We start from the raw sequence: 60,147 nt of genomic DNA, 5'->3' as shown, positions 1-60,147 counted from the left end.
TGGCCTTATTGAACCACATTACAACACTAACGAGTCATGGTCACCTTGTGTTCATGAGTAATAACAGCTGGTATCACTGTCCCTAATGCATATCATTAAAGTTATGTGGCCTAACATTGATAGTTAAACCTACACAACTGCTATAAAACACCCTACAACATTAAAACAATGAGAATCACACATTTTGTACTCAAAGATTACATTTGATAACTGAGTTTTTACACTGTAATAAATATTTTTGAATGATACTTACATTTAAGAACTGATTTTTACACTGCAATATATATTTTGAATTATACTTTTGTGTGTCTTTTTTTGTGCTTGTACGAATGAAAACGATATATTTTGCAATCTCAAGGAAGTTTATTTAAAGTTATGAATTTTTCTCTGTACATTAAGTAAACCCAGTATAAACCACATATGCACATATTGTTTCCAATGATTCCTTTAATGTTTACTGGTTGCCTGCCGTAAACACTAACCATCTTTATGGCATTGCTGATAGATGATTCACACTTGTGCACAGAGACAAAACAAGGGTGAATAGTGATAAACAATGTTCCCTTATTTTTTGTTGCAGCACTAAGTACATTTCAGGTCTGCTGAGCTCATACTTGAACTTTTTGAAAATGATGTGCAAGTTCCAGGGTGAGTTTACTGTGAACACCGAGGCTGTACCTGCTTTAAGTTACAGTTTTAACAGTGGCCATGTAGGCTACTGTGGCTATTTGATCATAATGTAGGCCTACCAGTGTGGCCTACCATCAGAATCAATGTAGAAAATGCCTCCCATAACATTTCAACATGGAAATAGCTGTTCTATCATTCAGCCTACAGTAGCAGCCAATGTGGTGTTCAATGTAAGCCTACATTCCATGAGACTTTGGGGGTGAGGGGGGGGGGGGACATGCAGGGCTTGACATTAACCTGTTTATCCACTTGTCCTTCAGACAAGGAGGTGACTGGAAATGTTGTTGTGTTGTTTGATGCAAGAAACCACTTTACAAAATAAAATGTTTTTTATTCACATGCCACTATTACAGATAATCAGACAAATTATGCTACCCTCTGACTATTGCCTAGCTTATTCAAACCTGTCTCAAAATACAACACTGCCCCTTTAAGACAAAAAAAGCTCTTTACCTGACTGGCTTTTCATAGATGTCTAGAAATGTATACATGTTGTGCTCTTGTAGGAAGCAATCCCTCCCTTACTGCTGACTACAAATGATTTATAACTGGGCTAATAACTCACTAACTAGCAAAGGATATAAACAAAATGTGCACATAGGGCTACATGCAGCTCTCGCTTTGATCTCAAAACAACAGCATCTACTCATGACCACTCATGCTGTAAACACAGTCCAGATCAAAGTAAATGGCAAAGATCCATATATGGCAATGGTCTATTTAAGCAATAAGGCACAAGGGGGTGTGGTATATTGCCAATATACCACGGCTAAGGGTTGTACTTACACACGACCCAACATGGATTGCCTGGATACAGCCCTTAGCCGTGGTATAGCCATGTACCACAAACTTCCGGAGGTGCCTTATTACTATTATAAACTGGTTACCAATGTAATTAGAGCAGTAAAAATAAATGTTTTGTCATACCCGTGGTATCAAATCAAATCAAATTTATTTATATAGCCCTTCGTACATCAGCTGATATCTCAAAGTGCTGTACAGAAACCCAGCCTAAAACCCCAAACAGTAAGCAATGCAGGTGTAGAAGCACGGTGGCTAGGAAAAACTCCCTAGAAAGGCCAAAACCTAGGAAGAAACCTAGAGAGGAACCAGGCTATGTGGGGTGGCCAGTCCTCTTCTGGCTGTGCCGGGTGGAGATTATAACAGAATATGGCCAAGATGTTCAAATGTTCATAAATGACCAGCATGGTCGAATAATAATAAGGCAGAACAGTTGAAACTGGAGCAGCAGCACGGCCAGGTGGACTGGGGACAGCAAGGAGTCATCATGTCAGGTAGTCCTGAGGCATGGTCCTAGTGCTCAGGTCCTCCGAGAGAGAGAAAGAGAGAAAGAGAGAATTAGAGAGAGCACACTTAAATTCACACAGGACACCGAATAGGACAGGAGAAGTACTCCAGATATAACAAACTGACCCTAGCCCCCCCGACGCATAAACTACTGCAGCATAAATACTGGAGGCTGAGAGGAGGGGTCAGGAGACACTGTGGCCCCATCCGAGGACACCCCCGGACAGGGCCAAACAGGAATGATATAACCCCACCCACTTTGCCAAAGCACAGCCCCCACACCACTAGAGGGATATCTTCAACCACCAACTTACCATCCTGAGACAAGGCTAAGTATAGCCCACAAAGATCCCCGCCACGGCACAACCAGGGACGGTATGAGAGAGCCCCAGTAAGCCAGTGACTCAGCCCCTGTAATAGGGTTAGAGGCAGAGAATCCCAGTGGAAAGAGAGGAGCCGGCCAGGCAGAGACAGCAAGGGCGGTTCGTTGCTCCAGAGCCTTTCCGTTCACCTTCCCACTCCTGGGCCAGACTACACTCAATCATATGACCCACTGAAGAGATGAGTCTTCAGTAAGGACTTAAAGGTTGAGACCGAGTTTGCGTCTCTGACATGGGTAGGCAGACAGTTCCATAAAAATGGAGCTCTATAGGAGAAAGCCCTGCCTCCAGCTGTTTGCTTAGAAATTCTAGGGGCAATTAGGAGGCCTGCGTCTTGTGACTGTAGCGTACGTGTAGGTATGTACGGCAGGACCAAATCAGAGAGATAGGTAGGAGCAAGCCCATATAATGCTTTGTAGGTTAGCAGTAAAACCTTGAAATCAACCCTTGCTTTGACAGGAAGCCAGTGTAGGGAGGCTAGCACTGGAGTAATATGATACATTTCTTTGGTTCTAGTCAGGATTCTAGCAGCCGTATTTAGCACTATCTGAAGTTTATTTAGTGCTTTATCCGGGTAGCCGGAACGTAGAGCATTGCAGTAGTCTAACCTAGAAGTGACAAAAGCATGGATTAATTTTGCTGCATAATTTTTGGACAGAAAGTTTCTGATTTTAGCAATGTTACGTAGATGGAAAAAGCGGTCCTTGAAATGGTCTTGATAGGTTCTTCAAAAGAGAGATCAGGGTCCAGAGTAACGCCGAGGTCCTTCACAGTTTTATTTGAGACAACTGTACAACCATTAAGATTAATTGTCATATTCAACAGAAGATCTCTTTGTTTCTTGGGACCTAGAACAAGCATCTCTGTTTTGTCCTAGTTTAAAAGTAGAACGTTTGCAGCCATCCACTTCCTTATATCTGAAACACATGCCTCTAGCGAGGGCAATTTTGGGGCTTCACCATGTTTCATTGAAATGCACAGCTGTGTGTCATCCGCATAGCAGTGAAAGTTAACATTATGTTTTTGAATGACATCCCCAAGAGGTAAAATATATAGTGAAAACAATAGTGGTCCTAAAACGGAACCTTGAGGAACACCGAAATTTACAGTTGATTTGTCAGAGGACAAACCATTCACAGAGACAAACTGATATCTTTCCGACAGATAAGATCTAAACCAGGCCAGAACTTGTCCGTGTAGACCAATTTGGGTTTCCAATCTCTCCAAAAGAATGTGGTGATCGATGGTATCAAAAGCAGCACTAAGGTCTAGGAGCACGAGGACAGATGCAGAGCCTCGGTCTGATGCCATTAAAAGGTCATTTACCACCTTCACAAGTGCAGTCTCAGTGCTATGATGGGGTCTAAAACCAGACTGAAGCATTTCGTATACATTGTTTGTTTTTAGGAAGGCAGTGAGTTGCTGCGCAACAGCCTTTTCTAAAATATTTGAGAGGAATGGAAGATTCAATATAGGCCGATTTTTTTATATTTTTTATATTTTTTTATATTTTCTGGGTCAAGGTTTGGCTTTTTCAAGAGAGGCTTTATTACTGCCACTTTTAGTGAGTTTGGTACACATCCGGTGGATAGAGAGCCATTTACTATGTTCAACATAGGAGGGCCAAGCACAGGAAGCAGCTCTTTCAGTAGTTTAGTTGGAATAGGGTCCAGTATGCAGCTTGAAGGTTTAGAGGTCATGATTATTTTCATCATTGTGTCAAGAGATATAGTACTAAAACACTTGAGCGTCTCTCTTGGTCCTAGGTCCTGGCAGAGTTGTGCAGACTCAGGAAAACTGAGCTTTGAAGGAATACGCAGATTTAAAGAGGAGTCCGTAATTTGCTTTCTAATAATCATGATCTTTTCCTCAAAGAAGTTCATGAATTTATCACTGCTAAAGTGAAAGCCATCCTCTCTTGGGGAATGCTGCTTTTTAGTTAGCTTTGCGACAGTATCAAAAAGGAATTTCGGATTGTTCTTATTTTCCTCAATTAAGTTAGAAAAATAGGATGCTCGAGCAGCAGTAAGGGCTCTTCGGTACTGCATGGTACTGTCTTTCCAAGCTAGTCGGAAGACTTCCAGTTTGGTGTGGCGCCATTACCGTTCCAATTTTCTGGAAGCTTACTTCAGAGCTCGGGTATTTTCTGTGTACCAGGGAGCTAGTTTCTTATGAGAAATTTTTTTAGTTTTTAGGGGTGCAACTGCATCTAGGGTATTGCGCAAGGTTAAATTGAGTTCCTCAGTTAGGTGGTTAACTGATTTTTGTCCTCTGGCGTCCTTGGGTAGACAGAGGGAATCTGGAAGGAATCTTTGTGTTGTGAATTTATAGGACGACTTTTGATGTTCCTTTTTTGGGGTCTGAGCAGTTTATTTGTTGCAATTGCAAACGTAATAAAATGGTGGTCCGATAGTCCAGGATTATGAGGAAAAACATTAAGATCCACAACATTTATTCCATGGGACAAAACTAGGTCCAGAGTATGACTGTGACAGTGAGTGGGTCCAGAGACATGTTGGACAAAACCCACTGAGTCGATGATGGCTCCGAAAGCCATTTGGAGTGGGTCTGTGGAATTCCATGTGAATATTAAAGTCACCAAAGATTAGAATATTATCTGCTATGACTACAAGCTCTGATAGGAATTCAGGGAATTCAATGAGGAACGCTGTATATGGCCCAGGAGGCCTGTAAAAAGTAGCTATAAAAAGTGATTAAGTAGGCTGCATAGATTTCATGACTAGAAGCTCAAAAGACGAAAATGTATTTTTTTTGTAAATTGAAATTTGCTATCGTAAATGTTAGCAACACCTCCGCTTTTGCGGGATGCACGGGGGATATGGTCACTAGTGTAGCCAGGAAGTGAGGCCTCATTTAACACAGTAAATTCATCAGGCTTAAGCCATGTTTCAGTCAGGCCAATCACATCAAGATTATGATCAGTGATTAGCTCATTGACTATAATTGCCTTTGAAGTAAGGGATCTAACATTAATTAGCCCTATTTTGAGATGTGAGGTATCATGATCTCTTTCAATAATGACAGGAATGGAGGAGGTCTTTATCCTCGTGAGATTGCGAAGGCGAACACCGCCATGTTTAGTTTTGCCCAACCTAGGTCGAGGCACAGACACGGTCTCAATGGTGATAGCTGAGCTGACTACACTGACTGTGCTAGTGGCAGACTCCACTATACTGGCAGGCTGGCTAACAGCCTGCTGCCTGGCCTACACCCTATTTCATTGTGGAGCTAGAAGAGTTAGAGCCCTGTCTATGTTGGTAGATAAGTTGAGAGCACCCCTCCAGCTAGGATGGAGTCCGTCACTCCTCAGCAGGTCAGGCTTGGTGCTGTTTGTGGGTGAGTCCCAGAAAGAGGGCCAATTATCTACAAATTCTATCTTTTGGGAGGGGCAGAAAACAGTTTTCAACCAGCGATTGAGTTGTGAGACTCTGCTGTAGAGCTCATCACTCCCCCTAACTGGTATAGGGTCTGATATACCACAGCTGTCAGACAATCAGCATTCAGGGCTCAAACCACCCAGTTCATAATTGCATATACTGTAGGCCTACTGCAGCTCTGATTGTTTATGCTGCACCAGTCTGTGTAGAGTACAGTCTGAGTAGGCTGTGTGAATGCAATAGAATCCTACTCTGATGTGTTCTCGCCTACAACAAAATCTCTTGCATAGTTTGTTTTGTTTCAGTATATTGCATTGAAAGTGGCATATATTGCATTGGTTTGACCACAGTAGAGGCAAACGTTGATAGTGTTAACAGGGAAAACTCTAGAACAGTGGTCACCAAACGTTTTTGAATCAAGATCACTTTGAATCAAAATGCAGATTTATTTTTAACATGACTTAAAAAACATTTAAAAAAAACATAAGCCTATGCAACATTAACCAATTAAAAACAGTTCTGCAGCAATTAGGTTTGTGCAGTAGGCTATAGGCCCAATACATTATACTCCAGTTTCAACTGGCCTGGGCCCTAGGACCATGTCCCAGGACTACCTGACATGAGGACTCCTTGCTGTCCCCAGTCCACCTGGCCATGCTCCTGCTCCAGTTTCAACTGTTCTGCCTTACTATTATTCAACCATGCTGGTCATTTATGAACATTTGAACATCTTGGCCACGTTCTGTTATAATCTCCACCCGGCACAGCCAGAAGAGGACTGGCCACCCCACATATGCTCTCTCTAATTCTCTCTTTCTTTCTCTCTCTCGGAGGACCTGAGCCCTAGGACCGTGCCCCAGGACTACCTGACATGATGGCTCCTTGCTGTCCCCAGTCCACCTGACTGTGCTGCTGCTCCAGTTTCAACTGTTCTGCCTTATTATTATTTGACCATGCTGGTCATTTATGAACATTTGAACATCTTGGTCATGTTCTGTTATAATCTCTACCCGGCACAGCCAGAAGAGGACTGGCCACCCCACATAGCCCGGTTCCTCTCTAGGTTTCTTCCTAGGTTTTGGCCTTTCTAGGGAGTTTTTCCTAGCCACCGTGCTTTTACACCTGCATTGTTTGCTGTTTGGGGTTTTAGGCTGGGTTTCTGTACAGCACTTTGAGATATCAGCTGATGTACGAAGGGCTATATAAATAAATTTGATTTGATTTGATTTGATTTGAAATAAATTTGATTATACATTTACATTTAAGTCATTTAGCAGACGCTCTTATCCAGAGCGACTTACAAATTGGTGCATTCACCTTATGACATTATCACCGCATATCAGCTTTGCTTGAATTGCCCTGCCAATGCACTGTTGTTCGGGCCACTTAAAAAATATGTATTTCAAAATTTGAGGTAGGCTATATGATCATCCCGGTAATAGATCAGTTGTTGTATTACTTGTGAAGCACAGCTGAGTGAGCATACATTTAAATCATTAGCTTTTTATTTGTATTTTATTGGGCGGAAGGTGCCTGCATCTGATGGTCCGTCTCAGAGGAAGGAGAGAGCAGCAGACTGAGGGTCAGTCTCAGCAGAGGGAGAGAGCAGCAGACTGAGGGTCCGTCTCAGAGGAAGGAGAGAGCAGCAGACTGAGGGTCAGTCTCAGCAGAGGGAGAGAGCAGCAGACTGAGGGTCCGTCTCAGAGGAAGGAGAGAGCAGCAGACTGAGGGTCAGTCTCAGCAGAGGGAGAGAGCAGCAGACTGAGGGTCAGTCTCAGCAGAGGGAGAGAGCAGCAGACTGAGGGTCCGTCTCAGAGGAAGGAGAGAGCAGCAGACTGAGGGTCAGTCTCAGCAGAGGGAGAGAGCAGCAGACTGAGGGTCAGTCTCAGCAGAGGGAGAGAGCAGCAGACTGAGGGTCAATCTCAGCAGAGGGAGAGAGCAGCAGACTGAGGGTCAGTCTCAGCAGAGGGAGAGAGCAGCAGACTGAGGGTCCGTCTCAGAGGAAGGAGAGAGCAGCAGACTGAGGGTCCGTCTCTCAACATCCCTCTGCTCTCCTTTTCCTCCACTGACACCTTCCAGATGATGGAAAAACTTGAGAAATTAATGTTGTTACTCCTATGAACAGAGAACGTGAAATAATACTCGATATTAAAAAAGACCAAAGCCGCTATTAATAACAACAACGCAAGGCTATATATACATTTTCCTACTCAATAATTAATGCTGCAGTGCTTGTTGTAGCAATGAGTGGAAATAGACAGTGTTGAGTAAGAACTTAAACATGAACTCACTCATAAAAACAGTATATATTTTCTTTATTCGTTGACAGTCTCTATCTTGTCATTGTTTTAAACGTTCTGAAATCTCACAGTATCAACTTTGTTGTAGCTATCTTTTATGCCCTGCTACATTACTGCAGACATCGCCATCTGAGCCATCCGTTCTGCCAGCAGTAGACCCTTTGTGCAGTTGATTTGCTCTCTGGGCCCGCCCGGGTAGACAGATGTTTGTACCTTCAGACACATACAATTGTTCAAAATGGCAACAGTTCGCCTATCTGACGCACAGGGCAGCTGGATTGGGTCCACATACAGCCAACAGCCGGAGACGAATAACAAGAAATTAGGAACAGAAGGCTTTATCGTTGGGTTTTTTACATAAATATTTGGCGATCGACTAGGAATGCCTTGTAGATCGACCAGTGAGCGCGATCGACCGGTTGGTGACTACTGCTCTAGAAAGTTGATTGAAGTCCAATCTTGTGCTTCTCTCTGTGAGTTTATATTTCTGCTCGGCAGTCCTGGAGGAGCAGCGTGGCAGTCTCGGAGCTACTGCACGCGCCCAGTTTAGAGACAACATTGGTGAAAAGTGGTAATGTAATATGGTGTTCTAGATGTACAGAACACTGTTATGCAACTGATAGTACTCCTTGCCTTAGAGAAAAAAAATCAGTGCTTTTGGGCGATATAAAAGAACATCAGAGAGAACGTGACGTCAAAGAATAAGAGTTTAAAGGAACAGAACTAGCGATATGTAAATCAAACCTATGGATGTCAGTATCACTGGATAATTAGGCCTGGTACCCCATGACGGACCTGGTGGAGAAGATTTGGACGCGTTACACGATTTCCTTTCCTGTGCGTAACATTAATTTCTGAATGTAAGGTCCTAATTACAATCACAATAGAACATATGAAGCGCCATTGTTCCTCATGACATCCTATACGAGAATGTAGTCAGCAGCACGCCCACGATCCTTAAGACCTACCTTAATAAGCTGACGTCATGGCCGTTGGCACACCAGGCAGGAACAAGTCGCATCCATCGTTAATACAGTCAAAAATAATTAATTTAGGCTAGTCAATCATAGAACAACTGTCTATATGGTAAAAATGACTGTATAGTTGTTCTGTATAGTTGTTTACATTGTGAATGACTTGTTTAAACTGACACAGTTCAACTCAATTTCACACCTGCTTGATTCGCCAGATTAATAAAAAGCATATTGTGTTATGCTGATTATACTCATTTTCACTAACAAGTACAGAATGGAAAATGTATTTGTTAGTGTGGGTAAGCGGTGTATTGTTTTGGACTTTCTTTCCCTCATAAATGCAACCAGAGAAGATAGCTGAATTGTTATGGTTAAGTTGACATCTTGAATTCATAGTAATGTGAGGTATAATGAGCAGAGAAAAAAATACAAATTGGCACCTATAATTAGTGACTCATCTTCATTTTCCTCAATCTTACTGATGAGTGACTACACATACAATCTTACTGATGAGTGACTACACATACAATCTTACTGATGAGTGACTACACATACAATCTTACTGATGAGTGACTACACATACAATCTTACTGATGAGTGACTACACATACAATCTTACTGATGAGTGACTACACATACAATCTTACTGATGAGTGACTACACATACAATCTTACTGATGAGTGACTACACATACAATCTTACTGATGAGTGACTACACATACAATCTTACTGATGAGTGACTACACATACAATCTTACTGATGAGTGACTACACAATCTTACAATCTTACTGATGAGTGACTACACATACAATCTTACTGATGAGTGACTACACATACAATCTTACTGATGAGTGACTACACATACAATCTTACTGATGAGTGACTACACATACAATCTTACTGATGAGTGACTGATGAGTGACTACACATACAATCTTACTGATGAGTGACTACACATACAATCTTACTGATGAGTGACTACACATACAATCTTACTGATGAGTGACTACACATACAATCTTACTGATGAGTGACTACACATACAATCTTACTGATGAGTGACTACACATACAATCTTACTGATGAGGGACGACACATACAATCTTACCGATGAGTGACGACACATGCAATCTTTTTTCCGTTGTGCTGGCCACTTCATAATTGCCAGGCAATTAATAGAGATGTAGCATTAGCAGACAACTAGAGGGATGGAGTTGATTTAGTATCTAGTCTGGAACAATATTTTGAATGACAATTAAATGTTGAAAACAACAGGCTTTATCCAGGTGCAACTATGATAAATTGACATAATTAAAGTTGGAAACAAATGTGGTTATGGACAGTGTAAAGGAGAGGCCTTTACACCAGGTCAGTGGTGCTTGGAAGTAAGCATGATAGATCACAATAAGTTATTGGCTAGAATATGATGCCACCATTGAAAAGCAATGATGCACTTGGTATTACTGTATCGGACAGTAGGGGGTAGCATTTGCCTTGCTTGTTCACAGTAAATATGATGTGGCCTATAGGTCACGTGTTCTACATTTTGAGCTGCAAACCAATGTCGCTAAACCGTTTGTCCTTTGGTCAATATCCCACTTCAAGAGAGACTTTAATTCAATCAATTAAATCCTAGAGTCCAACCACTATTGTTATTGTATCCATGCTTCAAATATACTACAGAAATACCTCATCTAATTACACAAAGTGGCTGGATGAGATTCCTTAAATGAAAAAAAAAATGTAAACCCATTTATTATACGATGAAACTAAAACATTAGCTAGTAAAATAGTATAGATTTAAAGTCATTGTGATCAGAAACGCTTGTGACTCATTAGTAATACCACTTTAAACCACATGGTGGAGACATCAGTTCACATTTTGAATTCAGGGTCCCAAAAATGTAGTCAAACACTACGATATTAACTCAGTCTCTGTGTTTTAAAACAGACATCTGGAAAATATGTATACACAGGGTAATAGACAATCCATGCGATACGGAGACAGAGACTGAGTTAATATTGTAAATGTTTGATTACATTTTTGGGGACCCTGATTTCAAAATGTGAACGGATGTCTCCACCATGTGGTTAAAGGTGGGATTACTAATGAGTCACAAACGCTTCAGATCACAATTACTTTAATTTCATACTCTTTTACTACTTCATGTTTTTGTACATATTTTCCAGATATCTGTTTAAAAACACAAAATAATGTTTCGTAAATATGCATCAAAACGTTTTTGGAATCTAATCCACTGTTTATCATGTCAATGATGGGGAACCCTCATTTTTGTTCTAACCCACTACTAACACTAACTCAATAAACCAAGGGTCTGGTGATTAGTTGAGTAGTCTAATCAGGTGTGTCAGTGCTGGGTTACAATAAAGATGTGTACACCATGAGGGTCCCCGAGGAATTCATTCAGAAAAACTTATCTAATCTACCCATCCACATATGGCTTTTTAAATATATTTATTTTATTTTATTTAACTTTTTTTAAACTAGGCAAGTCAGTTAAGAACAAATTCTTATTTACAATGATTTACAAAAGGTCTCCAGCGGGGAAGGGGGCCTGGGATTAAAATAAATAAATACAATATAAATATAGGACAAAACACACATCACAACAAGAGAGACACAACCCTACATAAAGAGAGAACTAAGACAACAACATAGCAAGGCAGCAACACATGACAACACAGCATGGTAGCAACACAACATGACAACAACATGGTAGCAACACAACCTGGTAGCAGCACAAAACAGTCCAAACATTATTGTGCACAGACAACATAACAAAGGTCAAGAAGGTAGAGACAACAATACATCACACAAAGCAGCCACAACTGTCAGTATGAGTGTCCATGATTGAGTCTTTGAATGAAGAGATTGAGATAAAACTGTCCCGTTTAAGTGTTTGTTGCAGTTCGTTCCAGTCGCTAGCTGCAGCGAACTGAAAAGAGGAGCGACCCAGGGATGTGTGTGCTTTGGGGACCTTTAACAGAATGTGACTGGCAGAATGAGTGTTGTATATGGAGGATGAGGGCTGCAGTAGATATCTCAGATAGGGGGGAGTGAGGCCTAAGAAGGTTTTATAAATAAGCATCAACCAGTGGGTCTTGCGACGGGTATACAGAGATGAGTGCAGTGCTCTGCAGTGATGTGTCCCATAAGAATTACTAAGCATGTTTAATCTTGTTAAGCATTTGATGTCACCTTTATCATTTTTGGAACATTTATTTTACTCAACACTTTTTTACAAACAGGAAGTTTGGGGTAGCCTACACATCATTTTGTCATTGCAACATCAAGATTTGGAAATAAGTGAAATTCCAGACTACACTCATGTAATTGCATCATTGCAAGCAACATGTATGTGCATTGCATGATGTAGGCCTACAGTAAATGTACATTTCACAATCAACCAGTTAAATGTAACTAAATGTAAAAATATTTATATATTTTTTTATCATCTACATAATCACCAAAAGTAATTATTTATCATGAGAGGTCCATAAACAATAACTAGTAATGCTGTATACTCAAAGAAAGGTTAAAATCTCAACCTTCTGGTAAAAAAAATAGTTGTAAATTGCTGAGGTGTAGTCACTTTGGAGGACACAAGCTCAAGTACACAGTACAAATATGATACAAGATATAAAAATATGTAGTATTTGTATTTTTAGTGTTAGAGAACATTTTCATATTTTCTAACGGGTTTCTCTTGATCAAAAAGTTTGCCCCCATTATTGTGAAAATATAGTATCACAGAGCTCAAGGTTCCTGAACTCCATAGGAAATCACCTTCAGTCTCATAATCTTGTCCGTTTATGGCTAACAGAAAGTGTTTTTGTTTCACATCAATGAATGATTTCAGATGAATGGCTATAAATCGACCTCTGAATGTGCTACCATGATGAAACCACTCTCTCCTGCTGCTCTACAATATAACAATTGCAGACATGTGCTTGGTCTGTGGCTGTGATGTAGGGTTCAGCCAGGAGTTGATGGACAGTCGGAAGAGCCAATTAAATGGTGGGAGGGACATCCCAGCTTCAAGTGGTTTCAGATTTCACATCCTACGTCACACAGGCTCAGAAACATACTACTGTGTCGGTGGGAACCAGGGCTAATGCGCAATGCAAGCAATTTCCATCTACGGGATCCACAGATCGATTTATAAGCAAAAATGTCAGTCGGCATGTGGATGAGCTGCTGGGAATGATAAAAGGCAAATCTCCATCTCCTGAGAGGCCTAATAGTCTCCAGCACCAGCAGCACTTCATACACAACCACTGTTTGCAGATTAGAGGGAGTCATACCACACACACACACACACCATGAAAGTAATGTGAAGTGTGAAGCACGACAACAGCTTTGGCCTTTCACCTGCCACTTTCAATCAATGACAGATTCCCTAGACTTCCTTCTTTTGAAGGAGCAATGAGCTTGTACTTTTGTGAAAAAATATAATTCACACGCTTTGTGTATTTCAATTGTCTGAAATGCTTTGAAGGATGCTTATGTGTTCAACAGAGATCCCTCCAGAGTTAGTATATGGGTTTACTGCAATAATATACACTGAACTAAAATATAAACACAACATGTAAAGTGTAGGTCCCATGTTTAATGAGTTGAAGTAAAAGATCCCAGAACACAACACAATGCCACAGATGTCTTAAGTTGAGGAGGTGTGCAATTGGCATACTGACTGCAGGAATGTCCAGCAGAGCTATTGCCAGAGAACTTAATGTTAATTTCTCTACCATAAGCCGCCTCCAACGTAACATTTTAGAGAATTTGGCAGTACGTCCAACCAGCTCCACAACCGCAGACCACATGTAACCACACCAGCCCAGGACCTCCACGTCCGACTTCTTCACCTGCAGGATCTTTAGAAGGGGGGGGGGTATTTCTGTCTGTAATAAAGCCCTTTTGTGGGGAAAAACATATTCTGATTGGCTGGGCCTGGCTTCTCCATGGGTTGGCCTGGCTCCCAAGTGGCCCACCCATGGCTGCGCCCCTGCCCAGTCATGTGAAATCCACAGATTAGGGCCAAAGAAATGTATTTCAATTGACTCATTTCCATATATGAACTGTAACTCAGAAAAATCTTTGAAATTGTTGCATTTTGCGTTTATATTTTTGTTCAGTATAAGTGAAACACTACAGAAAGTAGAGCAGGAAAGTGTTATTATCCTGACTATTTAGAAAAGTGTGTCTGTGAGGCAATCAGGATTTGTTTGCTTATGACCAAATGCACAAGATGGATGTCATGTGCACAAGACTAAAGTCTGCAGGTGTTCACATGGTTTTGCACATGTGTCAGGTGATATAACTGTCAACTTCAGAACTGGGGCTCTAATTAGGGCTCTAATTAGTCGAGTAAACACATTTTCCTTTCGCCTCAAATTTCAACCTACCACACAGACAAGCCATAGAACAATTAGGCTAACATTTCAGTTCGGGCTGGCCTAGTGCAACTATTTTAGCAAACATTGTTTTGTGCTTGGTTTAAGTGGGTAGCCTAGCCTGCTTTACATATGAACTCATGAATGTTCACTACACCACAGGAGTTTGGTGGCACCTTAACTGGGGAGGACGGGCTCGTGGTAATGGCTCGAGTGGAATAAGTGGAACGTTATCAAATACATCAAGCACATGGTTTCCATGGTTTCCAGGTGTTTGATGCCATTCCATTTGCTCCGTTCCAGACATTATTATGAGCGGTCCTCCCCTCAGCAGCCTCCACTGCACTACACTTAGAGGCAAAGGTGTTCCTGGATTTCAACGTTTACCTTCTCTTCATTGTTAGGGTTAATCCCCATCAAAATGAGTTCAGTGCCAAAATGACAAGTACTATTGTTTATCTATAGTGAGGCTTCTAGTGGTTTTTAGAGGTTTTTGGCACCTATGTGGCATGTTGATTATTTTTTCTTCATATTGGAATTTGGTACAACATATTATGACCCCATTCCTGAGAGCTATGACTCTAACATGCTGACCAGACCGGACACTTCGCGTGCGCGAGCGTCGCAAAATACATTTTGAAATCCATGTTATTCAATTATTGCACCCACACTGCTCGCGCGCGCCAACGAGCGTCTGCGACGCCAAGGGCTAAAATAGAAGTCATTCATATTTCTGACGCAGATCCCGCTGCAAGTCCTGCCTCTCCCATATCCTCATTGGTTTATAGAAGCAGGTACCCACGTGCCATTTCCTCATTGGTTATACCCACGTGGGGTGATTGAAAGACGAACTGTTTAGTCCTGGTAATACAATGACAGTTTAGATGCGATCACCATATAAATTAAACAATGAAAAAGCCTGGAAGGAAGAGAGATGGCTAGAAACGATTCGGTTGGCCGTTTTAAGTGTGGATTAATTGTCAGAGTAGAGGTCCTTGTGCATTTCAGGTAAAATAACAACTCAATGTTTTTATCCCAGGACAAATTAACGTTAGCTAGCAAGTGCAAGCTAAATTGCCATACATGTTTAATGCTTTTCAACCTGTCCCCATATTAATGTAATGGGAGGGGGGGGGCAAAATAAATATATGCACGATAGCGCACGCGCGCAGCCGGTTTGGGTTCCGTGTAAGAAACACGTATATGCTTTCTGTTTTGTACTCACAAGGATTCCCAGTCCCTAAATCCCTGTAAGGACTGCCAATTCTGGACCAGACCAGACAGATCAAACCAGAAGTTTCCCATCCCATACCACACCATAAGTTTCCCATCCCATACCACACCATAAGTTTCCCATCCCATACCACACCATAAGTTTCCCATCCCATACCACACCATAAGTTTCCCATCCCATACCACACCATAAGTTTCCCATCCCATACCACACCATAAGTTTCCCATCCCATACCACACCATAAGTTTCCCATCCCATACCACACCATAAGTTTCCCATCCCATACCACACCATAAGTTTCCCACGCAACTCACTTTACTCAGTCTCCCCTAACTGTGTTCTGTTCTGCTGAAATAATCTTCATAGTGTCATGGTTCAAACAGGACAAATGGGCAGGCACCATCTGATATAGCTTCCCAAACAACATTCAGGTCAGGGCGACATCCAACCCATATCTCAGTTGTTCCTAGTTTTCAAGTAGGCACCGTATGCACGTGATATTTCACTATTGACTGATTGATAACTGAATACTTCTTGTGATGTATGTAGTGCAATGTCTGCTTTCTCGCTTGATTCTATTGAAGTCGATTTTGGTACGTCGGTCTTTTCTCTTTTTCACATGCCAATGAACTAAGAGTGAAGGGCCAATAGAGGGCAGCAGAGTACATGACATGTAAAATAATGTCCCATAATGAAAGGGGAAATGATGTCAGAAGATCAAATCGATTTCAATGATGATAGGGAAACAGGGAATATAAACAGGGAATATAAAATATGCTTGCAATTAATAATATTGTAATTGCCATCAATATTATTATGATGAATAATAATTAGTGATTTATGTCTGAATCTGCATGTTTGATTTGAGCATATCTGGCCTACAGCTGCAGAGTTCCACTGAGAGCCAGCTGGGGGAAGAGAAGGGCTGTGAATGAGAGGTTGTGGGTAGAGAACGGGATCAGGAAGTTGGAATGTGGGTCCCTGTGTGTTATGTGATTGTTAGCAGAAATGTGTCAGCCCAGCCCCACCACTCCTCGGAGCAGGGCTCCGTGCAGCCTGCACAACTCAGAGCCAGGCTAGAGGTGTGGGGGACTCTACCTCTGAACGCTGCAGTGCCGTGCAGCCCCAGATAACTTATCATCCCTGTCTCTAGTGGAACAAGCATAAACCCACAGGGAGGAGGAAGAAGGGGTCTTAGTGGAAGGCTGAGCATAGAGCCATGTGTGGCCATGGAGGGGTCTACCCATTCTGCGGAGGGTTTGGTGGGTCACCCCCTCTCTTGGAGAGGCCTGGAGCTGGAAGAACCGTGTTGGCAGGAGAAGGAGACTCTGTGATGGGATCTAATCAGGAAGGAGGACACAAGGCACACAGACAAATGAGGCATCAATCAGGACACAACACATCACTTTCTAGTCATTATGCAAGACTGAAAGAGATGGGAGCTACAGTATGTCCATGAAACTTAGGCTCTGACACATTCTTTGAAGGTGCATTTCTAACACTATTTACTCATTTTACTTTCTTGGAATGTTAGAGGAAAGATGGATGTTTACATTTCAAAAACTTGTTCACAGAAAACCCATTCTCTATAGAATGATGAATGCTGTTCTATAGTATGTGTTTTGGATTGGACCTAGATGAACAGAAAGTAGTTTTGCCTAATAAGAATAGAATCACATTTGTGCATATTCATTCAATCACAGAAGGGTCACACAGTCCTGAGGTGAACTAGGTTGATTGAACCCAGGTTGCTTTCTGACATGTCCTGTATCTCTGTCCCAGACTGACTCTTCTGGCCCTATCAATGACAAACTCCATGTCACAGTCACACATGGGAAAGTCTCAGCCTGAAAAATGCCATCTCAACAACTTTTGTTCTCCTTCTTTCTACTATTCTCCCCAGGTCTTGTGACCCAAACCATAGCTGGGTTTTCACCCACAAACCACAGCTGGTTAGGAGCAGCTCTCCTCACCTCCAAGTCAGGGGCAGACCTGCAGTTACCCAACAGCGCTTTCACCTGCCTGTCTGTGGGATTCCAGACAGATTCCAGACACTTCCCAGGCCATCCATCACCCATGGGAGCGCCACATGGAGCGGAGTATCAGACCACACAATCACCCAACATACTGGATGACCCTGAAGAATAGAACACGCAGAATGTCTCTATGTGTGTGTGTCCATTTTCTCCTCAGGGCGAATAATATGTAGCCAAACCCCTTGCATATTTCATTCTGTCTAGGCTTTCCATGTACCTATTGTGTGTGCCTCTCTCCACTGGGAAATCAGATGCAAGCCTCAACCTAACATAATATGAGATTTTGGGCAACCTGTGATCATTGCATGGGTGAATGGACTTTGTAGTTTTGTCTTTGGAGGGAACTTGCATGATCCTAATTCGTTATTATTAAAGGGGCTACAATTACCAATCCCACAACCAGCGCATTAAAAGTCTGTCGTTAATGCATTATAATTAGCCTTTTAAAGGGAATGAATATAACACACACTCAGTGCACAAAACATTCGCATCACCTTCCTAATATTGAGCTCACCCCCCTTTTGCCTCAGAACAGCCTCTACAAGGTGTCGAAATGCGTGCCTTAGGGATGCTGGCACATGTGGACTCACAGTTGTGTCAAGTTGGCTGGATGTCCTTTAGGTGGTGGACCATCCTTGATACACACGGGGAACTGTTGAGCGTTAAAAAAAACTCAGCAGCGTTGTGCCTGGCACCTACTACCAGGCTTCCGGTGGCGCTGCACAGCCATTTTTATTTTTGTGGTTTCAGTTATCTTTTTCTTGTTCTATATGATACCCTAATGTGGATTATTCCCCTTGTGGATTATACATATAATGGACGTGATACGAACTGTATCCACATGTGTTGTCTGCTGTAGTTATTGCTATGGATTTATTTATCTAGTTATGCATCTATTGGTGATGCTGTGCTGTTGTTTGTGGGGATGCAAGACACCAAAAGGGACACGCATAAAAGAATTACTATTACCCCGTTCAAAGGAACCTAAACATTTTGTCTTGTCTCCTCCCCTTCATCTACACTGATTGAAGTGGATTTAACAAGTGGCATCAATAAGGAGATCATAGCTTTCACCTGGATTCACCTGGTCAGTTTATGTCATGGAAAGAGCAGGTGTTCCTAATAAGGTTTGTACATTCCGCATATACTACAACATTCAGAATATATTTAGACACAATGCTTTTGATTTAAGTTGCTCTCTCGGCTCCCAATGGTCTCTTCTGTAGGTAATAACATGGTAAATATACCTGCATTATGTACGGCCCTAATTGGTGCAAGTGTTCGATGGTCTTAATTTAAACGTTATTGTAAATGTTATGTATATTCTCTCACCACGTGAAGATGAGTTCATTATTTCAACATGAATAAAATATAGCCAAATGTTTGACCTTTTTGAAGATACTCTTTTGGAAAACCTTTGCTGCAAATGTTCACAAGCGTGATGTTTTGCAGGAGTTGCAGTGTGCGTTTGTAAAATATGTGGTGTTAATAATATTACATGTTTTTCGATCAGTTTGATGAGTAATTAGGCCTAAACTTTCACTATGAATCACAACCACAATTGTTCAGCAAAAGTGAAAATGAGGGACAGTGCCTTAATTCACAAATAATGACAAATTAGTCTTTTTTTTTAATAATGCAAAAAAGCGTTTGATTTCTAGGTCTGAAATTAACTTCTTGCATACATTTTGCACTTTTCCATTGAGCATTGCCAAAAGGCCCATTTTATTCTAAGCACACCTCTGGCTGTTACCTACACCTTGATCTGGCGATTAATTCATTTGTCAGTTTTGTGCACGTGCAATTACATACCAATTCATAAGAACAGACTTCGATAAATTCATCGGAATTACAGTGTATTGAAACAAATTCAAATCATACACAAATGCGTCACGATTGTCATAGTTTAGGCTACGGTATTAAAACAGTTTTTTGTTATATATTTTTTGCATTCGAAATTAAGCCTGATACTGACAACCAAGCATAATAGCAAACACATTTGTTGTTGTTTTTATGTGGAATTGTGTGGCTCTCATATGTCTAATTCAATCCATATTCTTTTCTGATCAGACTTTACATTCAATTCCCCAAAATAAGATGCAGGGCCACGTCGCTTACCCTTTTGTTTTTACATCTCGATGCAATTACATGTAGGTCTAATTACACTGTATAACACGTTGTTCCCCAGTTTCATTACAATCAATCATTATTTACTGTAAGCTGACTCCAAAGGGCCTTGCTGAGTAATGACGTTCTAGTTGTACACGTAGTTAGGCTATAGAGTAACTAACTACATGGCATAAATGTAACCTAATAAAGGGTTGACACTTTATCCTTGGTTTTGAACTACCCGACCATTCTGCGTTTCTGTACCGTTTGATCGTGAGATATTTTCACACTGGTGTCGTTCACGCGTCATAGACAGGCTATCGAACCGAACAATCAAGAGGAATTGGCATGTTGTTGAACTTTCAATATCATTCATTGCAATAAAATATGCAGTCAACAGTTTTACATTTGAAAGTTAATGTCCAACAGCTATTTTGAAACGACTTAGATGCAAGTTGATTGGTGTGTTGTTGTTCTTCTTCGTTATTACTTCATTAAATGTCAGGAATCAGAATGTAGACAAGCCCATGTTGAAAATTAATCGCTGAATATATATATAGTATCATCTCTGATCATTTGATATATCCCGAACTGACAGTCATTAGCCAGTAGCGTTCAACGAAAACGTTTGGTCCGTAAAACTACTTCCAGACTAACTGTGTAGCTCAGTTGGTAGAGCATGGCGCTTGTAACGCCAGGGTAGTGGGTTCGATCCCCGGGACCACCCATATGTAGAATGTATGCACACATGACTGTAAGTCGCTTTGGATAAAAGCGTCTGCTAAATGGCATATATTATTATTATTATTATTATTATTTATTAATTCGTCAAACCAAGGCTTGAGTCCCATTACGCACATGTTTACCTGTTGTTGACGAATATGATTATGAGGATGAGGATAATGCCATGATGATGATATTGAGGATGATGATAAGAATAGTGATGGTGAGGATTATGCTGGTGAAGACTGTGATGATTCTAGCAGATTGTGGTTGCACTTTTGGGCATCAGTAGTTGTGTTCTCATGGGAAGTGAATGTTCTGGTCAATCATTTGGAGGAGGAAAAAAACATATCATGAACATGCTGGTGCATTTCGTCAAATTAGAACCAAATTGGATTTACGCAATCTGGCATGATTAGCCCCATATCACCTCCATGCTAAACAATGCAGTATGAGAGTTTACATTCCAGTGGTGCGTTGGGTGTAATGTTGACACAGAATGCAGTGAGCGGTGCATCACTCCTATAACGTTGTGTTGCCTAAACACAATTCAGAATTTACGTTTCCCTTAGGGAGTCGGTAATAATGATTATTTATTTTGTCTCACGCACATGCACTGTGTACGATCTTCAATGGAAATAGTGTATTTGACAACAACAAAAAAGTGCACCGTTTTGTGCACTTTTTTATAACGACTGTCTCCTGTAACGCTAATTTTATTAAATGCATTACTGCTGTTACCTCATGTAACGTCCATATTTATTTGACTGAAAGCATTAAGTAGCCTAGAAGTTATATGCCCTCGGGTAATGTAGTGTATTTATTATTGAATACTTATTCGTCACTTGGTTTTAATTTCACGAAGGTCTTACAGTATTAATTATTAGCGGAAGGCTACACTATTTGATTGACCTGCGGTCACAGAAGTAGTAGTAAATCGAATATTGATCTACAACGACTTACACCAATATAGTATTTTAAACATTGGTACACCGCTCCATAGTTGTCTCGCAAGGTCAGCCTCTCTCATTCAATTAGATTTGCTACTTTCTTTTTCTTCTCAGAATGATCAAAAGAGGAATGCCATGGAGCGTCCTAGTATGGGGTAGTCCTACAGTTCAGTGCATATCATAATGTCTCCGGCGGCCAAGAACTAGGCTACTTTAGCATGAGTTTCCTGGATCTGCATTGTATCTTTGCAAACAACCGGTTCGCACACACGCCTGTGTGAAGCAACGGGTTATCATTTGCTATATTAGGCCTATAGGCCTAAAGCTGATGAGTTAATTGAAAGGACATTCATTTAATTACAAACATTGTCTTTTTGGGGTAGGCCGACTTTCTACTTTGGTGATGTGTAATATGTTGACACGTGTGAATAGAAATGCTGTTTATGATGAGTCCTAGCCTAACTGTAGCGGTCACTCGTCACATGTGTGGTGTAAGTGGGGCCAGGGTGTGGGCTACAGGGTTATAGCAATTGCCATAAGAACCACTGACATCTTAGAAGTCCAAATATTGACATCGTGCCACTTAACTGACCCACAACAGCATATGGGGTCATACCACGCAGTGTGAGGTGGCTTTCGTCCCATATTGTTTTTGTCACACAGTTCTTCCCATTCGACGTGTGTCACAACGCGCTGAATTAAGTCAGGGAAATTGCCTGTAAACCAAATGTGGTTTTATCAGAGGCAGTGCGCCTGCATTCTGGAACGATAGCCTAGGGAAAATCAAACCTGATGTAGTGTGCACAGTGCTTCATCTTAACAAAAAATCAGGAAGCTAACCATAAAAAATCCATGTAAAATAGAGATTTCGGTGCTGTCCACATCAGAGTAATGTCCAGTTAAATACTAGTATTTCGTCATTTTGTGATCCCTGATGCTTCCTGCGAGATCAACGACAAAAACTCTCCATATTATATGACAATATCCCTGCAAACAATGGAGAATCTTCCGTGTAATTTTGTATTCAATATCGATTTGTACGATATCTGGCCTTCAATTAACATTATAGGCTTACTCATCCTCGTGGAAGTGAGGGCATAGCCTATACAACTGTGCTGTGCTATATTGTAAAGGTCATTCCCTCAATAGAATGTTCCTCTATGAATGTAAAGCTGGGCTGCCGTGGCCCACTCCATGTTCACCTAATGTTACACATTCACACATTGCATGGACTTTTTCTGTACAATCCACAGTTGTTGCCTATTACCCACATACACTCCCATGTGTTGCCTATTACCCACATGCACTCCCATTTGTTGCCTATTACCCACATGCACTCCCATGTGTTGCCTATTACCCACATGCACTCCCATTTGTTGCCTATTACCCACATGCACTCCCATGTGTTGCCTATTACCCACATGCACTCCCATTTGTTGCCTATTACCCACATGCACTCCCATTTGTTGCCTATTACCCACATGCACTCCCATGTGTTGCCTATTACCCACATGCACTCCCATGTGTTGCCTATTACCCACATGCACTCCCATTTGTTGCCTATTACCCACATGCACTCCCATGTGTTGCCTATTACCCACATGCACTCCCATTTGTTGCCTATTACCCACATGCACTACCATTTGTTGTCTATTACCCACATGCACTCCCATTTGTTGTCTATTACCCACATGCACTCCCATTTGTTGTCTATTACCCACATGCACTCCCATGTGTTGCATATTACCCACATGCACTCCCATTGCCTATGCTTTTGTTGGCCATTGTTTTTAGATCTTCCCAAAGTATCCCATCACAAAGTGTCATTTTCAGTTATCTGATGCAGGATGCCCAGGCAAAAGTATAAGCACATACCATTTTTTTTCAATATGATGGATGTGCTCTCACACATGTCTGTATCTGTGTTTCTCTCAATTGACGGCGATTAGTTATTTTTGTAAACAAAATCCCAATGGCGAACGTTACTGAGTCTGCTCAATAGCAAAATATATCCGGAAGACTTAGCAGTGAAGGATAGGTTTTGGAGAGAGGGCGGAAGGGGTTGAGGGACGCGGGAGGGGGAAGGGGGGACCTGAAGAAGACTATTCTTGGGGTAGACCATTGCTGTTCAGGCACTGCCATTGCTGTTCAGGCGCTGCTCGTCACAGACTCAGCGCTTCCGCGTCATAACGCGTACTACTGTGGGCCATTGGTGCGTAGAGAGAGAGAGAGTGAGAGGAGGGAGGGGAGAAGGTGGTGACGGATCTGCTCCTCTGTAAACTTGCTATACTGCTATGTGCTATCAGCAGGGAAGGCTTCCCGAACAACGGTTATCGACTCTAAAATGTACAATAAAGTAACACCGCGTGCTTATTTTAGCCATCTTTGCTAGACTCCTGAATATTCCTTCACCTGTGCGTTTTCGCTTGGTCACCGTACATTTGGGCTTGCACTGAAGATAGAGAAAATCAATGGGGATATTAGATAGCCTTTTCGGGCTACACATTGGGATTATACATTGAATTGGGTGGACATTTTTCGCAAACACTTTGCATTTTTGAAGAAACGACCTCTGCTGTGCCATATCTTCACGACATTGAAAGTGACGTATCTGGTTACAAGGTAAATCCGTTTTTACTGTGCGGAGTATTCCGCGTTCCAGTGGTCAGTGTTTCACTATTGTCGTTCTTATCGCAGGTCATTTTAGTGTAGGACCTCGTAGTGGAAGAAAATAGTCTGTTTTTGCATGGAGCCACGTCGTGCGCTCTGTTTTTATGCCTACAAATACATGTATATGTTTTGCAGTGATGGTTGTTACCAACACCATCTATGGTAGGCTATTGTTTTTTGTTTCCATTGGCATTTTAGGAATACACAACCTATAGGATCTGTCTCGAATGTATGTTTGTTTGCGACCAATTGTCTATATTCTCTACAAATACGAACAGTGTCAGCATCATCAAATTTAGAAACCTTCAATGAGTGGTGTCCTTGCTATGAATATATCACAATTGTTATGTTCATTATAGCCTAGCCTACTTTTTACAAGTAGCCTTCATCATTATTTGTTTTGTACTCATTTGTGATGTTATTGAAGTCTTTATATTATTCTTTATTGTGGCCTATCAGTTATAATGAAACGCACGTCATTTGTCCAAAGGGTGAAATATATTAGAAGAATAAAGACAGTGTAAAAACGTCCTTATCCTTATGAATAGTTATTTTTACTGGTAATTAAGTTATATTTTAAGGAAAAATATTGACTGATATTTTCACAAAATTAACCTAAATACGTTGTTTGTGATCTGTGTGTGTGTGGGTGGATCTGTGTGTGTGTGTGTGTGTTGGCCATGTTAATAGCAGGCCATGTTGTCTAATGATGGCTACATTTTATTTTGGCCTACAACTCATTAAAGACGGCCAATGTCACATCAAAAAGTTATGCGCATATTCAGGATAGAGAATGGGAGGTTGAAATGCGCTTTTGTTTCGATCTGACAGTTGGGGCCTTGGTCTCCGGAGCTACAGACATGGCAGACCAGAAGGAAACATTTGGACTGCAAAATTCGCCCAGCGGGTCAGAGTCAAAGGAATTACACACTGAGAGTAAAGCAGAGAAACAAAATGGAACTTCGAGCAAATCTCCATCCTCCCAGACGACATATATTCAACAGGTCAGTTTTACACGCTATTTTGTACTTCAGGTCTCAAGTCACTGCCTAGGTGTTGTTCTGGACCTGTATCTAGGCCTACGTATTAAATATGGATATCTGTAAACGACTCATAAGAGGAGTACGTGCACTGCAAACTTTTTAGACCTTAGTGTGCATAAAAACGTAGAATTACCATTGTAATTAGGCTACAAAGTTCCGTGAAATGATCTTGTCAATCAACTCGATTAATCGCTTGGTAGTTGGTTACCGTAGTCTAGTCCTGCAATTATTGCAGTTTCGTGTATTTTATTTGTGAGATTTTATTATCTGCCTATTTATAGTCAAATCACATAATTTATAGGCTAGTTATATAATAGGCTTACTGGAAAATGATGGTATACTATTTCAGAATAGTAGCCTATTGTTTCACGAGGTAGCCCAATGTGAATGGTAGGCTAATATGAAATTATATTATGTCTAGGTTTTTGTTAAACTATTATTGAATTTATACCACAGTGCAACATTTATCCTGTATGAATGTCATGACATATGCATAATACTAACTGGGCTAAATAAGCTTACCAATTGGTCTCCACTGCAAGAAATGTCATATTGATATTCCTTTTACCTGTTTAATTTTGAAGGGAATGGAGGGGATAAAAGTGTACCTGCATGAGAGGGAATTGTGGGCGAAGTTTCATGAGGTGGGGACGGAGATGATCATCACCAAAGCGGGAAGGTAAGAGAGCAACAACTGCTTATACTGGCATTAACGGATTATGCGAATACGTTTGAGAAACATACAATTGCATGTGAGGTTATGTTTGAATCATTATTAGTAAATAAGAATGGTCAGCATTTAGTGGTTTTAGTTTTGACAGTGCTGTCTGAAAAAGTTATTTCGTCCATACATTTGCTGTAGACCTATGTCCACGGAGAAAATAGATTTTTACTAATCTTTTTGTGTTGCAATAGTGATAGCTATACTGATGATGTACTCGTTTTCTAGAGGGAGGCCTACAGTATTTACACTTTATTCTCTACCAATGTACCACGGCATAGTTCCCTAAATACATCTTAAGGGATATAGTCGGTTTGAGACTAGTTTTGGGGCAGATAAATGTACACTAAACATGCTTTATAGCCTATATATCCTCAATTATTTTAATCCTGTCATTTTTTCCACCCTTTTTGTCGTCTTTTTCCAAATTGGATGTATGATATTACTTTTTATGTATTTATTATTTCCTTATATTCTCCACGTTTGCCATATTGAAAGCATTATCGAGTGACTTTTCAAGACAAAAAGGCCAACACGGCAATTGGGCTTATTGGGTAGACCTGTCCTGCTCAGAGTGTCTCACGGAATATGGTTGAGATATTCTTCTACCTCAACTTAGTGTGAACTTGAATATGCATGATGGTCGGTGGTCCCTGCTCATGTTAACAAATCGTCTTGTGGCTCTTAGGTAGCCTATTTATTATTCATTTCAGCTATGTCTCAATATCCTTCCAGTCTGCACTAGGTTCGTGTTTTTTTCTCAACTGCATAAAGCAGTCTTTATATTCTTGTCCATTCATTTTCCCGTTATTGGCTTGAGACGTTATTATCCCTCCCGCCCTCGTTATTAACCAGCCCTTACCCCTTTCCATCACCTCGCGGCTGCCTCTTTATTCAGGCAGGTCACCCGTTTGAGAAACAGCTTGTAGGCCTGGAGGCTTGGATCCCAATCGGCGTGCGACAGCAATTTCTGACGTTTTTCCAACCTGATAGACTCCATTTCATCAGGGTACTTGTGTAAACGTTCTGAACATATGCACGTATGTTACCATGCATCTGGTTTTAGTGACGCATTTGATGCAAAAGCAGCTAACGTTTATTTCACCGTGAAACTATAGGCTCTTCCTTAATACACGTTTTATTTTGTTGAAGTATGCATTCGCTTCAGTTGTTGCATGTGTGCAATTATGCAGTCGTTTCCAAACGAACTAAATATATATTAGGCTACCTAATTCCCTTACATTTTATTATGTTTGATTGATTGTTGTTCTACCTTTCATTTGGTTATGCATAGGCTATCTGACGTTGATAGCATATACATGCATTGTGAACCAGTGGGTTCACACCCTGACCCACCCCAAAAGACGTGCAGTGTATGCATAGTTGGTCATATGTTGATATTTTAAGATAGCTAAGTTTGGAACAAGTTGTGGGCTTCTATGCAACGCATGTGCGTCAAGGTCGTATAATTTCCTTAAATTTGACAGTGTGATTTCGGAAGTAATCAATTGATATTCAATTGAGTTGAATATCGACTATTGTCCATAAATGTGATTGCATAGACTGTAAATAATCAGAAATGTCCTTAAGGAAATATACGGTAACTTCAATCACCAATAGCCTATAGCAGGCATAATGTATTAATGTATCATTGTGTAACTATATTGTTTCATTTGCAGGCGAATGTTTCCCAGCTTCAAAGTGAAGGTCACTGGTTTGAACCCTAAAACAAAATACATACTCCTGATGGATGTCGTGCCTGCGGACGACCATCGCTACAAATTCGCCGATAATAAATGGTGTGTAAGACTTTAACAAATACAGTTCCTCTGGGATCGCATCAGAGCTAATGTCCACAGCCTTATGACAATAAGTAGCCTACCTGTATACAAGATATGAACATGTCATATGTAGCCTATTTTTGACCCAGGATGTTTCACCTTGTCATGAGGTGTTTTCTGTTTGCAGAGTGCAACACCCCTACTGAGTTTGAATAACTTTTCAATGCATTTCTGGAGCATATGGGTCTATAGCTATCAGGCTATTGCATATAGGTAGAAGGAAACTGTAGTCAATGTGAAATAAAGTAGCCTAGTATTAGGTCGTGTCCAGTTTATGTAAATAAAGCATTATACTTCACACATTGGAATGATATTTATAATCAGTCCTGGGACTAAAAACGATTTTTTATTGAAATTAGGTTGGCCTACGATTTATGGCTCAGATTATATTCGAGGGCATTTATTGGTTCTTTAGCAAACTATTCATTATAGCTCAAATGTCTCAAAACGTTGATGTGTTGAGATATGCCTAAGTACTAAACGTTTACATATTCTGAAGAAGAAATAGCTTCCGTGTGGTGTAGGGGGATCCTTGGCAAATGCTGGGGAGTTGTTCTGACTACCGACTAGAGGTGGTTTATGCGAATTAATGAACTCATATTTGTGTTGATGTTTCCTTTGGTGAGGGTGTAGATCTCTTTAGACAGCTCTGAAATACAATCTTCACCATCAGCGAAACACAGCCTATAAACCCTAGTTGTTAGTGTCATGTCCATCTGGTCAAGAATGCCTTGTTTGGGTCAGTGGTTTTCAATGGCGAATACCGCGGATAATGATCCGTTCAGCGCATGTTGTGGAACTAATCTGCTTTTGGTCAAGTAGCCTAGGTTACTGTAAGAAAATAACGTTCGCCCTTGCAAAATAGCATGCAGGTTATTGGTTATGCTAATTGGGCTGACCCAACCCAACTGTCCACGTAGCACGACACACCTAATGTAGACTATTAAATACAATTGAATAAAATAAAAAATAAAATAAAAATATTGTCGCGCAATAGCCATTTTTACAATACTTCGTCATTCTTATTCCAACGGGTTGAGAGTACAGGCTAAACCAAATTAGGCTATAGCCTACGCGGAAAATACTACAAACCAAAGGCTAGGCTACAACTAAAGGCATTTCTCAAACCTTAAATTTCATTAACTGGATAACCTTGATAAAATATCCAGTTTTGGAACAAACCCCAAGCCTACTTCCAAATAGCCTAACTGAATTTATTTCGAAGAAGCCTTGGCTACATATTAGGCTAAACCACTATTTCCGATGAAAGGGGAAAGGGAGCCTAAGCATTTTCATGAACAGCATATTTTAATTGTGAGAAAGTATTTTTCATGAGTAGAACAACTTTGTAGGTTAGAGGTCGCTTTTATCTGCTCACATCAGCATAGGCCTATCGTACCATTTATAGTTGGGTTAATTTAGCTGTGATTTGAGTGTAAAACGCAGACTTTGGTTCTGTGATTCAGGTCCGTGACCGGGAAGGCCGAACCTGCCATGCCCGGGAGGCTCTACGTTCACCCGGACTCTCCTGCGACAGGGGCGCATTGGATGAGGCAACTTGTCTCTTTCCAGAAGCTGAAACTGACGAATAACCACCTGGATCCTTTTGGACACGTATGTGTTACTTAACTCTTCATATGTTACGGCTTTGTCTTGCAAGATGCTTGATGAATTTCGTAAAGGATTATAACGATTAACACATCATCTGCACGCATTAGTACAGACAAGAGGTCAGATGGCATCTGCTTCTTTCTTTTTAACGACCTATTATTATGAACTCCCAAGACCCCAGATTTTGTGATCCATGTCGGGAACAAAACAGCACACAAAAACATCAATTACATCATCTATTTTCTTCGATGTTAAAAATTGTGATTTTGGCTAGATATTTTATGGGGTCGGGGGGTGTGGGTAACATTTTGGCCAAATTACACATCTCAACAGAGAATGCAGGATTGGACAGATTACAATAACATACAATACAACATTCATATCACGTATAGGACATAACAACAGCCCCATGCTATAGTTGACAACCCAATAAACAAAAGTGGTTGTTGAAATAAGGAAGTAGATTGTGCACTCTGGATAAGAGCGTCTGATAAATGACTTAAATGTAAATGTAATGTAATGTAATGTAAATGTGCACAAATAAACCAATTACAAATGATATAAAGCTAAGTGATGAACTTCCTCTATCCATCTCTTGAATTATGACAGGCAAGAAAGTGTCAATATTGGTCACTTCCTTGTTACTTCTAATTGTATGAGGCTGATAAGAATTGCAGTTGGTGGAACCTACTTTTTCTGCCCAGAGTGAAGCAAATATGTGATATTACTTCAGCATAACACACTGGGTGCAAACTAAAACACTATAAAAGGTCAGCACAGAATCAGTCACAGATTTAATAGCGACTTGTAGTCATTGACGATAACTGCAGTAGGGAGTATGTTGATTGGAAATAATTTTGTATTGTTTGCATGTGTTGAAGTCAGTAATAGGCCAGATTTGACTCTCTTTGACTATCACTTACAGCACTATCTTCTGCCTGATCACATGACTCCATTGGCGGTGTGTGAGAATTGATAGTGATTGTTGCCTTGCCAAAACCCAGCTAGTAGAATGAAATTGGAGCTCAGTTCAGTTGGAATGTGAACGGTGTTGTAAATTTCGCGGCCAGAATTAATTTTTGATTGGTTGCAGTGGTTCCTGGCTTGCCCTCTTTCGTGTCCAGGAAGTACCATGGGATTCATAAATGAAATACTGGTGCCGAGCCAAAAAAATATTCCATCAGCTTGTTGGTCCAGCTGGCTGAAATAACTTTGAGACGATTTATAATTACTAGCTTCGGACGTGGAGCTAAAACATGTCGGTGAGGTAGTTTGAGCCAGAAGGGACCTGAAACGTCTGGAAATTAGACAGAGCAGAGCAGGACCTCACCTCCTCAGCCAGAGAGCATGCAGCTATAGACCAGTGTCTCCTATAGCATTTTGAAACTATTTCCATTGGTTGAAATTCATGTTTTTTATTACTGTATGTTTGGAATTGATTATGAATGTGAGTTTATTGAAGGGATTTCTGATATTCCTATGATAGATTTCTACAGTTTAATTGTATATGGTCAATGTTAACATGCATCTTAATGACTATCTATATATTTTGTTTCTTATTCTCAATAATTTAGATGGTATAATCTCAGCTATTTGGGTTACATGTTGCTAATTGAGCCTTTCGTGTCTATCTGATACCAATAGTATGCATATAAACATACAGTATGATTACCCATTTTCAACTTAGCACCTACGGTTTATCCAACACAACACTTATCACAAGCCTAAACTATGGCTTTGATCTTCCTCTCGATTTGCGAAACATTTTTCCACGTTATTCATCTTCTCCAAAATGTGCTGGCGCTGGTGCGCTCGTCCAGTCCTCCCCACACATGTTTTTGCCAGCTGGGTGGGTTGTGGATATCTCACTGTTTATGTTCGAATGGCAGTGTGAGATGAGCAATAGATGATGGTGTACAAATTCTGCTAATCCAAAGTCTTCAGAAAGCTCTCTGATGTGGAGGAACTTGAAAGGCAGCCGCAGGGGACCCAGGGTGATCCCTCACTATCATTAAATACTATCATACAGAGTCGGGGGGAATGGAGATGCAGAGAGCCAGGCAGCAGAGAAGGCGTGTGCTGGAGGCCTAGTGGGTGGTCTGGTCTGCTCTACTCTGGTCGCCCCTTCAGACAGACAGACATTCAGGGAACCAACCCACAGTATGTCTGTCTGTGCTTCTTGTTTTTGTTTTGTAAGAAATTAACACAATACTTTTAGTGTATAGGTTACATGACAGACGTGGGAGTTAATTGTAACCTTGTATTCTATCTACATGTTGTAAATCAAATCATCCCAATGGTTTGTATCATTGTGAATCTGTTAGCCAGATAAAGGGAAAAGGGGACACCTTTCAGTTGTTCAACTGAATGCATTCCACTGAAATGTGTCTTCCGCACTTAACCCAACCCCTCTGATTCATAGAGGTGGGGGGGGGGGGTTGCCTTAATCGACATCCACGTCATCAGTGCCCGGGGAAAAGTGGGTTAACTGCCTTGCTCAGGGGCAGAACGACAGATTTGAACCTTGTCAGTAACTTGTACATTTGCAGTGCAGCTGCAACACAGTCTCACAATCAATTTGTGCATATATGTACAAAATGCATTTCAGCAAATTTTGTGCGTTATTGTGAGTTTTTCTGTTTTAATTCGTGAGAAAAGACACAAATTTATGTGCAACTCAAGGGATTTTGCCTGATCCTACATCGAGTTTAAGAACAAAAATTAAATATAAACTATCACATCTATATGGTTGTTGCAAAGGCTTGTGTGCCTACTGGTTAAATTTGTGTCTTTTCGCACAAATTAAGTAGCACATAAATTAGTGTATTTTCGAATGAATTGAACCACACAAAAATGCACAAAAACGCATGAAATCTGCTGAAATACATTTTGTACGATGATGATATACGATGATGTTCATAATTTATTTTTATGTCCCCAACCAACCTTCATTGAAGGCTTTGTGATGGGATTGGTGAATGTGAAGATACAGTGCCTTCGGAAAGTATTCAGACCCCTTGACTTTTCCACATTTTGCTACGTTATAGCCCTATTCTAACATTTATTCAATTGTTTTTCCCCTCTCATCAATCTGCACATAATACCCCATAATGACACAGCAAAAACAGTTTTGTTAATGTTTGCTAATTTATACAAAAATAGAAAACTGAAATATCACATTAACATAAGTATTCAGAACCTTTACTCAGTTCTTTGTTGAAGCACCTTTGGCAGCAATTACAGATTGAGTCTTCTTGGGTATGACGCTACAAGCATGGCACACCTGTATTTGTGGAATTTCTCTCATTCCTCTCTGCAGATGCTCTCAAGATCTGTCAGGTTAGATGGGGAGTGTTGCTGCACAGCTATTTTCAGGTCTCTCCAGAGATGTTTGATCGGGTTCAAGTCCGGGCTCTGGCTGGGCCACTTAAGGACATTCAGAGACTTGTCCCGAAGCTACTCCTGCGGTGTCTTGGCTGTGTTCTTAGGGAATGTTGTCCTGTTGGAAGGTAAAACCTTCGCCCCAGTCTGAGGTCCTGAGCACTCTGGAGCAGATTTTCATCAAGGATCTCTCTGTACTTTGCTCTGTTCATCTTTCCCTCGATCCTGACTAGTCTCCCAATCCCTGCCACTGAAAAACATCCCCACAGCATGAAACATGCCACCACCATGCTTCACCGTAGGGATGGTGCCAGGTTTCCAAGAGTGACGTGTGGCATTCAGGCCAAAGAGTTCAATCATGGTTTCATCAGACCAGATAATCTTGTTTTTCATGGTCTGAGAGTCTTTAGGTGCCTTTTGGCAAACTCCAAGCGGACTGTCATATGCCTTTTACTGAGGAGTGGCTTCCGTCTGGCCACTCTACCATTAAGACCTGATTGGTGGAGTGCTGCAGCGATGGTTGTCCGTCTGTAAGGTTCTCTGATCTCCACAGAGAAACTCTAGAGCTCTGTCAGAGTGACCATTGGGTTCCTGGTCACCTCCCTAAAGAAGGCCCTTCTCCCCAGATTGCTCAATTTGGCCGGGCGGCCAGCTCTAAGAAGAATCTTCTTCCATTTAGAATGGTGGAGGCCGCTGTTCTGTGGATCTTTAATGCTGCACACACTTTTTAGTACCTTTCCCCAGATCTGTGTCTAGACACAATCCTGTCTCGGAGCTCTACGAACAATTCCTTCAACCTCATGGCTTGAATTTTGCTCTGACATGCACTGTCAACTTTGGGACCTTATATAGACAGGTGTGTGCCTTTCCAAATCATGTCCAATCAATTTAATTGACCACAGGTGGACTCAATCAAGTTGTAGAAAAATCTCAAGGATGATCAATGGAAACAGGATGCATCTGAGCTTAATTTCAAGTCTCATAGCAAAGGGTCTGAATACTTACATAAATGAGATATGTTTTTTATTTTTAATACATTTGCAAAAATGTCTACAAACCTGTTTTCGCTTTGTCAATATGGGGTATTGGGATTTGTTACATTTGATTACTTTTTACAATAAGGCTGTAACATAACAAAAATTGAAAATGTCAATGGGACTGAATACTTTCCAAAAATATTCACACCCCTTGACATTTTGTTGTGTTACAGCCTGAATTTAAAATGGATTTAATGTAGATATTTTTTGTCACTGGCTTACACACAATACCTCATAATATCAAAATGTACTTGTGTTTTTCGAAATTTGTACAAATTCATTTCAAATGAAAATATGAAATGGCTTGAGTCAATAAGTATTCAACCCCTTTGTTATGGCAAGCCTAAATAAGTTCAGGAGTAAAGACGTGCTCAACAAGTCACATAATAAATTACATGGACTCACTCTGTATGCGATAATAGTGTTTAACACTCCATACATACAATTATCTCTCAGTCGAGCAGTGAATTTCAAAAACAGATTCAACCACAAAGACCAGGGAGGTTTTCCAATGCCTCGCAAAGGCACCTATTGGTAGATGGGTAAACAACAACAACAAAACAGACATTGAATATCTCTTTGAGCATGGTGAAGGTATTAATTACACTTTGGAAGGGGCATTAATTAATACACCCAGTCACTACAATGATAGAGGCGTTCTTCTTAACTCTGTTGCCGGAGAGGAAGGAAACTGCTCAGGGATTTCACTATGATGCTGCCATTAACAACATTATAGTTACTCCACAATACTAACCTAATTGACAGAATGAAAATAAGGAAGCCTGTACAGAATGCAAATATTCCATACAATGCATCCTGTTTGAAACAAGTCACTAAAGTAGTACTGAAAATACAAAGTGTTATGTTTGGGGCAAATCCAATACAACACATTAGGGAGTATCACTCTCCATATTTTCAAGCATAGTGGTGGCTGCATCATGTTATGGGAACACTTGTAAACGTTAATGACTGGCGAGTTTTTCAGGATAAAAAAAGAAATGGTATGGAGCTATGCACAGGCAAAATCCTAGAGGAAAACCAGGTTGAGTCTGCTTTCCACCGGACACTAGAAGATTAATTCACCTTTCAGTGTGACAATAACCTAAAACACAAGGTCAAATCTACATGGGAGTTGCTTACCAAGAAGAGAGTGAATGTTCTTATGTGGCCGAGTTACAGTTTTGACTTAAATCTACTTCTATGGCAAGATCTGAAAATGGTTGTCTAGCAATGATCAACAACCAATATGACAGAGCTTGAAGAATTTTGAAAATAATAAGTGGGCAAATGTTCCACAATCCAGGTGTGGAATGTTCTTAGAGACTCACAGCTGTAGTCGCTGCCAAAGGTGCTTCTACAAAGTATTAACTCAGGGGTGTGAATACTTATTTGAATTAGATATTTCTGTATTTTATTTTCAGTAAATTAGCAAACATTTCTAAAAACAGGTTTTCACTTTGTCATTATGGGGTATTGTGTATGAGTCAGAAAAAAATATATATTTAATCAATTTTGAATTCAGGCTGTAACAACGAAATTTGGAATAAGTCAAGGGGTATGACTGAAGGCACTGTAGTTCGTTTTCTCCCACAGTATTTATCTGATTCAGTGTTTTATAAATCTCAAAAATACTTCAGCTTTGACCCATTGTATTATCATGTAGAAAATCAACCTGAGTTATAATGCATTTCCAGTGCGCCAACACTGTTGAAAGACGTTCACCCATTTTTGTTAAGAAGACAATCAATGTCATTGTACACTGACCTACTATCAAGGTGCTTTTGGAAAATTCACAGTGGATCCCAATTTACTCTCTATTTTGAGGTTAAATTGTTCCATCAGTTGTGAGAATCCATTGAGGTCATGTCTTTGTAGTCAGCGCATCCTCTCCCTTTTCTCTGCAGCGTGCTTGAAAGGCACACAAAAAACCTACAGATAACAGATAGGAGGAATACCCAAGGGGCAAGGGTTCCTGAGGAGGTGAAGGAGAAAAACACTGTTTTGTTATCTCTAAATGTAATGAAATTAAAAACCATTAGATTGCTCACGGCTGATGCCCATGACTCCATAGTATGTCAGACCAATTAAGACTAAAGCCTGAGAAGAGTTCATGGCTCAAGTTCAACTGGGTGGACCGCCGTCTTACATTTACATTTAAGTCATTTAGCAGACGCTCTTATCCAGAGCGACTTACAAATTGTCGTCAGCCTGGCCAGTGGTAGTGGTCATCACTTGGCACAAACTAGGTCAGGGGTCAGGGGAAAAGCATGGAAAGAGAAGATGTTCACGTGTTACAATGGGAACTCATCTCTTTTGACATATGTGTATTATCATGTAATGTAAACAGCGTTGTATGTATGTATTTATTTATTACTGTCATACCCTTCAGTGATGGGCTTGTAGAGTTAGGAAACATATAAACTATGCACACATTTAGATTTTGACTGTACATTCTATCGTCAAATATATTTACATGCTTTTTCTTTCGAATTGCTATGATTAGGCCTATTGGTATATTCATGGTTTTATGATAAACGTTGAATGTTCTATATTAGTATGTTTTTGTTCAAAGCAATAGCAATAATATGTTGTCTTTATCTCCATTGTCTTGAATGGGTTTGGATTTATTTGAATGTGATTTTGATAATATCAGAATTTGGGTTTTTGGCGGGATTATGCATCAAGAGAAATTGTCAAAATACAAAAGGCGTTTAATGGAATACATTTCTCTCTTCAGATTATCCTCAACTCCATGCATAAATACCAACCCAGGATTCACATCGTGAAAGCGGATGAAAATAATGGCTTTGGCTCCAAAAACACGGCGTTCTGTACCCACGTATTCCCCGAGACTGCCTTCATTGCGGTAACATCTTACCAGAACCATAAGGTAGGCCTACGCCTTCGATTTTGGACATATTTACGCCGTGGTATTATGTATGTAAGAATAGCCTAAATTGGTGTGAATTTGCAAGTGCATTATAAATGTATAAGCCTAATTACAATCAGTTTAGAACAAATGAAAACTTTTTGGCATATAGAGAAATCGAATTGTTGCATTGCCCTTGCCTGCTCAATTAAAAGTAACAACGTCACAACACATATAGTCTACAAAATCACTTCATGGATAAATCGAAATCAGTTCCTGAACATCAGAATGTAGGCCCACATTGCTGCTAAAGACGTGCGGGAAGATTGGAAACTGATGAATGGGCTGATTATCAAAGATTGAATAATAAAGCGGATGGAGTGTATCCTTTCGCCACAAATGGAGTCTGACGTAGGCCTATGTCACCAATGGCAGTGGCAGAACATGAGGCTCATGTCTGATTATCACTAATATCATATTCAGATCATTGACAGATGTGAATATGGGTCGGGGAAACCGCATGTCCGAAATATTGGACAAGGCACGACCTCAAGACACTTTAGGAAATTTCAACTGGTGCAGTTTCATTACATTTTTGTGAATGATACGTATTTCAGATAAGGCTCAGGGCGTAAGTATAACGTCCATACATTTTGAACGTTTTATTATATGCTTATATGTACTTTATTATGTTCGAGCTTTATAAATAGTGTATTATTAACAGGCTACTACAGTTATTCTTTATGACTATGCATAGTATTTATAATATTAGAGAAAATGTATGTGTTAGCCTATAGCCTGTAAGAAATAAGCCTAAACCAACTTGTTTTTTTAGCCCGAAGTTGCAATAAATCTCGAAATAGTATATATTGTGATGAATATCGATTACAAAAAATCTATTTATGCATGCATGTATTTGATTTGTATACTGTAAATGTAGACTAATAATTCACAGGTTCGAACATGATTTCGCACATGAACGAAAATATTAACTGTTTAGCTCCTGCTTTCTTTAAAAAATATTTAAAGTACAAATTTGTCACTGAATTAAGAGCATTTCAGTATTTAATAATATTTATTCTTCTTTATGCAATTAATGGTTACGGTTAGACACAATCCGTCTCCCATGGTACGCTCAGGGTTATCAATTAATCAGAAAGCAAACTTCCTCACTTTAATTTATTATTTGCTCAAATGTGATGTAGGCCGATATAAATTATTTTTAAAATATTTTCAGACTGAAATGAAACCACTAAGAAAAATATAGGCATAGTCTATTTACAAACCTGCACTTAAATCCCTGGAAGATAAATGGTTAAAGTGTTGTAATTTACTTATTAAGTAAGTTTTAAATTCAAAAGTGGGTATATTTTTAATCATGTAGTGTGATATTGCCCTCTATGAACGTTCAAACATGCAACCACCTGTTGCATGCGCTTTATTTTGGCTGCGCATTGGAACGTTTATTTACAAAGAGAAGACAAAGAGAAATAATTTCAAACTATTACATTTTCCTCAAATCCGACCAGGCATACGCATAATCTTAGGAGTGTTTTGCCCAATCATTTCTGCGTCCGTTTAACATCCGTTTTTAACTATGTCTGAGTCAGATTTTACTGTGGGACAGAGGGAATGTGCAGAGGGTAAGGACCCTTAATGTGTCCTGAGCCAATCCGAATTCCCAAAGACTCTGAGAAACAGGAAATACAAATGACTGAAACTCTGAAGAAAACATTAATTAAAATCAGGGAGTTTGAGGGCTCCTGAGAATGCAACATGGGCTAATTATTATTATTAGGCCTGCCAGACTTCCAGACAAACAGTCTATTCTGATTTCCTCAACTTTTACCACGAATACCTAATCAAATAATGTTCCATCTGCCAATTAAGCTAAGAAGAAGTTATCATGCCATGCCTTTTGGGGGAACTCGCACCACCTGTTAACAGTTTATTCAGAACGGACAAACTTGCCCATAGCTATAATTGAATTGAAAACAAAACATTTCCTTCTGAATAAACTATTTCGAAAACAACTCGCCTTTTCATATCTTCTGTTCTCAAATTAGTTAGTTCTATACAGGCTACAGAAAACACTGGGCCTATGAATCTGAACGTATTGGCTACCTCTTAAAAATTATATTTGCATTATGGTAAATAGGCCTGATTAACAAATGCAGTAATCTATTATGGCTGAATGTTTGTCATGATTGCTATCCTTGGTAGTCAAGGCAAGTAGGCTATCTAACGACCCAGCATTGGTAACAACTTGCTTTCTATTTAACGGGGTGTTTAGGCCTATAAATGTCTCCAGAATTGTTAGGAAACTGTCACCCCAGGCTTGTAGTTTTTTTCACACGAACAGGGTTAGTTCATGCATGGCGCTTTCATGCAACGGCACACTATACAATATTTATACCTTTGGGCTCAGTTTGGAAAAAAATCCTACATTTGTATAGTCTGGTATGAATTCGTCCAAGTGTAAATATACTGTATGTAACCTGGTTTACCATTTTGTGCCATTAACATTTGCATTTACTATGCTATTCAAATTTGAAAATAGCATTCTTTTTCATGCCACCCTTTGTAATTTCATAGGCCTTTTCACCTGAAACACCTTCAATTATCCTGCATAGGCCTAATTGGTTTACAATTAGATAGGGATATTAAGCGATTAAATATCAGTTAGGCTTTTAGGTAGGCCTGTAGCCTATTTTGTTGAGCATGTGTAGGCTACAAGTTATTTTTGCAAACATTTTGTACCACCAACAGTTATTTTCAAAATGATTGCTTTTTTAATAAGCTAGTTACTTTTTGAGAAATAATTTTGAGAATCATGTTATTGAAATATGGTAAGATTAAATACCCTCATACTCCTGTATTATCCACACTAAATTCTACATTTGCTTCCCAAATAAAATCTAGACGTTTGCCAAACGCACAGTGCATTAACGGGAAGCTAAAAACGTGTATGTTTCAATGAGATATATTTTACAAGGTTTCGTAGAAAGTGAAAGCCAGCGCGTGGACAAAAATCCAGTCTTATTGTGAGGCATGAAACACAGCAGACCAGCCAACTAATTAGGTCTACCTGCCAGAAACCGCGTGCCCTGCATTCTGTTTAATCTCAAATCGTAATTTTTGCGGCTGTTAGAACTTCATTCCATTCTCCATTATCCAAAATCTATGGCTTTGGTCCAATCTGGAAAATAATATAATTGTTTCCTAGATGGGCTACTTGCTCTGTACACTGTAAAAAGTAACTGCTTAACCCATTAAAGAAATGGAGTAGTGGCTACTAAAATGTATCCAGTAGTCATTAAAACTCAAATCGTACTAACTCATATGTCATTAGGATTTCTTATCACTTAATATTTTTCGAGTACTGTTTATTATTGAGTAAATAACTTTGTGTTCTGCTAATATAGTTCGTTTTTACAAATTATGATTAATTTAGGTTTTAAAGTCAATCTGGCATTTATTAAATAAATGGTCCTTTCTTGATTTCAATGTTTTACATCTTTACTTAATATAATAAAGTAGTAGTCAGACATTGATCTTTGAGTAAAAACACTGGATTTATCTGTGTTTTTCTGATGTATAATTATTATATTTTTGCAAGTTATGAATTCCTAATAGTGCCATGTGGCTCTGTTTTTAGAGGATTGTGGGTAATTCAAAATGTTTACACTTTATGATACTTCTACACAATGTTGTATACATGTTTGAAGAAAGTAAATTATATTTCTAAAATAGTATTAAGCAGTATGTTATGCTCAGTTGTAATTGATCATGATGAACACATATCAAAACCATCAGACAAATTGATGTTCAAAATTGAGATAAGTCATTCCCACCGTCAACAAGGTGTGCAGCACTCTTAATGAGAGGTATATGTAGCATCCTGTAATGCTCACAGCTCTACCTCCACTTACTGATAGAGGAATGAGTACTGTGCTCAACAATGCCTGCTAAGGTGGGTTAAAATATTAAATCTTCAAATAGATACACATTTTAAACACGAAGACACGATCACTCAAAATTACCAATCAGAACTACTTACACTTGAAAAAGAAATGTCACAAAGGTAAATCATTTAAGTAGAAGGGACCCTAAATGTATATGTTCACTACAACAAAAATTAATGTTCAGGTAATGTCAAAAGTTATAGTTCAGAAAAAAATGCAATTTAGTGTCAAAAAGTTCACACAAAAAAAACAGTTAAGAATTTTACAACTTAAAAAATAAAGTTTTAAAGTGAACTCACCATATATGTTTAAGTATTGAACACTGAAATACTTTGAGTTGGGTTACTCGAATGGTTCTAGGCAAGGGTTTCCACACGAAAAAAATTGTTAACAGGACTAATGACCTTTTACAGTATATAGCTCCATGGGAAATTACTTTTCTGGCATCAACCTTAGATCTGTAGCCTGATCCACTTTAATATGTATAGAGTTGTATAGTACAGCAAGCTAATGTTAGATGATAGAAAGTTTTCATATTTACATTAAATTAATGAAATATGTTTTTCAGAATTAAATTGTGTGCTTAATGGTCTGAGCACATGGTAATTTAATCTACATGTTAATAACTAAACCAGGGGCACAGCAACCCACTAGTACAGTAGGCCTATTATGCCAATGCTTTTTTGAGGTTTCTTTCCTTTTGAGTGCTTATTTGAAAAGTTAAGATTGTCATACAACTACTGACCAGGGTGTGTGGCCAGTGTTTCATCCTAAAACTATCTTGATGCTTCATGATGTTCCACATGGGAGGGTGAAGAAGCTGGTTTTGAGTGAAGATGTCTTTGAAGAGGCTTTGAAGGACACAACAAGTCCTTCTCACAGAATATAGGAAAAAGGAAATGTGTATGACATTGGGATGCAACGTTTTCTTTTTACATAAAATTGTAGGCTAATTGACGGTTGAATCACTTATGACAAATGTGCGGTCTGTTTTGCAGATAACCCAACTTAAGATAGAGAACAATCCGTTTGCCAAAGGCTTTCGTGGGAGTGATGACATGGAGCTCCACCGGATGTCCAGAATGCAAAGGTAGGACCTATTACAGTCACAAAGAGACCCATGATCGCCAATGGCTAAGCTTTGATTCAGTGGTTGACTTTTCTAACTCTAATAATCCAATATTACCATCATTAGAGGTTGTTTGGCACACTATAGGGTAAACTGGAAGCATGCATTAGACAATGTAACCACAATTAGATAAGGATTACTGACATTCTAATCACAGTGTCACTTCACAAGCACCATTGTAATCCCTGAATCAATGAAATGCAAACCAGATGAGTGTTATTTTCAGTGAGACCCACCACCCCCTGCCCCCCTCTCCCCAGCTGAGTAAGTGTAGTTCTTGAGCAGGGGCCAGTCTTCATGTCCCAGGGCTTTTTATGGCTGATCTGGCAGGGCCTTCTGAACTAGCGACATCTCCCTCTTTTACCGGGAGGGATATTCCTACCAGTCGTCTGTGCATTGATGATATGGCTGGTCCAGCATTAGCATCGACCACATGGCTCTTTTCCCTATTCACTCCAGATGAGTACTTTCACATGCATCCACACAGTGTGGAAAACACATTTTCAAAGAAGAAAATCTGGTTTGAAACTTGCCCAGATCGGCCAACAAAGGCGTTGCAAGGGCTTTCAAACAGAGGATTTCTAAATCTGAGAAAAATGTTAAAGGAGTTTGGTTTACCATGCGCAAGGACACTTTGCCTCCCATACATTTTATTTGGAATGGGAGAACAGAACATTCTCTCTAATTAGCCACTGCAGGTGAATCTAATTTTGGTAGTTTTGGTTGACTATGATTTTCCACATTGGGTGATGTGGTACACATTTAGCTCATTTTATAATGGAATTAGTGAGAGAAGACAGAACAGTTTGGATGTTTGTCCTTTTTCTCCAAAACTATTTTACCTGCACACATAATCCATTTTTATTCATCACTGGGGTGTTCACAAATCTATATTGTATATTTAATATTGGGTTATCTCAGTCAGATGTTGATTAAGTTCGTTTAAGTCACAATATAATACTTCTGTAAGTGGGATAGTTATTTTGTATAGACATTTGTAAATTGATTTCAATTGGCCAAAGGCCAAACCACACCATAACTCCGACATGCCACTGTCCTGTCTTGCCAAGTACAGTAAGCTCAGCACATCTGGTCTTGGTTAATATTTCCAAGGGAGAGCTTATTGCGAGATGAGGTCACTGGTTCAAAAGAAACAGTCAAAGAAACAGAAGTAGCAAAAATGGTCCATTCATAGATCCTCTAGATTAATGCAACTGGAATAAATGCCTTTCTTTCCACTGGAAACCAATCCTCCCGAACACTTTCTCAGTGGATCCTAAGTGGGTGTGACTCATTGATAGTCCGTGTGGTTTGTTAGTACTGAGAAGGGTATAGTGTCAGATCATTGGATGAAAGAGACAGTGTATACAAGTCAGCCATGGTTAATGACTTAGGTCAGGGGCAGTTCTCAAGTAACATATCTATCTTCTTTTGCATGTGAAAAACCATGATGAATGCAAATAAATGAACAAATACTAAAGATAATTAGGATGATTGATTTAGGATAATTAGGTGATGATTAAAGGTCCAATGCAGTCATTTTTATTTCAATATCAAATCATGTCTGTGTAACAATTAAGTACCTTACAGTGATTGTTTTAAATTAAAATGGTTTAAAAAGTTTTTTAAATCGCCTCTAGGCAAAGAGCAATTTCTCAAGCAAGAATTGTTCTTGTACTGTCTTGGAATGGTCTGAATGGGGAAGGAAACCAAGAAAACAAGAAATAGAGTTCCAAACAGCTAGTTGTCTATGAACTCATTTACTGGCTGAAATTCAGGCCGTCTTTTCAAACAGCTCTTACACAAACATTTTACAATTTCACAGGATTATTCCAACCTCAGTGTGGAAATATATATCAGACACAAGAAAATCACATTTGACTGCACTGGGTCTTTAATAATCACTACTATTAGTAATAGTAATGGTAATTATAGTAGTTGTAGTAGTAGTACTAGTGGTGGTGATATATACTGTGTAGAAAACATTCTTTCCATGACATGGACTGACCAGGTGAATCCAGATGAAATGATCCCTTATTGATGTAACTTGTTAAATCTACTTCAAATCAGTGTAGATGAAGGGGAGGAGACAGGTTCAATGATTTTTTCAAGCCTTGAGACAATTGAGACATGGTTTGTGTGTGTGCCATTCAGAGGGTGAATGGGCAAGACAAGATATTGAAGTGCCTTTGAACGGGGTATTATAGTAGGTGCTAGGTGCACCGGTTTGACTGTGAAGAACTGCAACGCTGCTGGATTTTTCATGCTAAACAGTTTCCCATGTGGTCCACCACCCAAAGGACATCCAGACAACTTGACACAAATGTGGGGTAGCATTGGAGTCAACATGGGCCAGAATCCCTATGGAACGTTTTTGACACCGTGTAATGTCCATGTCCCGGTGAATTAAGGCTGTTCTGAGGGAAAAGGGAGAGCGACTCAATATTAGGAAGGTGTTCCAAATGTTTTGTACACTCAGTGTAAATTGAAAAAGCATACAGTACGATAAGTGTTATGATCATTTCGTAACCCTGTGTGTGTTTTCAGCACTAAGGAATACCCAGTGGTCCCTCGCAGTACGGTGCGCCAGAGGGTGGGCACAAGCCAGAGCCCATTCAGTGGGGAGGTGCAGGTTATGGTCACTCCCAGTGGCCTGGCCTCCCAGTACACCCAGTGTGAGAATGGGGTCACCAGCACCTCACAGGACCTCCTGCCCCAGTCTGGCTGTTACCCCCTCCCCCACGAGCACAGCCAGGACTACCATTGCATCAAGAGGAAAGGTGGGCCAGGCTATCATGATATATGCATGCCAATGGGATGGGTTGTTGGAAGCATATAAAAGGGAAAACATTGATCACTAATGTATAAATATATAAATTGTTTTGCTCTGCTGATTAGTCTACAATATGTGTAAATACTGCAGCTGTAACTGTTTCCTGTCTGTCTGTAGTGGATGATGACTGTCACTCAGGGGAGCACACCTACAAGAAGGCTTACCTGGAGAGCTCCTCCAGCGAGGACGACCATTACTACCGTCCCGTCAGCTACCCACAGAGCCTTGGCCTGCCCGGGGGGCCCTACAGGACCGAGTCTGGCCAGAGGCAGGCCTGTATGTACGCCAGCGCCTCCCAAGGGGCTGAGCCCGTCCCCAGCCTGGAGGACATCAGCTGCAACACCTGGGCCAGTGTTTCGCCCTATGGCAGCTGCTCCGTCACCTCCATGCAGCCAATGGAGCGGCTACCCTACCAGCACTTCTCCGCCCACTTTACCTCGGGGCCCCTGGTGTCCAGACTGAGCGGGGTGGCAAGCCACGCCTCCCCGCAGCTGGGCGAAGCCCACCACGCCATGTACCAGGGCCCCATGGCCCACCAGACACTGGGCCGCCAGTGTAGCCCTGGGGCAGGCATCCAGTCGCCCACCGCAGGTCTCCAAGGCAACGAGTACCTGTACTCGCACGGGATCCCGCGCACGCTATCGCCTCATCAGTACCACACAGTGCACAGCGTCAGCATCATGCCAGAGTGGAATGAGAGCAGCTAAAATAACTTTCTTCATAGGAAAGGATGGAGAAGTTGGATAAAAAAAAGTCCCTTGATAAGGTTGGGCTTTAGATAAATCTATATTTATATTTTTGAAGCAGTATAGTACGGCAGTGCAGTCTCATGAGATTAATGAGGTATGACCGCCTAGAGCATTGGACTTTGGTGCTCAGAGGAACTGCAGTTGACTTCTTACTGTGCCGAAAGGCAAACATCATGAGGCAAAACAAGGTGGAGAAAAGCATTGGCCATGAAGTTAAGGAGACTTATAAGGAAACTAAACACGTTTAAAACCCAATGCTTTTGCATGAGTAACAGAAGCACAGAAGTGGCTTCATCGGGAGACCCCTATTTTAAAACTGTTCTGTTTTGATAGTGTATTTTACATCTTGGTGTTGCATTATCAATGGGTTTTTTCTGCTGCCAATAGAAAGCTCTTTTTCCTTTATCCTGTAGATTTGTAGATTTAACATTTGGTGAAACTAAAATACCTCCCGTTTTTTTTTTTTTTTTTTTTTAATTGTTGTGAACTGCTTACCTTCTATATTGAACAAAAATAAACACAACATGCAACAATTTCAACGAATATACTGAGATAAAAGTTCATAAAAGGAAATCAGTCAACTGAAATACATTTATTAGGCGCACATCTATGGATTTCACATGACTGGGCAGGGGAGCAGCCATGGGTGGGCCTGGGAGGGCATAGACCCACCCACTGAGGAGCCAGGCCCAGCCAATCAGAATATGTTTTTTTTTCCGCACAAAAGGGATTTATTGCAGACAGAAATACTCATCAGTTTCATCAGCTGTCCAGATGACTGGTCTCAGACAATCTCACAGGTGAAGAAGCCAGATGTGGAGGTCCTAGGCAGGCGTGGCTACACATGGTCTGAGGTTGTGAGGCCGGTTGGATGTACTGCCAAATTTTCTAAAACGACTTGATGCGGCTTAAATAAGCCGATTTATTTAATTCACTGGCAACAGCTCTGGTGGAATTTCCTGTAGTCAGCATGCCAATTGCACGCTCCCTCAAAACTTGAGACATCTGTGTTATTTTGTGTTATGACAAAACTGCACATTTTAGAGTGGCCTTTTATTGTCTCCTCCACAAGTTGCACCTGTGTAATGATCACGCTGTTTAATCTGCTTCTTGATATGTTACACCTGTCAGGTGGATGGATTATCTTGGCAAAGGAGAGAAATGCTCACTAACAGGGATGTAAACAAATTTGTGCACACATTTTGAGAGAAACACACTTTTTGTGCGTATGAAACATTTCTGGGATCTTTTATTTCAGCTCATGGAACACTTTACATGTTGCATTTATATTTTGTTCAGTATAAAACCGTTCTACAGAAATTCAGAGGCTGGGATTATTTTTTGTGGCTCTTTTCAAAAAAGTACTTGTTGAATTAATGGGCGATTTGTCAATCAACATTTCTAAGAGTAGAAAACATACTAGATACTTACGAAAAACATTGCATTGGTCTGCATTAGTTTGAATACTATAGCAGAAAAAAAATTGTCCTTAGAGTGACAGTATGTGACAGTATGTACTGTAGAGGAAGTGTGTATTGATATCCTCTCTAACCCTGGCATGTAGCAACACACACTTTGACATGGAAACAATTTGTTATTTGCAGTAAGTCAAGGAACAGTGTGTGAAAATGGACCCAGTATTCGCCTGCAACGACCCACATGAAAAAATACTATAGTATATTATGGCATGAATACTAAAATTATTCACAAGTGTTTTTGCCAACTTCACTGTAGTATACTGTAGTATTTGCAGTTAACTACAGTATAAATACTGTAGTAAAATAACGAGTGTATATACTATAGTAATTAATGTAGTGTTTTTGCAGATTGTAGTATACTATAGTATTTACTGTAGTATTTACTATAGTGTTTTTCTTTTATTATCTTTGACATAGAAATGGAGGATTTCTCCTAGGGTGAACCTACTAGAGAAATATTAAAAGGCCAAATTTTCCACAACCTGTAGGTACGACTGGGGTCTGAACAGATAGTTCAGAGCTCCTGCTCTTCTCTATAACCTGAAGGGGACACATTATGTGGTCTATACTTGGAATGTAGGTTTCTCACTTATGGGTGGCACAAATTGGGATATGGGGAGGGGAATGGTAAGGGTATATGCAATTAAATACTTTCGTATTTACTATAGTTAAACTCTAGTGTTTTTGAGGACTGTAGTGTTTAAGGGTATTGGTGAAAACCACAGTATTTCTTTTGCGGATAATACTGTAGTATTTACTAAAGTATTATACACTATGCTACCAAATTCTACAGTAAATACTACACATGATCGAGGGATACTACAGTGTGTAGTATAGTATTCTACAGTATACTACAACATTCTATAGTAAGTACTACTCATGATCGTGGGATACTACAGTGTAGTATAGTATTCTACAGTATACTACAGTTTACTGCAGAATAATATAGTAAGTGGTGTAGTATTCTATAGTAAACTGTAGTATTTTGCAATGTGGAGAAAGCTAAGAAACAAGAAACCTTCTCAAATAGCAGGTATAGTTCTCATTCAGACACGGCCCTTATAAGAGATTGAAGCCAGCATTGCTGAAAAGGTGATTGCATATTATGAAAACTTTTTTTAATCCAATTTTTATTAGTTGACTTATTTTCCATGTTGTACCGAGCAAATGTGTTGTATATCAATATTTTCATTTATGTTTTGACAACTGGCACTTCTCCCATGACTACAGTCATAAACTCAAACTGAGCAAACAACAAAGATAGGTATGGTATATATGATTTAACAATGTGGAATGTAAAGGACGAGAGGCACAGATTATTAATGACAAACCATGATCATGTAAAAGCATGGTCACTGCAGAGATTAAACACGATCTAAAGATGCACATCAATACATACATTCTGCCAATATATGGAAGTCGTGGTATATGTTAAAGGTGAGTTTGACGAATGTACAAAGACTTATTTTTGAATGACTTGTAGTCGATAGAATGCTACTTGTCAATAGTATTTATTTGTTTCCCATATTCTAAATCAACTTGCTCCTGTTGTATCAAAAGTTCAACCTGTTATTCGGTCCTGTTCTTTTTGTTTCTTTGTTATTTAGGCTCCATTTATTTTATTTTTTAATCATACTGCTTTAGAAATCAGGACATTCATTTAGATGGCAAAAGTCTAAGAGTGAGAGAGATGGATGGATTATGTTGCTGTAAATAAACACGTGTAAATAGAATAAAGAATACTTGCAATACATTTAAGAGCATTCTGTCTTTTCTCATTCGACCTCTTTTTTTTAAATGATGCTTTTTGTCCTTTGTTTACATACACATCATTTGTATAAAAGCAACAAGTTGAAAATCTTGTCATCACAGTGTAGGTGGCAGCAGTAACTAATTGTGCCTAATTGTCCCCAGCATCTCTTGATTCAACTGATAATCCTGAGGATTAAAGGTCTGCTGTCTGGCCAACCACTCTGAGCCCCTCATAAATTGTGTGTGTGTGTGGTGCTGGTTCACACCCTCTAGTCAACCCCTCATGTGCAGTTGACCGGTTACCTTAGACATCGAGGACATATTGACCAGAGTGCACCACTCCTTGACCACTGTTTCAAACCACAGCCTGATGCACACGTTGTATTCTTTTACAGAACAGTTTGTTGTTGGACAGTCTAAATCAGGCTTGGAAGGTTCTCACACACGTTGTATTCCTTTACAGAACAGTTTGTTGTTGGGCAGTCTAAATCAGGCTTGGAAGGTTCTCACACACGTTGTATTCTTTTACAGAACAGTTTGTTGTTGGACAGTCTAAATCAGGCTTGGAAGGTTCTCACACACGTTGTATTCTTTTACAGAAGAGTTTGTTGTTGGACAGTCTAAATCAGGCTTGGAAGGTTCTCACACACGTTGTATTCTTTTACAGAAGAGTTTGTTGTTGGACAGTCTAAATCAGGCTTGGAAGGTTCTCACACACGTTGTATTCCTTTACAGAACAGTTTGTTGTTGGACAGTCTAAATCAGGCTTGGAAGGTTCTCACACACGTTGTATTCCTTTACAGAACAGTTTGTTGTTGGGCAGTCTAAATCAGGCTTGGAAGGTTCTCACACACGTTGTATTCTTTTACAGAACAGTTTGTTGTTGGACAGTCTAAATCAGGCTTGGAAGGTTCTCACACACGTTGTATTCTTTTACAGAACAGTTTGTTGTTGGACAGTCTAAATCAGGCTTGGAAGGTTCTCACTCAAATTAATTCACTTCATGATCAGGACCATTTATGATGAAGTGTCCTCTCCTACATAGCACACCGTTTTTTGAATGATCTAATTGAAAGCTATATCAATTCATTATGCTACAAACAATGCTACAAACAATTTTCTGTCGGGCACTGATGTTGGGCGATTAGGCCTGGCTCGCAGTCTGCATTTCAATTCATCCCAAAGGAGTTCGATGGGGTTGAGGTCAGGGCTCTGTGCAGGTCAGTCAAGTTCTTCCACATCAATCTTGATGAACCATTTCTGTATGGACCTCGCTTTGTGCACAGGGGCATTGTCATGCTGAAAAATGAAAGAGCCTTCCCCAAAATGTTGCTACAAAGTTGGAAGCACACAATTGTCTAGAATGTCATTGCATGCTGTAGCGTTAAGATCTTCCTTCACTGGAACTAAAGGGCCTAGACCAAATCATGAAAAACAGCCCCAGACCATTATTCTCCCTCCACCAAACTTTACAGTTTGCACTATGCTGTCGGGCAGGTAGCATTTTACTGGTATCCGCCAAACCCAGATTCATCCGTCCGACTGCCAGACGGTGAAGCGTGATTCATCACTCCAGAGAATGTGTTTCCACTGCTCCAGAGTACAATGGTGGTGAGCTTTACACCACTTGTAAGGGGTGTCCATTGAAATGTGTCCAGGTCTTCTGGGTGTGCTCTCTCAGGTACTGAACAGATGACACGAAAGACAAAAGTACAATGAACTTGTAAATAAAAAAACATGACAATCATTGGGAGCCTGGGACCTGAACTGGACATCCACATCCGTCAACAGTCAAAGGACAGACGGATACAGTATCCAGAACCTTCTTGTGGATCTGGTAGGACAAAAAAAATTGCAATTTGCAACACTGTTTTTTGTTTCCCCTGCGTAAAATGCTACAGGCAAACTAGCTGTCTACCGGTAGCTAGCTTGCTAGCTCGTACGACTATTTCAAGTGTAACTAAAGTTACTGGCAAGCTCATCATGCTTATAACATTATGTTAGCTAGCTATCCCCCGTTTAGATCATTTGTTTTCATGTCGCATCTGCGCTCGTTGCGTTTTCCTTGTGCTTGTCCGATGCACTGTGAGCTGGCTGATGCTTGGGGTCTTGTTCTAAAAATAGAGCACATTAGCAGCAGCTGTGATTTTGAACAGGCAAATGTGAAATAGGCGTATATATGCTACGGTTCAAACGCACAGATCACTTTATTTAGAAACCAGGGAATTTGAAAACATTATATAATAATTCTGTCATGTGCTTTATTGACTGGCCTCCACTCCACTGTTTACCACGTTATGTATCTTGATGCTCACCGCCACCCCACAGCCGGTGCATCATCTTCTCATTTACCCAGACATGCCGAGTGGGCAAGCCCGGCCAGGGATGATGATGCAAAAGGCTCTTTAAACATTTAAAGAAAGTCAGCTTTCAAAGGGGGGAGCCAGAACTGTTGGACACAGGTTCAGTCAACATGGCCAGTGGTTGAAAGCAGAGAGATACGTTGAAGGGAGAAGGAATAAATGTCTAATGAACCAAAAGACTGAATTATTAATGAACACTGATACTGACACTTATTGACATGATGACCGTATAGATATGGAGAAAAGGGAGGAAAAGTATTAAGTAAAATAAAATAAAAACAATGCATACTTATCTTCACTGATTTGTGCCATGAGTTGTGGCTTTGCTTCTCTTCAATTAACTCAGGTAATTTTTTCCTTCCTGTTTGGCCCTGTCCCTGAGTATCATCGGATGGGGCCACAGTGTCTCCTGACCCCTCCTGTCTCAGCCTCCAGTATTTATGCTGCAGTAGTTTATGTGTCGGGGTGCTAGGGTCAATTTGTTATATCTGGAGTACTTGTCCTGTCTTATCCGGTGTCCTGTGTGAATTTAAGTATGCTCTCTCTAATTCTCTCTTTCTTTCTCTCTCTCGGAGGACCTGAGCCCTTGGACCATGCCTCAGGACTACCTGGTATGATGACTCCTTGCTGTCCCCAGTCCACCTGGCCGTGCTGCTGCTCCAGTTTCAACTGTTCTGCCTGTGATTATTATTATTTGACCATGCTGGTCATTTATGAACATTTGAACATCTTGGCCATGTTCTGTTATAATCTCCACCCGGCACAGCCAGAAGAGGACTGGCCACCCCTCATAGCCTGGTTCCTCTCTAGGTTTCTTCCTAGGTTTTGGCCTTTCTAGGGAGATTTTCCTAGCCACCGTGCTTCTATACCTGCATTGCTTGCTGTTTGGGGTTTTAGGCTGGGTTTCTGTACAGCACTTTGAGATACTAGCTGATGTACGAAGCGCTATATAAATACATTTGATTTGATTTGATTTGATGATTTGATTTAGTTAATCTTCTAATAGTTCTGTAGAATTACAGTTAAACATAAATGCAATACAGTAGAGAACCCCACAACACTGTAGATCCAGTAAAGAGAATATTTTAAAAGCAGAGTCAACGTAGAGTGAGTCATGGCCTGAGCCAACCTTAAATGTGAAACCAAAACAAATCACAGCCAGGGTGCCCCACATGACAAAGGAGAGGAGCGCAAGAACAAGAGCATTCCTACCGGGAGAAAAACGAGCAAGGGATTACTTTATTAAGCTTTACTGAAAAGCTGTTCGCCAAAGATAGATGGAGCAGTTCAAAAAGCAGGGTTTTGGGGAGAAACAAATCCATCTCGTTTTGGAGACACACATCTGCTTTGAAAAGACAGCCTGAGCCAAACTGTAGCAGCTTCAGAGGCATCATTTGAAACTGGGAGCTATTCCTATTCTGACAGCCCCTGGACAGCAGTCTGAGACCACAGTGTCAAAGGGCTCTCCATGCCTGTAAAGAGAGAGAGAATCTCCATCTCACCAAGGGGCTGAGCTTCTTGTCACACCCCAATCTGGAGGCTTGATTCTGGGCTTCGGCACAGGGAGGCCTGTGCTGCCGTCCACACACGGAGGCCTGGGCTGCCATGCACATGCGGAGTAGAGGGCTCGCTCTACTCTGTGCTGGCAGGTAAGAGAGGAGAGTTGCAATCTCTTGGCAGGATCCCAGGGCACATGCTGGAGGCCAGGCCTGAAGGTGGGAGTGGGGTCTGGAATTAGGAGAGCCCTCCATCAGATAACACATTTTCTGGTTCATGTAAAGACGTTGGGCGTATCAACAGAGACATGCATCACCCTGATGGGGCTCCAGCATGTGTACGAAGCCTTCGCCTCTGGCTCTGCGGCCAGCCAGTGCTGAGATGGGAGCAGAGGCCCTCCAGCTCCCACCATTCAGTCTTTCAGCACCAGCCTTTGTCAGAGCTTGAGGAGGGGGGCTCCTCTCTGGGGGAGGCAGGGAAGGAAGGTGGGGTGTTGATAGGGTGAGAACCAGAGAGTGTCGCAGCGCTAAGAAAGAGGGATAAAGCTGTTAAGCCTGGACGTACAGTAGCATTGAGCTTTCAACTCAACTCTTGCCAGGGTGTTTCTTCTAGTACATGGTAGAATCTGAACACTAACACATTTCCATACAGTACTGACAGATCAAATCAAAGTTTATTTGTCAAGTGCGCCGAACAGTGAAATGCTTACTTATAGGCCCTAACAGTGCAATTTCTAAGTAAAAAAATAGGTATTAGGTGAACAATAGATAAGTAAAGAAATAAAAACAACAGTAAATAGACAGTGAAAAATAACAGTAGCGAGGCTATATACAGTAGTGAGGCTATAACAGTAGCGAGGCTATATACTGTAGCGAGGCTATATACAGGCACCGGTTTGTCGGGCTAATTGAGGTAGTATGTACATCTAGGTATGGTTAAAGTGACTATGCATTAAATGATAAGCAGAGAGCAGCAGTAGCAAAAAGAGGGGTTGGCGGGTGGTCTTTGACCATTTTTAGGGCCGTCCTCTGACACCACCTGGTGTAGAGCTCCTGGATGGCAGGCAGTTTAGCCCCAGTGATGTACTGGGATGTAATCACTGCCCTCTGAAATACCTTGCGGTCGGAGGCCGAGCAGTTGCCGTACCAGGCAGTGATGCAACCAGTCAGGATGCTCTCAATGTTGCAGCTGTAGAACCTTCGGAAGATCTGAAGACCCATGACAAATCTTTTTAGTTTCCTGAGGGGAATAGGCTTTGTCGTGCCCTCTTCACGACTGTCTTGGTGTGTTTGGACCATTCTAGTTTGTTGGTGATGTGGACACCTAGGAACTTGAAGCTCTCAACCTGCTCCACTACAGCCTCAATGAGAATGGGGGCGTGCTCGGTCCTCCTTTTCTTGTAGTCCACAATCATCTCCTTCGTCTTGATAATGTTGAGGGATAGGTTGTTATTCTGGCACCACCCGGTCTCCTCCCCATAGGCTGTCTCGTCGTTGTCGGTGATCAGGCTGTTGTGTCATCTGCAAACTTAATGTTAGTGTTGGAGTTGTGCCTGGCCACGCAGTTGTGGGTGAACAGGGAGTACAGGAGGGCACTGAGCACGCACCCCTGAGTGGCTCCAGTGTTGAGGATCAGCGTGGTGAATGTTTTGCTACCTCCCCTCACTACCTGGGGCAGCCCGTCAGGAAGTCCAGGATCCAGTTGCATAGGGAGGTCTTTAGTCCCAGGATCCTTAGCTTAGTGATGATCTTTGAGGGCACTATGGTGTTGAACGCTGAGCTGTAGTCAATTAATAGTATTCTCACATAGGTGTTCCTTTTGTCCAGGTGGGAAAGGGCAGTGTGGAGTGCAATAGGGATTACATCATCTGTGGATCTGTTTGGATGGTATGCAAATTGGAGTGGGTCTAGGGTTTCTGGGATAATGGTGTTAATTTGAGCCATTACCAGCCTTTCAAAGCACTTCATGGCTACGGATGTGAGTGCTACAGGTCTGTAGTCATTTAGGCAGGTTGCCTTAGTGTTCTTGTGCACAGGGACTATGGCAGTCTGCTTGAAACATGTTGGTATTACAGACTCAATAAGGGACATGTTGAAAATGTCAGTGAGGACACCTGCCAGTTGGTCAGCACATGCCCGGAGCACACGTCCTGGTAATCCGTCTGGCCCCACGGCCTTGTGAATGTTGACCTGTTTAAAGGTCTTACTCACGTCGGCTACGGAGAGCATGATCACACAGTCATCCGGAACAGCTGATGCTCTCATGCATTCCTCTGTGTTGCTTTACCTCGAAGCAAGCATATAAGTGATTTAGCTGGTCTGGGAGGCTCGTGTCACTGTGCAGCTCGCGGCTTTGCTTCCCTTTATAGTCTGTAAAAGTTTGCAAGCCCTGCCACAAGTTTGCAAGCCCTGAGCGTCGGAGCCAGTGTAGTACGATTCAATCTTAGCCCTGTATTGGCACTTTGCCTGTTTGATGGTTCATTGGCGGGTATAGCAGGATTTCTTATAAGCTTCCGGGTTAGAGTCCCGCACCTTGAAAGCGGCAGCTCTACCCTTTAGCTCAGTGCAAATGTTGCCTGTAATCCATGGCTTCTGGTTGGGGTATGTAAGTACAGTCACTGTGGGGACGACATCCTTGATGCACTTATTGATAAAGCCAGTGACTGATATGGTTTACTCAATGCCATCGGAAGAATCCCGGAACATGTTCCAATCTGTGCTAGTAAAAGGATTGAATTGTGGTCAGATTTACCAAATGGAGGGCGAGGGAGAGCTTTGTATGCGTCTCTGTGTGTGGAGTACAGGCGATCTGGCATTTTTTCCCCTCTGCGCATTTAACATGTTAATAGAAACGAGGTAAAACTGATTTAAGTTTCCCTGCATTAAAATCCCCGGCCACTAGGAGCGCCGCCTCTGGTGAGCGGTTTCCTGTTTGCTTATTTCCTTATACAGCTGACTGTGCAGTCTTAGTGCCAGCATTCGTCTGTGGTGGTAAATAAACAGCCATGAAAAGTATGGATGAAAACTCTCTTGGTAAACACAGAATGCGGTAGAGTACAGTAGGGAAATGGGTAGCAAGGGGAATGGATGGAGTGGAAATCTAAATCCTATTCTATTTTCATATCTATCTGAATGTGGGAAAATGTATTGGTATCACTAAAAATAATATTGATAGCGAGATCATACTGTGGGTATCTGGACGCAGAATGTATTTGATGGACAAATCCTCCATTATTATATATTTTTTTACATTGTTATTCACGCAACTTAGCTATTTATTATCCTAATCAGCTCCATCGGTGGAATGCCAAACTTTATTATAAGATTATATCTAATTTGAATGGTAAAAAGTTTGGATTAATAAAGAGAAAGGGATACACATCTATTGATAATTTACTTAGTTCATCTATTTATCATTTAATCAGTGGAATCTTAGTAATGATTTATTTTCAACACAGTAAATAATTCATAACATTTTAACATGAGGCTTTCACCATACAAAAAGGGTTTACAAAGACTTGCCATGACACGGGCAGCGCTCGACTCCAACGGTGAATGCTCTGTCTACGACAAAGAGATAACCAAGAATGAGTGAAATCATGGCATTTGTGCAGAAAGACATTCATATCAGATTTGAATGCATGGCTAATGTCGGAGCGGTCCCATCCGTCCTTGTCATGGGGAGTGTGTGTAGGACAGGCCATGGGGGTTTCAAAACCTAATCTGGACCAGGCTGGAAAATGGCTTCCAGCTGTCTCATCATTAGAGTTGATAAGACACCCTGGCTCCCTCCACTCTCTGTCAGAGGTGGGAATTAAAATTAGAATCCTGAGGTAAAGGGAAACACACAGCAGAGAACAGTCCCCTGTAAGTCTGTTGGGAATTAAAATTAGAATCCTGAGGTAAGGAGGAACACACAGCAGAGAACAGTCCCCTGTAAGTCTGTTGGGAATTAAAATTAGAATCCTGAGGTAAAGGGAAACACACAGCAGAGAACAGTCCCCTGTAAGTCTGTTGGGAATTAAAATTAGAATCCCGAGGTAAAGGGAAACACACAGCAGAGAACAGTCCCCTGTAAGTCTGTTGGGAATTAAAATTAGAATCCTGAGGTAAAGGGAAACACACAGCAGAGAACAGTCCCCTGTAAGTTTGTTGGGAATTAAAATTAGAATCCTGAGGTAAAGGGAAACACACAGCAGAGAACAGTCCCCTGTAAGTCTGTTGGGAATTAAAATTAGAGAGGTAAGGAGGAACACACAGCAGAGTACAGTCCCCTGTAAGTCTGTTGGGAATTAAAATTAGAATCCTGAGGTAAAGGGAAACACACAGCAGAGAACAGTCCCCTGTAAGTCTGTTGGGAATTAAAATTAGAATCCTGAGGTAAGGAGGAACACACAGCAGAGAACAGTCCCCTGTAAGTCTGTTGGGAATTAAAATTAGAATCCTGAGGTAAAGGGAAACACACAGCAGAGAACAGTCCCCTGTAAGTCTGTTGGGAATTAAAATTAGAATCCTGAGGTAAAGGGAAACACACAGCAGAGAACAGTCCCCTGTAAGTCTGTTGGGAATTAAAATTAGAATCCTGAGGTAAAGGGAAACACACAGCAGAGAACAGTCCCCTGTAAGTCTGTTGGGAATTAAAATTAGAATCCTGAGGTAAAGGGAAACACACAGCAGAGAACAGTCCCCTGTAAGTCTGTTGGGAATTAAAATTAGAATCCTGAGGTAAAGGGAAACACACAGCAGAGAACAGTCCCCTGTAAGTTTGTTGGGAATTAAAATTAGAATCCTGAGGTAAAGGGAAACACACAGCAGAGAACAGTCCCCTGTAAGTCTGTTGGGAATTAAAATTAGAGAGGTAAGGAGGAACACACAGCAGAGTACAGTCCCCTGTAAGTCTGTTGGGAATTAAAATTAGAATCCTGAGGTAAAGGGAAACACACAGCAGAGAACAGTCTCCTGTAAGTCTGTTGGGAATTAAAATTAGAATCCTGAGGTAAAGGGAAACACACAGCAGAGAACAGTCCCCTGTAAGTCTGTTGGGAATTAAAATTAGAATCCTGAGGTAAAGGGAAACACACAGCAGAGAACAGTCTCCTGTAAGTCTGTTGGGAATTAAAATTAGAATCCTGAGGTAAGGAGGAACACACAGCAGAGAACAGTCCCCTGTAAGTCTGTTGGGAATTAAAATTAGAATCCTGAGGTAAAGGGAAACACACAGCAGAGAACAGTCCCCTGTAAGTCTGTTGGGAATTAAAATTAGAATCCTGAGGTAAAGGGAAACACACAGCAGAGAACAGTCCCCTGTAAGTCTGTTGGGAATTAAAATTAGAGAGGTAAAGGGAAACACACAGCAGAGAACAGTCTCCTGTAAGTCTGTTGGGAATTAAAATTAGAATCCTGAGGTAAAGGGAAACACACAGCAGAGAACAGTCCCCTGTAAGTCTGTTGGGAATTAAAATTAGAATCCTGAGGTAAAGGGAAACACACAGCAGAGAACAGTCTCCTGTAAGTCTGTTGGGAATTAAAATTAGAATCCTGAGGTAAGGAGGAACACACAGCAGAGAACAGTCCCCTGTAAGTCTGTTGGGAATTAAAATTAGAATCCTGAGGTAAAGGGAAACACACAGCAGAGAACAGTCCCCTGTAAGTCTGTTGGGAATTAAAATTAGAATCCTGAGGTAAAGGGAAACACACAGCAGAGAACAGTCCCCTGTAAGTCTGTTGGGAATTAAAAGTAGGCCTAGAGTCCTGACGTTGCTGTTTACTTTTTACATTTGAGCCTTTGTGTAATAATAGTAATACATTATATTTCTATAGGGCTTTTCATCGAATCTCAAAGCGCTTCAAGAGGGAAAAAAACAATCAAGCAATATTTCATGACAGGTCAACAGATAGAGGCGAAGTGTTTGAAAGTTGCATTCTCCGAAAATGGAGAGGTTCAGTTCATAGCTTGAGTGGAGACAGCTGGTCAGAGGATGGTAGATGATGGCGATGGAGTCTGCTGATGATCTTGTAGAGGGTAGGTCTGGGAGGACTTCTCCCCTTCCACTCTGTGTACCACCCTCTTGGGTGATGCTTCAGCAGCTCTGGGCACCAGAAACTCACCACACAAAGTTCAGAATAGTAGCCAGTCGTCCTTACTAGTAGCCCCCTGTCCCAGCACTGCTGTATTGGATGTCTATTAAGGCAGCCCCCCGCACCTCTCTGATTTAGAGGGGTTGGGTTAAATGCGGAAGACACATTTCAGTTGAATGAATTCAGTTGGACAACTGACTAGGTATCCCCCTTCCCTTATTCCTCAATTTCCTCTCACGCTTCTGGCAACTCTTTAAATGATGTTCTCAGAAGATCATGAATTTTCACTACTTAAAGTGGTGTTGTCACTACAAAAAGAGCTAAATTGTAATTCTTTCCATCAAGCCCTTTGATACTGGGTCTGTTTTGTCTGGAAGTGACTGTTAAGTCTCACTCCAAGTAAACAAACAGAGGTCAACCGGGGTCAAATAATTGTCTGCTGTGGGAATGAGCCTTATGATGCCTATAATTTCCATTCAAATGTACTCATACTTTTTTTCTCGTTGACCTGGATTCAGTTTGCATTTTTGACAATAGCAGTCCATGAATCACTATTGACAAACATACGACATATGCACTTCCATAGTATTTTGATTAAGGGGCGCTGATTTCATCTCATTCGAAGTGACAGAATTGATTCAAGTGGCCTGTATCGGAAAAGCTCTCAATACACAGTACATAGGTGGGGAAGAATAATCAGGGCGCTGATCACATCTAATCTGATGCCAGCAGGACACATTGGGTGGAAGTAATCTGGTCACGGAAAGCTGTCGATGGGGCAGGATTCTGACAGGCGTGGCCTGTGCCCTCTTGCAGAGGCCCTGTAAGACATGGTGCCCCAGCTCAGGGATACTCTAGGAAGGGGCCACCAGGCTATTGGAAAAGCACAGCTGAGGATAGGGAGCTCTACAGGGAGCCCTGTAACCCCTGCCTAGGGATCAATTGTGTACCTGCAGAGTGGCAGTGCCCTGGGGAAGCAGAGGTGTGATGGCATAACCTCACCCAACAATCTGAGCCCACAGAGACACAGACAAGTACCCAGGTCAATGAGTCAATGAGTCTGGGGGCAGCAACATGGGGCCATGTTTTGGGCAGCACGTTGACCCACTATGGCAGCCTTTTCACCTGGTATCCATCACCAACAATACATTTCTTGAAAGAGCACATTGTGATGCCTCAAAACAAACAGATTTCCTTTCAGTTGAAAGTAGGTGTTTTCAAGAATTGAGTACGTGTTTAAGTATTTATTTCCAAGAAATATGTTTCAGTGTGAAAATGATTAACATTCAACACAATCAAAAGCTCTATTCCTACATGTTGCTTTTTTATTTAGAAGAAACGTGTTTTAATTGTGTTGGAGGTAAAGGATCTGAAATAACCAAATAACTTAGAGTGGACTATATCAGGTCATGCTCATTCTATTAACACCAGTGCTCAGTCGATACGGACCTGTCTCCTGGGAGGCCCTGGGCTGTTAGTTGAGGGTTATTGATCTCCCTTAATGCAGGGGCCTCCATGCTGATCTCTGAGGAACAACGTCCTGCTATGGCTACCTCTGCCCCTTTCCTTCTCCTTCCCTCTCCCTCTCTCCCTCTGCCCCACCACACTAACA

At 40.9% G+C, this 60,147-nt stretch overlaps 1 protein-coding gene across 1 annotated transcript; it reads left to right on the top strand.

Annotated features, from left to right (window-relative positions):
* The first annotated feature begins 23,760 nt into the window (after positions 1 to 23,760).
* On the top strand, positions 23,761 to 45,903 carry LOC124047873 (T-box transcription factor TBX5-A-like). Its single transcript, XM_046368197.1, has 9 exons — positions 23,761 to 24,141; positions 25,021 to 25,193; positions 25,817 to 25,911; positions 27,633 to 27,752; positions 29,261 to 29,408; positions 36,561 to 36,713; positions 41,656 to 41,747; positions 44,334 to 44,566; positions 44,737 to 45,903. The coding sequence occupies exons 2-9, from the start codon at positions 25,050 to 25,052 to the stop codon at positions 45,324 to 45,326; spliced, it is 1,575 nt and encodes a 524-aa protein (XP_046224153.1). The 5' UTR covers positions 23,761 to 24,141; positions 25,021 to 25,049; the 3' UTR covers positions 45,327 to 45,903.
* The last annotated feature ends 14,244 nt before the right edge of the window (positions 45,904 to 60,147 follow it).

Source organism: Oncorhynchus gorbuscha, linkage group LG11, assembly GCF_021184085.1.
Source record: "Oncorhynchus gorbuscha isolate QuinsamMale2020 ecotype Even-year linkage group LG11, OgorEven_v1.0, whole genome shotgun sequence".
Lineage (NCBI taxonomy): Eukaryota > Metazoa > Chordata > Actinopteri > Salmoniformes > Salmonidae > Oncorhynchus > Oncorhynchus gorbuscha.
Note: the sequence above shows the minus strand (reverse complement) of the source record. Positions and strands in the feature narration are given on the sequence as shown.

What these genes read in the sequence shown, in the direction of transcription:
- LOC124047873 (XM_046368197.1), top strand. Translation starts at nt 25,050, where the DNA reads ATGGCAGACCAGAAGGAAACATTTGGACTGCAAAATTCGCCCAGCGGG. An exon ending in ACCTGGATCCTTTTGGACAC is followed by an intron (nt 29,409 to 36,560) that starts GTATGTGTTACT and finishes TTCTCTCTTCAG; the next exon opens with ATTATCCTCAACTCCATGCA. An exon ending in CATCTTACCAGAACCATAAG is followed by an intron (nt 36,714 to 41,655) that starts GTAGGCCTACGC and finishes TCTGTTTTGCAG; the next exon opens with ATAACCCAACTTAAGATAGA.